The 63,638-nt window shown below is 40.0% G+C and overlaps 1 long non-coding RNA gene across 2 annotated transcripts; it reads left to right on the forward strand.

Moving 5' to 3' along the window:
* Nucleotides 1-32,516: 32,516 nt before the first annotated feature.
* LOC146440060 (uncharacterized) lies at nucleotides 32,517-42,933 on the forward strand. 2 transcript variants are annotated; one of them, XR_014851343.1, is made up of 3 exons: nucleotides 32,517-32,795; nucleotides 41,418-41,501; nucleotides 42,822-42,933. It is a non-coding gene; the product is annotated as an uncharacterized LOC146440060 (long non-coding RNA). The 2 variants fall into 2 exon arrangements; XR_014851344.1 differs by lacking the exons at nucleotides 41,418-41,501; nucleotides 42,822-42,933 and adding exons at nucleotides 33,294-33,457; nucleotides 33,552-33,966.
* Nucleotides 42,934-63,638: the final 20,705 nt, after the last annotated feature.

Below are 63,638 nucleotides of genomic sequence, written 5' to 3' on the forward strand. Positions count from 1 at the left end.
CAGCAGCTATAAATGCTTAGCATGCTTTAGGCAGCAGGAAATATGCTTTAACCCCTTCCATAGCTATGATTTCACGGCACCAGCAGGAAAGCCCAGTGGCAAAGTAGCTAATGCTGCAGTCACGCTCTTTGGAGAGCAGGGAGGTGTAAGCAGAGAAGGCAACAGGTCTCAGAGGGTCCGCGATGCCCAAAATGCTGAAAGTCACATCCCACTTCCCCCTGCCTCAGCACACCAGGCGCTGATGGCAGCAGGCAGGCTCTGTGCACCTGAGGGGATTTTCTACATAAAGATGATCCAGGGCTGCTCAAACCAAACCCAAAAGGGTCTGTTTCCCTCATGGTTCCTTACCATAACATGCCTAAACCCTCACAAAGTCATTATCTTGCTTTTAGTGCTCATAGAATAAGAAAAGGGGATTTCTAGAAACTGGAAATAAATGTGAAATATTGCTATGTCACATGATGAATTTCATTCCTGATGAGGAAGTCTACCTACTGCAGTTTACCTTCTGTCTGGGACATATTATCTCTGCACAGAGGAGCAGCCCAAAACTTAAGCAGTTCTTAAAACTTCCAAAAAAATTGATTAAGAGGGAGTTAAGGAGTTTATAGGTCTTGTGGGACTTTACTACACATGGCTGAACTTTAAATTCATAGTGGCCTCAAGACAAAGTTCAGCTGCATTTTAGATCTTTTAAAATAATTTTGATTTCCACCCTTCCTTAACAACAATCTTATAAAAATGAGATTAAAAAGGACATTCTGCATTAGCAATTTTCATAACCATCTCTAAGTAGTACATGTTATTCATTTAACACTTGACATAACACATTTATTGTTCTGCTCTTTTCCTTCTGAAAAACTACATGGGCTTAAATTACTTGTCTCACTGAAAAAAATGAAAGCATAAAATGTTTGCTTGATTAAGCAAAACTACAATTCTAGTACCATTTCAACAGTCCACCCTCCTCCCTTCCCCTAGTTTCCTTAAGAAACCTCTTCTTCTAAACTATCCTTCATGAGTATAAGATTTCTGCAGGACTTTGGGGTGGGAAATAGGGAAAATGTTTTCCAGCTCCTATTTGCAAATTAGTGGAAGTCTGTCTGCTAGTTTGCTTAAAATTAAAGTAGATTTTAGAAGGATTTTTTAAATGTTGAATTTCATATTCTTCACTGTACATTTTGTCCAGTCTTGCCTCTTCTACACAATATACATACAGCTGTGATATTATCTCATAACAGATATGCATTGAAATAACACAAAAAGAAAATAATTGGGAAGACATCTTTCTGAAATTTTTTTGTATAAACATATAAGATATCTGAGCTCTGAAGCTGGGTGTATATATTAAACAAACAAACAAAAAACCCAGAAAAATAAAGAAGATGTTAAAAATAAATTTGCCCTAGATTTCAACACAAAAATGGGGGCTTAACTAAACAGAACTCCCCTGTCCCAAAAGAACTCTGAATTCAGCTTAAGGTTTATTATTGTCAGCTTCCTGTCCAGGGATTTACAAAACCAGCTCTACTTCTTTATATGATAAGCAGCATTTGAAAGTAACAAAAGTGAGTTGTATTAGTATTTTTTTCCTTTTTTTCTTCCCTTGGATGTGAAGTTGCATATCTTACACTTGCAGTGTTGGGTTTGATGAAGTGTGAGCTGTGAACTGCTGTGCGAAACAATTTCATGCTTGTTTCTTAGATTCCTTCATGTTCTACCAGTGCTAATTTATGAAACCACATCTCTCATGTGATCAAGCATTAAAAAACACTCTAATTTTAATGGCAAAATAAATTTTGCGCTTAAATGACAAATTTTGACCCATAATCTTTGTATAGGATTCCAGCCCAGCTCTTTGTGTTTGAAGGCAGTTTAAAATTTCAAAGGTGCAGGCGCTGTCCGTGAGGCTCTGGGCTGGCTGCTCTGAAGCCCCCCACACACCACACCACCACCACTTCTGTTGAAGATTTGTACAGATGCCTCGAGGCATCTTTCAGCAACAGTATCAGATTTGCTTATAGTGCTGAAGCAAATGTTTTCATGGTCTGTCACCTTGATTTTATTAAAGGTGTTGGGCCAGGCTATTATCCAGTGCTGGAAAAGTCCCCTATGGAGGCTTTATAATAGCCTGGGAATTTAGAACAGCCAAGCACTTTGAGCCCATAATAAACTTTTTTCTGCATGGCACAAGGCAGAGCATTTTCACAATTAGTCTGAACCAGAAAGATGCTCTGCAGGTACCTCAGGCTCCAGACTTTCAAAATTTGTTCCTCTGTGCCTTCGATTCACCATCTCTTTTCACAGAAATTTGATTTTTTTCTTCCCCAGGATTTTTATTTCTCATGCTGAACAAAGGACCCAGGCTGAAAATCTCTCTTTCCAGATAGCTGTGTGCCTAACTTAAATGTATGGTATCATCAAAGCAACATTTTTATAAACAGCTTGATTAATCATTGCTTTAAAGAGAACAATTTAGGCTTATTCTATAGGTTCAATATGCAGTTGTTGCTTTAATTTTGCTTCACTTTAGCCACAGTAATATAAATAAGAATAACTTGAGATCAAAGATTTCCTCAGAGCTGTAGGAAACATAATGTGTGTGCAGGTGCCATGCCCTGCTCTGGAATTTGGGCACTTTGTTGAAAGGAGGCTGGGGTGGTGTTTGCCAAAGGGCACAGATCATCTTCATGAGAAACAGTGATTTTCACTGGGGCAGATTCTGAGGTGCTGTGCTAAATGCAATAATTCATTAAAACTGAGGCATTCTTGTGTACCAACATAAAGAGTTCAGTTGTCTGCTGTTTATACAAAAAAAGGCAAAGTGAATGTGTGCAACGGGACCCACATGCAAAGCAGAGGGATTGTGTGTGGTCCGAGTGGACTTTTTTTGTCATCCTGTTTGGGAACCAGTTCAGGATCTGTTTCTGTTGGCAGTTTCCTCCTGTTGTGAATATATTAGTGCATTTCTCAAGGCCTCTGTGCAGCTGAAAGGCTAGTAACTTAAGCCTGGAGTATGACAGACAATCATCTTCCATCAGTTCAGACATGGGTGATGGGATGAAAAAGAAGAGATTACATCTCTGAAAACAAAGGAACTAATGCAGGCCAAGACCAGCCACTAGCCTGTAATCTCTGTTTTACCATAAATGTACAAAAATGTCTTATCTCTGGTTTTACAAAGTCGTGCGAGAGCAGCCGCAGCTCTAGGGTGCACCAGCCAGCTCTAAGTGGTGTCTCAGAAAAATGACAAGACTGAAAGAAACAGTTTAGGGAATGAAAAAACACACCTCGTAAAATTTCAGATACAAAAATCCCAAATCTCTGAGCATTGTTGCTTAATGAGTTATTTTAAACATCTCATTTCACATTAAAAGAAGATTTATGCAAGACGTGAGACTTGAAAACACCCAGACAGTAGAAACAAACAGCATTGCATTGAAATTCCTCATTTGCCACCCATGCCAGTGGATTATGAAGGCTTAAGATTTACACTAATTCTTCAGCGGACAAAAGTCAAGTGCCAGTTCTCTAATGCAAACCGGATTGCAATGTAAATGTGCCACAAACCTCTCCCACAGTTCACATCTGCAAATATTATTTCATACCAAGAGGGGGAAAGAAAGCAGCTCATACTGAATTTCCACCAAGGAAGAGGTTGCTCTCTGTATTTCTTCTGTGAGCAGCTCACTCGGCATCCAAGTGTTTGGAGGAATCATTTCCTGGAAAACTTGTGGATGATATCTCATGGGTACACGGTGAGTGCTGTCCCAAGCAGTAACTTCCCTGTCTTTTGCTAGATGTCATCCCTCTGATTTTCCTCATCCTTTTTTTTTTTTTTTCTTTTCTTTTTTTTCCAGATTTCCAGATCCAGGACTGAAAATGAAGCGTAAATCTTACTGCCTAATAACCACGGCAGTTACTTCAATAAAATGTTACTTAAAAGTCAATGGACTGCACATGTTAAAGACATTAGAGCTGTTAACAGACCATTGTAAAGTAAGCAGAATCTTTAATAACCTGCATGTAACGCACAACCCTGCGATTTTTGGCGCAGAGCAGACTGTGAGCCCGGCATCTCCGTGCCAGGGCTCCCAGCAGAAACCACTTTTGCATTCTTCACTCACATGGTGAAACAGGCAAAAGGTGCTAAACACTGAACCCCGTGGGACAGCGCTGAGCAGAGTCAAAATCCCCTATTTCCCCAAGATGAAGTGAAGGACTGGGATGGTTGCAAGGTTCCTTGTATTCAAGGGGCAGTGGAAGGTCTCTGACCCTCTTCTAGAGTTCAGCCTTGAGCTCAGATATGGGAAGAGGCAACATAATTCTAACACTGCAGTGTTTTGTAGATGCTCTTTGGGGAAAATCTTGCCCAAGAAGTGATATGGGGCTGATAGCAGCAAAATCCAGCCAAGACCACGGAGGGAGACAGCTCCTGCTTCTTTGCTGCTCCTGCTCCACTTCCACTCTCTCCACATCAGTAGAAGGCACTGTTAAAGACTGGCAAAGGAAAGGCTCTTTGTATTTGCATTGTCCTTGCCTCTGAAGCCTTCTGTCCAGCAGGGAAAGTATGCGCTCACAGATCAGCTAAACCTTGGATGTGCAACATTTTCACTGTTTTCTCTGTCTTCTCCACTTTTTATTTTTGGTCAAGCGCTCTTCACACTCCTCATCCCTCCAAAAAAAATTGAAGCTGGAAAAAATAGCAAACAATTGCAATTTAAATTTTCTTTTTAAATGTGCTAAGTGGAAACATTTATAAATAAGCTGGAGGAGGATTTATGCATCAGTCCACTATGACCTGCATATGTGAGCATGAGGCATGCAGCCAAATTTACATAAGCCAGAATATCTGCCTCCCTCTATCTGCCTGTCTGCACATATATGCATGCCCTCACCAGTATAAGATGGATGTTCTGACCTCATAATTTACACCAACACCTTGTTTGGCCCTTTCTAGGTGCACATCAGCATTATCAAAATGTTGAAACTAACTAAAGTACCTAAGCTGTCCTTTTCATAAACCTTTGAAGGATGATACAAGTGTTTTGCTTTTCCTTTCAAAGGAGTGGCCAGTTATGCTATGTTGCTGGTTTTAACGCACAGAAATAAGAGACACAAATATGAGAGATCTGTTGGGACACCTCAGAGTGTCTCCAACAAATTACTTTGCTCACTGTCATCTCTCATTCAAGTACTCCTCAAGCAGGAGCTCCATAATTCTTTTCTAAGACTGCATCTATAGACTTCATGGATGGGAAACTGCCCTTATTTTCCACCTCAGGGCTTCCCGGTCAAGTTTTGGCCCCTTGATTCCCCTGCAGCATCCACCCAGTTCCATCATCATTTTGTCACATCTTCCAAACCACTTTGCCCAGACCTGTAATTGAGTTGTAAGCATGGGTGACCTATCCACATGTCTCGATTTACTCAATCTCTTTTGCTGATCTCCTCTGATGTCTTTCAATATGCAGCACATATGTTTGATGGGAGACCTTGAAATGCACACAAGAGATCAGGGTGGAGTTCCAGGAAGAATATAAGATCTTTCTCTATAGAAAACATGAGACTGCTTTTCACATGCACCAACTTTGCTGCCTGGCTATGCTGGAAGTGCCCTTTTAATTAATTAATTCTCTTTTTTTTCAGCCAGCATGTGTCTGTCTTAGGAGCCAAGGCAGCCCTCACACCTCCTTTTTTGCTTCTCCCTTAGCTGTATCTAGCACAGCCCCCACATCAGGGGTCTTGGGACAAGCAGTGTTCCTGGCAACCTCCTTACCCACACCACAACTGCATCCAGCCCTGTGTAGTATTAACACTTTCCAGGTTTCTCCCGTTCCAGATGACGTTGTTTTAAAGCAAAGCACTGTAAATATTTTTGAATTCTTTCATGAATATTTTGAAAGCTGTCTCTCCTATCCCAGGCAATTCTGAACTAATTTTGAGGCAAGGTTTTATAAAACCCTACATCAAATGTTTGAGCATTTATTATTTGTTATTTATTTTGCCAAATGTCTCAAATGCATCTATAGGCGACAGGCCAGTGCTCTGATGTATAAGCCAAATACCATAAAGCTGTCTCCATGCAATTTAGAGAACTCTTTGATTATGCATGCTTTGGCTATATTTTTTACTAAATAATGATCTGGGTAGTTAAATTGCTCTAAAAGGTTCAGTATTTGTTGGTTTTAAGTACCTCAAGAGTCAATCCAGTAATTTTTCATGCTCACTTCTCCAGGCTCTGTGATCTGTAAGTGATGGTTACTGATTTCTTTCTCTTTCTCCTGTCCTTCATCTCCTTCAAAGACTCTTCTTTGCCTTGGTTTTCATAAAAACACATCTATAAAAAGCCACATGGGAGAGTTGAAAACTTTAACAATTTTTGATCTTCTCAAAAAACTAGATTTCATGCCCTTGTGTATTCATCTTTATGCATATGATGTATGTGTATACATACATTTCTGTATACTTAAGAACAATGATGCTCTAGTTCAGACTGAGTCCTCTGGGTCCTATAAGAAAAACAGTAAAACAATAATTTCTAATAACTCATCAATAGTATGCCTGATTTTGGTTTCTGCCACATTTTGACTGTCTTTTGTAGAACATTTTCTAATCTGTTTATGTAAGTTTAGATTTTACAAAGGAATATGGGAGAAACTTTTTCATATTTACTAAAAGCCTGCATTTCATGTATATTAATTAAAGAGCATTAATCACTACATGGGAAACAGATTATATTGCTTTAAATTTTTTATTTGGATTCACTTTCTGATGTACAAGGTCACCTTATTTCCCACAATATCTTATCAACATGGGATGTTTTCATGTCATACATATACTGTAAAGAAAATACTGGAACCATACCCCTGTTTAAAATCCCAGGGAACAACACATAGCAGTACAGCCAATATTGTAATTTCTCAGATTTTGTTGAACATACTGTAATCATCTTTGAACTAAACCAGACTTTCTAGCAAAAAATGTGTAGACAGCCCTTAAAATCCCTTCAAATGCATGCAAAAGTGAAACAATGTGAATATTTGACACAATAGCGATGAACACTTGAGAGTCCAAAACAAAGTGATGCAGCAATTGGAGTATTATCAGGCCATTTCAAGAGCATTTTTCTCAAGAGCATTAATGCACAAACACTTATATGAGGGACAGATAGCTGGAGGCAGCAAAATAGCCCTAATCCCACTACTAATCCATTTGTGTCAGATCCTTTCTCTTGAAGGAAGTATAAGTGGCCTCCACCATCTTGTTAGAAAATTCATCAAATTTCTGTAGCTTGAACTGAGGCAGACATGCAAAATTTCCTGTGAAACTCTTTTGCAACAACTCTTGCTCCATAGGCTCAAAAGCAAAGTGTTCTTTTAACTCCATAACACCTCTCTGTGGTCTCATGATTATAAAAGATTTTTCTATGTAACCCTAAATAACTCTTCCCAGAGGAGTTTCCTGAGAAACTAAGATCTACCTCCTGACACACCAGGGCGGACCATATCTGCAGCATCTCATTTTGTGCCTATGAGAAGTACTCCATAGCACATTCAGGAAATTCTACAGTCCCATCCAAGGCATTGACCTACCTATGAAGTGAGCACAATTGGCTGGCGCCTGTTTGTAACATTAGTCCATGAAGTGTTCTTTCAGATTTACCTTAGAACACTGCTGTGAAAGTGGGTGGCATAAAAAGCAGTGCACAAAAGAAGGAGGGGGCTGAAAGGGGGAAGCCTGGGGATGGTTTCAGCCATCTGGAGGTAAGACCATCTGGTCAATCTCAACAAAATGTAGATTCTCTCCAAAACCATCAAAGCCTCTTTTTTGAGTCTCTTTTTGCTGAAGACATTCTTATAAATGGTAGTGAAGGAGATGAACTCAGTAAAATTCCTACTTCCCATCCATGCAAAATTGTTCCAAACCACAGAACAGACTGAATGCCAGCTGCTTCCTTGGGTATTTAATATTACTTACTAATAAAAGTATTAAGTTTAATAGATTAGGGGAAAACTTAATAGGGGGATAATGACTGGCTTCTCCCAAGCAGCCAGACTTCTCCCAGACTTCTGCCACTCTAGCAGCCTCATGGGCTGTTCTGCTGCGCTGGAAGTAGACCCTAGCTTTCAGGAAGGAATTTTAATGTCTGTGCCCCAGTGACCTCCCACAGGATCTACAGCCATGGTCTTGGAGAACAGCTGAAGACCACCCACACCATCTTGGCTCTCCTGCTCATCTGGAGCAATATTTGTGCAACCAACTGAGAGTGCTGGGAGGATGCTTCAGCCTCTCTAAGGCAGCACCAAGGCATCTGGATACCACCCATCTTTCACGAGGACATAGCAGGGATTGCCCCAGTGTGTCAGCACGTGTCCCACAGGATGACAGCATCCAAATCTCCCCTCAAAGTATGCATGCCAGTGTCTCTGTGTACTCAAAGAGCTGCACTAGCCTCTCACCCACAGGACCTAACAATGCTGGGGGCACAGACCTTCTATCAGGCAGCCAAACACTACTGCAAGCTCTCACTGAAGAAATAATACACAAACAACCACAGCCAGGAAATATTTCAATTCAATAGCAAGAATGCTATTACCTGCAGAAATATCTTCTGCTTATCTGACACCACGTTATTTAATTACATGTTATTTCATGTAATATATTCCCTGTTTTGTCTGTTGACTTGTGTAAAAATATCTACCGAGACTTACCAACTTTTAACATTTATTATAAAGCTATTCAAAAGATGAATGTAACCTTTTCTTGGCCAGTTCTGTGTTCACTAGTTGGCCATCCACATAATTTTCTTGATCTCCACTGAGTTTGCAGACTAATTGAAAGGACAAATACTTTAAATTTTGATGGGTTCAATTTTCTGTTCCAAGCAGTGCTTCCTTTTGAACTGGGATTTTTGTTTGGTTGGGACTCTTTTTTTAGGGGGATTCATCTTATCTGCAACTGCTATTTAAATGTGGATCTCTGGGAAGTGTTTTGCACTCTTCAGGATAGTTGTTTGATTTTCCTGGCAAAGCCAAGAACCTGTAATTTTTTTTGGCCTTGGCTTATTGACTCATGAGGGTATGCCCCTTATTCAGCAGTTTTCATCCAGAATTTGTTCATTTTCTTTTGAATGTCCAATAAGCCCTCCTTAATATATTTTTAATTTTTGCTCATCTGTTATAGAGACTATTGCTCACCCATTGAGCTTTCATGATCCTTTTGAATCAACATTAAATGGTCTTAAATACGTTTCCCATTTGTACTTTCTACAACACATTTTTATTTTTTCTTTCCCCTGCTACTTTGCTCTATCATTTCACTGGTTTGGTTTGGATTTTTTTCCCTGTCCTCCTTGTTTCTGAGTCTGCTGCCATTTGCATCCTTTGTTTTTTCTGGTGATTTTGGTGACCACTCAAACTCTCACAATGCTTTTTCAAAGTGGAAAACACTTTCCATTTCTTTTCCTTGTGGGACTCTGGTAAGGTTCTTCCTAGGACTGGAGTGTCACTCATGGTTTATACCCCACTGACATGAAAAGTTTTTTCCAGCAGGATAGCTCCAGATTTGATGGAAGTGTTTGGCCACTGAGATATAAGGTCTCAGACTGTTACTATTTCCTATTCCCCACTCCCTGGGACTTGGTCCATTCTCTTTGCTGACACCACTGCAGCCCTAACAGATAGAAATGGACAGGACCTAGGTTTCTACAACACAATCATTTATATTAATTTATTATTGTAGTTTGGAGAAGTCCAACATCTGTCCCAAGGTAATCCTTGACTGTCTGAGACCTGACCGATCAGCACCGTGAAATTTCTGCAGCCTGCTGGTTCTCCCTAGTCCCCTTATGGCCTCTGATTTGATCTATAATTTTTTAATTTCTCTGTTGCTTGTAATAAAGTTAAAAGACTTAATAAATCTTCTGACAGCTCCTAAAAACACCAGCTTAGGCTCTGAACATTGAGGTATTTCATTTACTCATAAGTTTTCTGGCTCCTTTTCCATGCTTTCTTCTACACCCTTGTTAAACTCAGTTCCTTTAAAATGCTTTAGCTACAGAAATTCTTGCCTCTCCAGGCTCATACACAGCTTTACATTGGTTGGGATAATTGGCAAGAGTTTTAACACATTCTTTATTTATAACTGCTAACAGTTTGTTACGACAAATACCTAAAGCCTTTTTAAAAATCATTGATCTTTTAAATGATTTTTTGTAATGAACAATGTCCTGCAAACAGGAGAGTGTACTTCAGGCTTATGAAATACTTCTGCCTGTATCTTCTTCTCTGGGTGACTTTTTTACTACACTGTGGGGGTGTAGAAAATATCCACCATAACCAATAAATGGCTGCAAATATTTCTGCTGGTGGTGCTTCTCCATCTGCCTGTTCATCACTCTCCTGGTGACTTTTGTGTATATGGGACAGTTTGCACTAGCAAATGGGTAAAAGGAGATACATGACTGCTTGGCTTCTCTCACATGTCTGGACAAGGCAGGGACTCTGCTTGTGGAGTAAAGAACCACAAGCACTGCCAGGTGCAGGAGCATGGGAATGTGGGGCGGATTTAGCAGAGTTACGGGGAGACACCTCTACATTCTAAGAGACTGCTGAAAACATAGGGATGGACACCAGCAAGAGGAATAGGAAGGTGAGAGTGTGTGTCAGAACTGCAGAAAGACTACATGGGTGCATTAAACAGAGCATACAGGAAACCAGGATTTATTATTTCTGCTCTCACAGAACTTTTTTAATCTAAACCAGAAAGGAACACAATAATGGGGTTAGCAAACACAAAATCAATAAAAACAGGGGTGACTACGGTCTTGGAATCACCAGCTACATCAGGGCATCATGACTTTCTGCAGAGTTTTTCCTTTATTTTTTTAAAGCTTTCCAAACCAGTCATGTCTTTTGAAAGCCTAATCAGTTCAATCTTGGAGCTGCCTGGGGGGCAAAGCTCACATCTGAATACAAGGCTCATACTTTTCTCAAATTAGTGAGTATTTGAATTCAGTCAAGACTTAGATTGAGCTCATCTCTAGAAAATACATCAAACAGCCTGTGGAAAACACAGTTCCCACACCTCATATTTTTTAACTGCTCTGTCAACTGAGACTATTGGGATTTTTTTCCCATTATGCTTTTACACAATATTGCTGAGTAGCAGATGGACAGTGGGTGTCATTCTCCCAAGAAACAAGCAATAGAGCAAAATGGCCTCAAGTTGTGCTGGGAACATTTAGGTTGGATAAGAGGAAAAAAATTCTGCACAAAAAGCATTGCCAAGCTTTGGAACGAGCTGCCCAGGAAGGTGGTGGAGTCACGCTATGTAAAAGATGTGTGGATGTGCCAGTTTGGGACATGGTTTAGTGGTGATTTGGCAGTGCTGTGATAATGGTTGGACTTGAAGGTCTCAGAGGTTCTTTCCAACCTAAACAGTTCTATGGTTCTATGACAAGAATCACCTACCTATTAATGTTAACTAAAGCATGAAAAGCATTTCAGCTACATTTTAACTATTTACTGGAGTCTGAAGATCCTGTTCATTATGATTACATCAAAACAGGAAGCAATTTAGGCTCAGTAGGTGAGATTTATCCAATCTAATATAAAAGGAGACTAGTAACTAAGGTTGCTTGGGTAAAAAATACAGGAAGAAACAGATAGGTCTAGGGTAAAAGCAATCTTAGACCCTTGAGACCAAACACTCCTTGGAATTACCTCTTCTGGCAGATAACAAAGGGAGCCTAAACGAATACATCAAACTTAAGCAACAAACATTTATATAACTGAAGTTTAAAGAGATGAAGTCCTTTTGTTTGAATAAAATTTAGGGAATTGTAAAAGGAGATGATAGCTCTCAATAAAGGTGTAAATGATGGGAATGGTTGACAGAGTAATATAATAAAAAATATATTATTTTAAACAAGGTGCAACAGTTCATGTACCTCAAAGCATACAGACCTCTGCTTAATGCATGAAGCCATTTTGTCATGCTGCTGCAGAGTCAGTTATATGAAAAAATTCAACATTAATTGAAAGATACAAGCCATTATAGAAGTTACTGGTTTTATTTTCCATTGCCTCTCTCCCATTTCCCTTTTCCTTTTCCTTTTTTATTTTTTAAACTTTTTTCTATTTATTTTTGTTTTTCTTTTTTCCTATTTTTTAAAATGTTTTCTTTCTTCTTTTATTTTTTTTTCCTTCTTTGTTCTTTTCTTTTTTTTCTGTTTTCCTCTTGCTTTTTTTCTTTTACCAGCACAGAAAGGAGCACCAAATGCACATTCCTCTTAGCATTTCAATGAATTCTGTGGGGGATGAATAGCAAGCATGTACATAACCACACACATATGTATGTATAAATTTACAAGCTACAATATCCAGACATCATGAGGCTCTGCTAATAATTTTCTCAACCTTGCCCAGACTGTAGCTACATTTATGATCTGGAGATTTATTGATTTTAGTTATTTTATACCTCCCATAATAGGAAACTACCCTCTGGACCATTGACCTATTCTTGTTACAAATATACTTGAGCTTGCTCTCATCATAACACTATCCCAGGCATCTAAGGTGTTGTTATGAGGTAGTGGTGTTACAAGGAAGGTAACCATAACAGAGTTCTAAAGAATATCATTTAACTCTTCCAAATGAGTTTTCTTTCACATCCATTAGCTATTGGCACAGATTTTGCTCTGCCATGTATGTAAGGGCCCTGATTCTTCACAAAGGCTTCTAGGTGTTTTGGTAGCACAAATAATGCATAACAAAAGTTGCAATTTGTAACAATACAGAAAGGACAAATGTGTGATGCCACTCAGCAGCTTGCATCTGAGAGACTTTGCTAAGGCTGCATGGCCCTAGGACCTCCAGTTTCCAATGGCTTCCATAAAAAAGCAATTTGGAGCTCATCCATTGCTTTGGCCAAACTGCTCCAGAGTCTGAGCCCTAGGAGGTGGCCAATGCTCTCGTGCTTGGTTTGGTTAATAATATAGCCATGGAGAGTGACAGTTTTTTCCATCTTCGAAGAGCAACACCTAAAATACTTGCTGGGTTTTAGGCACAGATAGTATATGAAGACCATAGGTTATTGTATATCTGTACTGTACTGGGTCAAATGATGAAGCAGAAATAGCATCCTGTCCACAGTCCTGACAGGGACACCTCTGTGTCTGTGAGGAGCATGGCAACTGCGGGTGGTCAAGAATATCAAGCGCCCAACAGTCAGTTATCCACATACAATGCTGAAGTTCAAGTTTTGGAGCAGTAGACAATTATAAATACCAAGTAATTTTCTGACTAGCTTATATAAGAGGTTATGTTGGAAGGCTGTTACTTTCTGGCTGTGCCGAGAAGCTGACTGAAGCCCCATGTGATTGAGGTGGGAAATTTGTCTTTCAGACCGATTGTATTTTTGTAACTGAAGCTAAAGGCCATGGATAGGAGGGCCAGTGTGACCAGGTCGATACCAGACGTGCCTCAGAACCCAGCACAGAGCCTCTGACACAGCTGCAGCTGCTCAAGCATCAGCACCAGTGAGCTACAGGCTACCCAAGACAAAATAATGAGTTAGGTACTGACATTCTTATTCTACATTGATCTTATGGACACTGTTTGAAGTATTTTCCTGTTCTCATAACCTCCACCCCAGTTTTACACAACTTTAAGCAGCAGATTTTCAGCCCTGTTAAAAGAGCTCTCACTGTTGGTACATAGTTAAGCCATGACTGTATATTTGTCATGTTAATGTGTTGTTGCTTCCCCTTTCTAGATCTCTTCTGCAATAACACATAAAAATTAAAATTCTGTGCCATCAGAGTCAAAACTAGAACAACATCCAGAAGAAATGTAAATTAGCCCTGGGAAATGGGAGGATGGGGCATACCCTATTTTTCTTCATAAATTTTTCCCGTTGCATTAAACAAAATAAGAAGAAAGAAGGAATTCCTAGCAGTCATAGTTTCAAAATGTAAATAGAAAAGACTATAAGGACTTGGAAGAAAATATATTAATTGTTTGGGGTAGTATTTTAGAAGTGTACTGACCCACATCCCAGTTCTGGCTCTGAATGTCAATGTACAGTTGAGGGGTTGCCGTTTGTAGCAGTGTGGAAGTTTGAAATTGTAAAAAATCAAATCCTTTGAGTTTACTGTGTTTTCTGCTATCTCTTTGTTCTGCTGAGTGGTATTCATATAATTTCAGAAGCAAATTTAAATCTACCCAGCACCCTGCTGAGCCCAAAGCATGGAAAGTCTACTCATCCACCACCAGACTCAAGCCCTCCCAAGACACTGTGCTGCTGCTTCCAAGATACTTATGGAAAAGATGTGTAGTCATTTAATACATTTTAGGATGTGTTGGAATTGCAGAGGTAAAACAAATATTATCCTTAGCAGCTACACAGAATAGGGCATTGTCATCACCCATTGATTGTAATATTCTTGTATTGATTCAATATATTTGTGGTTTGAAAATCTAATGAATGGATCTAGGCTCAATTACCCAGTATAGAAAATTTTTTAGGAAAGAAAAAAAACCACCCTTTGTTTTAGCAGATGAAAATGTCAAGGAACTCAGAAGAGTACTAGAGCAGATTCTGTCATGTTATTAAATGTAAAAAGTCAGCATATAAATATATTATATTTATATATATATTATATATATATATTATATATATTATATAAATATGTTTATGTGGAACTAGTGACTCCACTTCTTCCTTAAATAAGGTTAGACATAAGAATATATTTGAATTCTATAGCATAAAATTTGAAAGACTTAGTCCAAAATGGAAATTTAGAGAACAAATAACTGTATTAGTTATTCCCTGAAAAATTTGGCTATACTTGGTATTATTGTTATTTCCAAATTGAGACCTTTGGAATTTCTGTAATGTTATTAAAACATATCTGTATCTTGAAAGATTGACATTTTAGATTTATTTCATCATCCTTTGAGTTTTGTTTGAAATAACTTGATTGAGCCAATTACAGTATGCTGAATGGTTAAATATATTAAGAACAGGAACTGAAATCTGACATTTCATTGTTTGCACTCTTCCAAAAATACATGAGCCATTTTTACTCGAAAAGTGCAAAGAGGGTTTGAGAACATGCTTTAAAAGAATACCATCCATTTATGTCTGGCTGAAAACAAGCTTATACCAGACATAATCTGAAAATAAATGTCACTGTGGGGCTTAAAGATTCTTGTGCTTATTTGTAAGATATGCTAAAAAAAAAAAAAAATCGGAAGAGTTTAAAATTACATAGGGGACCCTTGTATAAAACTTCCCAGGGAGTTTGTGAAAAAATTTCCATAAAGCACTAAGCAGGAGAGAAGAAGTACATATTAAATTTTTAAACATGAATAGGGAATGGTTGGTGTGTCCCAATGGGTATATCTAGGGATGAAGATGTGGAGCTGTAAACATCAGAGTTACCTTAAGTGCAGTGCAAGAGCATTAAGAACTGTGCCTTGGCATGATGGAACTGGGTGGGAGGGAACCAAGTTCTTGGTGGTCACAGCATGTTGACCTGGAAATGCTGCATGGTGTCCCCCAAGAGCTGCCTGCTCAGCTTCCCCAGCATTGTGTAGTTCTCCATCAAATGGAGGAAGAACATTCTAGTCCCTTCTCCCACCCTCATTTTAACAATCTTTTGAGAATCCATGCCCATATTTAACCTTTTGGATGCAATACTGAAATATTTCTTGCCTTGACAAAAGCAAAATCAACAGCACCCATGGAGGAGCAACAGAGGAAAAATCAGAACACGTTTTTCCCTGCTCTTATTTAGCCTGTGCTCACCATGCTACTGTGAGCTTCCTGTGAGCTTCCTACTGTGGGATAATTCAGATCTCAGCCAGCTTTCTATTTTGTAGCTCTTGTGGCTGCAAGGAAAAGCCAGAACCCTTGAATTCTTATATTGGATGCATATGCAAAATTTTCTTAGTTATTATCCCTTTCCAGACCCATAATTTTTCCTAATCAAATGGTTTTGGGTATTTGATTGGAGGTTGGTGGCTGTTTTAAACACTATAGTTCATACAATTATTTTATATTTAAGCATACTCAGCCTCTCTGTAGATGAGACAAAGCATGTTGTTCACCCTAGAATCTCCTGAATTTAGCAATTAATTTGAAGTTCAATGTCAAAATGGGGAAGAACTGAAAGACCATACAATTACCTTGCAGGAGGTACCAACTTTTCAGCTTTTCTTGCAAGATTTCCTGAACCCATCTGATTGCATCTGAAACCAGTTACTGGTTTCAGCTAAAGAGTCCCAGGAAAATCAAGGGAAGCTGTACAGCTAGGGCTCGGTTTGGCACACATCTCTACTCACACAGTGCATCCAGTAACATTTGACTCTCTCTGTAAAGCTGGACCATGAGTGGCTTTGGTTCCAGATGCATACTGCAGCTCAACAATACATGGCCCCAGTGTTATTTGGTAAAAACCACTGAAAGGTAAAAGGCAGAAAATAAATCATTTGCATGTTTCTAGTCCCTTTTGTGCACTTCTCCAGCTAGGCTGTAGATTTACCTCTGCTCTTGCAAGCAGTTTTTATTGCACTGGACCATCCTTTGCTAGTATCCCATGCATCTGAAAGTAGAAGAGGTGAATAAACAAGTTGTAATGCAGAACTAGGACACTAGATGGTCTACAACTGGAGGTGCAGGGCCTAGGATAGACAAACTGATTAGTGCAATGTAATCATCTATGCAAGGGCCCAGTTTCATTAAAGATGTGTTAGAGCACACATCCATGGCCATCTGTTTTTATTTTGCCAGCTCACTTGATTGGCCATCACAAGCATTCCCATGTGTGCTGAAGCATTGTTGAGCAGGACATCTGGCAACAACCAACACTGCTGTTAAAAAAAAACATGATAACAACAGGGGCATTAAAGCAAATATATGTACAATAATTCCATTGTTGAAACCTCTCCCAGGGCAGGCCTGTTGTCCAACAAAGCAAACACTGAAAATGGTACTTTCCTAAATTTTTGCTTTACTAGGCATGCCAACACTTCAATAGGAAGATACTAGATACTTCAGCAGAATGTCGTTTTTTTTTCCTTAGTCCTGGCTTTTGACATTGCTCAGAAGGCAATCAAAAAAAATTAAAGCATTTAGAAGGGAATGAAAAGCATTAAAGCAAGTCTGAACTTTTGAATAATTTTCCTGTATTAAATAGAAAAGAACATATTCATGCCATATGTTACCAGACCATAGAAAATCTGCATTCTAGAAATGGAACTGAAAAATCAAAACATCTGAACCTTTATCTTGGCAAAATAAAGAATGAGTGTCGAAGGAACCTAATGATCTTTTGGGAGTGAGAAAAGTTGCTCTCACTGAAAATGAATGGAATACTTCCAACTTTATATTGATTTAACTCCAAGTAGAATTTGACCAAAGTTTAGTCAGCAAGTAAACAAATGAATCTATTTACAATTGCTTTTTGCCGTAGATATAAACTTAGTGAATAAGCCACTGGTTTTCCTATTTACGTTTTTGAGGATAACTTTTAATGAGTTATGAGGCATCTCATGCTGAAAAAAGCACATAGCTTAGAAAAAGCAGGAACTCCTCAGTTCTCCTATGTTTCTTAATTCCTGTGTCACTTTATTTTCTTTTTCTTCACATAGTTTAAGCCATTTCAGAATAGCCAAACATCTATGAGAAGACAGAAGAAAAGATGGACAAGAGATATGTCTGTCCTTAGAAACTGAGCTATGTTTAACATCCTTAAGCAAACACAGCTGACATGCTCACAGTTTGTCTGTTTATGCGTTTCAGGAATCACTGCAGAAACCAACCTAATGTGCATTGATCTCACTTCTTACATTGTAGACATTTGTGACATTTGTCACATTGTGACATTACATTTGTGACAAAAAGCTAAAATTCAATATATGTGTGCACAGTCCTGGTGTCTCCAAACCACAGCACAGCGGCAAAGTAAATATTGCCCAAAAAAGTCTCTTTTTGTGAGGCCACCATAGTATCTTTCAAAAAGTTACTTAGAAGTGTAAATCTTGAGGCTACAGGACTGAGGACCTGCCTCTATATGCTGACCAGCTTCTTTGGACTATGATGTTTTACCCAAAATTTCTGTCATACAGGGCTCAAGGAGAAAGGAATTTTCTGCTTTTATGTATTGTTGAAATAAAGAAATGCAAGATTTCCACCCTCTTTCTTCTGAACAGTGTAAGAAGAGCTTGAGCCCTGTCTTTTCCTGCCCTCAGTGCCTCAGGATGGTCCCTTTAATTTCCTAATAGTGACATAGTTTGGGATGCTGCTACCTGACTGGCAGCCAACCATGAGGATAGCAAGGAAAGGAGAAGGGACAAGAACAAGAACCAAGACACTGTTGCTTATTAACTCCCAGTGCTGGAAGAGAGGGACCAGAGTTCCCTTGTATTTGCTGACAGAGACTGTTATCATAATCATACATATACGCTGTTATTGGTCCTCTCCACCAGTAGCAAAATCCTTTCATTTCACACCAGATCAGTGTGATCAGATCAGAGACCAGACTTTGCACAGGTGCCAGGCTAAGTTACTCTCTGTTCTCAGCCGTGCTGGTTCACATGGCTGGCTCTTTTTTAGAGGATATATCCAAGCTGTTCTGGGGATCCTTGCCAGATTTCTGTTGCTAGACACAGGCTCACATCCCCACTGCCATTCCATGGGAAGAGGACCTCAGCATGAGCCAGTCTCTCCTCTGTTTTGCAGAAGATGGTTTCGTTTGTTCCCCAGTTGAGGCACAGGGCAAGCTACCTCCTACAAAAAGACCCTGGAACTAAAAGGAAGCAGGTACAAACATAATGGAGTAATCACACCCACTTTGGACTAACCCAGCTGCTTGGATGTGGCCCTTGTTACTACTTTACACCCTCTGGCAGAAGGATTAGGCAGAGTTGCTTTTACTGGTGAAAATGAGATAAGGTTGTAAGGGAAATTTACCAATGCATGAGGACAAATGAAGATGAATAGTCGCATTAAAAATACAGTGGTCACAACAGCTGTTAATAACCTCAGCAAATGCGATCACATTTCCCCTACAACCACCTCTGCTGTCTGAGCATCTGTACCACTCAGTTCTCTCCCTGGTGCTTCAAGGCCCAGGTAGCTGGGATCAGTATCAGGCCTTTGCTGAGAACTGCAGTTACACCCCTCTGCTCAGCTGATCACAGGTTGGATTCACCTCTTGAGCAGCCAGGAATATTTGCTTTAGGAACATTAATTTGCTACTGAAGTTAATAGTTTGCCAAGGTATTTATTTCCAGATGAAACTCACATCAGTTGCAAATGCCAGGCTCTCTGACCTGTTGCTCTGACTGGAGTGTCCCTCCAGCTCTTCTGGAAAGGCACAAACAGAGATGAACAGATGCCCTTCTTCTCCCCCTTTGGATCTTCTGCATGGCTGAGGTTCCCACATAATTTCTAGTATTGAGTTCCAACATCTCTTTTAGTATTGAGTTTTGGATCAAGGCCCCTAGTCTTCCTGCAGCTGTAACAACAGCAGTAACTTACTGGTAAATTCTGTCAGAAGGATTATGAAATTCATTGATAAATGTTCCTGTATAGTGTGTTAGATTTGAAGTATAACTGAATGGGAAAAAATAGTCTTATTCCAAAAAGAGTTTTTAAAAATGTGCAGGGTGTTGCACCACTATTTGCTCCTTTTTTGATGCCCAAGGAACCAATTTTGGTTGTATTCATAGTTCTTTTATCACTGGTTTGCTGGACTAAGTCCGTGGTGGCTGATGGATCTGTTTTCATGACATTGCCAAGTCTAGAGTCCAGAGGTGTTAGGTGGGATTTCTGGCACTGTGGTCTAATAAAGAGGGAGGAAATGCATTCAAAAAGCAAATGTAGAAGTTTGAGAGTGTAGTAAGAGTTTGAGAGATGCAAGGGGTTTTTTCCTTCTCTCTAAGTAACTTCATTTATCATGGCCCTTGAGATGGCAAACAGCCCTAGCCAAGTGATTGCATACTTTCTCTTTTGTGACTAAGGCACTGGTGTTTTGCTTTATTTGTGATCAGCAACAGTTGATTTATTAAAAAAATTAAAAACTGAAAGAAAACAAAATAAAAAACTACTCATTTTTTTTAGTAAATCTCAAAATCTGGCTGTGCCTGCCACTAAAGTGGGACAGGATAGAGAGTATTTCTCTGCATGAAGGAAGAACAGTAGCTTTCTCAGTATGTTGCCAGAGTAGAACCTATAGGTACACGTGCTGGGCTTTTCAACTAGATGAGGAGCTTTATGCACTCAGTGGGGCATCAGGGGTGGTTGGAGACCTCAGTTTGTTATAAAGCCACTCCCCTTGTGGGAGCAGCAGACATAGTAACACCCAGTTCGTCCCCCACTCACTGTATGAAAGGCAACAGCTCCTGCTCTGCTCCCTGTCCAGTGATTCAGATATCTCCCTGGGGAAAATGCTTATGGTAATACAGGATTTCACCATAGGAAAAGAAGACTAGTGGGCAGGCTAGCAGACTTGACCCCTGCAGGTACATATTGTCCAATTCTTGGAAGAGAGGTCTCCTATAGTAGGATACTTCAGCTTTGTCTTCAACAGCAGGACAGATAGAGAATCCTGGGGAAGTGTTTTGAAGAAGCCACTTACAGGTCCTTCCCTATTCCATCATACACATTCTATAAACTGACTGTAATATACTGCCTCCCACCTCTGGTTTCTTCTCAATAAGTGTGATCCAGATGAATACCATTTGGAACAGGCATTTGGATCAATATGGATTGCAGAGTCCCACTGTCTCACTTCCTTGATATATTTTCATGTGTTTTACACCCATAATGATCCTCTGATGCTTTTACTAAACTATGCAGTTGATGTCAGTAAACTTACCAAGACAGAACCATGGGAATTTAGAAAGAAAATAATCAAAATCTTCAGAAAAAGTATTCTTCTAGGGCTGTGTTAATTTACGTTTGTGAATTGTTATTGAATTCAATGAATTGGCATTGATATCAATGGGGCTTTTGATGGGATAAAGATACAAACACTACAAATTGGGCAAGCTGATCTAATACATCAGAAAACAGAATTCAATATGGTCCTCAGTGTGCCAGCTATGACTGGGGACATTACTCAGGATGTTCCCTGGCTTGGCTGCTTCAAAGTGTTCCTTGCAGGTTTGGGGAGTTATGCTGTTTACTAATGTCACTGTTTCTACATAGGAGATGCATCAGAAACAGTCAGACATTCCATGACAAGCCACTTATCCATGAGTCCTTTGGACTGAACACTTATTACTATACCCTTCCTGCTTCACTTTGAAGCCCCTAAAAGAGAAATCAGAAGCAGTTTGTCACTTCCTCCAAGAGGTATATTCCCATCCCAGAAAGCTGCTGCCAGTCTCAAAACCTATCCCCATGTACAATGGGTGTTTCTTATAAATGTTGTCCAAGTTATCTTTCGATAGCTACAGCCCTGCTTTGTGTATTGCAAATGCTTAAGTAAATATATAACCTCAGATCTGTAACTTCACAAAGCCTCATTATCGTCTGTACACTTCACTGAAATCTTACCCTGCAGTACTTAACATCTGTGATTCAGGGTGTCAAAGTGTTAATCGGCTGGCATGATCAAGATTAAACAAGTAGATTATTTTGATATTCTCCAGTAATATATTAAAAGTGAAACCTGATCCGCTGGCCCTTGAGGGTCAAATCTCACCACATGCAATTATACAAGGAGTTCCCTGTAAAAGTGATCTGGAGAACTGAAAAAAGGGCGTCCTTCCCAGATGTGGTCTTAGCAGTGGACCATAATACATGACATCAATGAGTTAAACTAAGGAAACTAGTGAAGGCAAACATGTTGGTTTTAAGTTTCAGATGAGGTTTTTGCTTATGCCCACCTCAGGAAATGAATATTGCATTCATAAATTGTTTTTCTTATCCAGGAGATGAACCTTAACATTTTCATTCAGCCCCAGAGTATTAGATTTCTTTAACACTTTGCCACATTAAAATATGTTTTCCATCTGAATCTGATGATGCAATATCTGAAGAAAAAGTTGGCTGAGTGGCATTTCATAACAAGCAATAAAAGTTTATGATGCACAGAGTATGATAATTGGCACAAAATAAATTGAATGTTTCCTCATGGATAATATTTGATAAGATATAGCATGTGTAGCTATCATAACATTTCAATCAACCCACGATTGCTACTTTAAACTGTATTTATTTTATTGTCTCCATAATGGATTTTACAGTGCCAAAAATTGGTCTGACTTCACTGGAAAGATGAAAAATCAATGTGTTGTTTTCCCCGGTGAATTTATTTCCCACTGAAATCCTTTTCTCTTATTTTCTTCTCATTTTTTTCAACCCACCTCCTTGCCATGAGCTGTTGACATATGATTTGCTGAAAGTCAAAGATAGTGGACACCAGTGGGTTTTTTTCCCTCCATTCTGGCATTATATTTGCATAGGGGCTTTTACAAGGTTAATTAAACTATAATAGGGAAATCATTCATGGACAATGTGCTTTCCCAGTTTCCAGATTTTATAAACCTCACACCTGTTTTTCTTAGGTTTTTGTGCTACGTCAGCCTATAAATCCTCCTGTATTTCCCAGTGTAGTTTCTTATGAAATAAAACTTTTTCCCTCCATTTGCTCAACTGTTTTCAATACTTGCAGTCAAGCCTGAAGTTGTCAATCAAGGAACAGCTTATCAGTCTGAGCTTTTCCTTTTCAAGCTTGTACTCAGTGACTTTTGAGACCTGTCAACACCCAGTTGATTTTAGCCTTAACAATAAAGTCACACTCTATCTCCCACCTAGTAGCTTTAGATTAAATTCTGATGTCATATACGTCATATTTACATAGTTAAAACTCATAACAAAGCAACCCACAGGCAATAGGATGTAATAACCATGCAACAGAGCCATTTCCTGTCCCCTTTTTTCTCTCACACTATGTTTCGTGTAGTTTATTGGATGTGAATGTTTTGAAAATGAAAATCGTCTGGGAGAAAACTGCTAGCCAGGCGTGAGGTTTAGAAGAATTCAACTAAAAGAATATATAGAGTTGTAAATGCATGGCCACCTCTGGTATTGTAAAATAGAAACTCTTTCAATATTCCTTTCATTTCCACAAGAAGAATAGATGGGAGGCCACAATTATGTGCTCCAGCAGTCGATTTTTAATATCTTTAATTCTGCTCATATTAAAGGAAAACAATTAACTTGGAGTCAGAAAGCCTTAAACACCAAAAGTTTTACAGTTTTCATTTTAAAGCACAAAGGACCTACTTCAAATACAATGCAACGGGAACTTTAACCACGGGCTATGTTTAAAAGACAAATCCACCATGGTACTTTAAACAATCAATTAAGGCAAGTTTAACAATTTTTTTTCAGCCTCACAAAATAGCCCTATTAAAAGTAAGAAAATAAAAACCACTATGTGTTTCTCTCTCTCTCTCTCTCTCTCTCTCACACACACACAGAGTATACTTTAACCGCAGTCATATCAAGAGATTGTGTTTCATCTAAAGCTAAAGAAAAGAGTAAGCCTTAAACCTAAGTCGACTTTATGTAGAACAGTGCAGCACTTTCTGCAAACTGTATTTTCAAATGGAACAGTTGAAATGCTGCCATTAATTTGATTATTGCTAAGGCTCTGAAAGTAAAATATCACTTCAAACTATTTATTGAGAGAGGTTTATTTTTCATTATATTGATTTATTCTAGAATTTGAATCTAATGCCCAAATAAGATACTACAAAAACTGAAGGAAAAAAGCATCAGTTTCTACCAGAAGGCAGAAGAGTCTTCCCTTCTGATGAGAAGACCCTGTAACTCTTTCCTTATACCCTTGCCGTGCCCTTCTCCATGATGTTCCACATAGAAATGAATGGTTTCTTAATGCTGAAGAGGGCCACACCAGGGGATCCAATTGCTAAAATCTGACATGTAGGTTGGGCTTAAATGCACATGTCTGTTTGCATCGTGCAGGGCTTGCATCACAGGTTGTGTGCAGTGGGCTTGCCCAGATGTATGGCCAGCATCCAGATCCTACAAACCTTGCTGCTTCTGTTTTCCTTGCTGCTGCGACTTCCACTATTGTTCCAGCAGCTTTCTTTGCTACAAGGGCTTGGTTAGCAGAGGTTAAATGAAACTGGTTTTGGGGCCAGATGGCTCTCCATGGACTCAGGAGAACAGTTTTATTTGTGCTAAGTTCCCCAGTTCTTGCTCAGTAAATAATGGTCCATTTCAAAATGAATCGTGTTAAAGCCCTGGCTTTCTAGTTTGTTCTGAGTCCTTTATTCCGCAGCCTAAATTGGCAGCCTAAATTCCTCAGGAGGAACAGCTTGTTACACAGCAGGCCCCATAGAAAGAGGACTGTATGGGTGACTCTACTTTAGACACCAAAGGTGAACTGTTGGTGCTGGGAACTGCAGAAAATGTGAGTGCTGGGGGTATAAATAGGTGTGACATTTGTGAGACACCCTTTGGCATGATTGGAGGACTTCTGCTGAAGTATTGAATCTGGTCTTGGATGCAGCACTTCAAAATGATGAGAAGGGAGGGACTCAGAGAAAGACAATGAGAACAAGCAGAGATTGAAAAACAAGGGGAGAGAAGAAATTTCATAATGCTTAGCCAAAAAAAAAAAAAAAAAAAAGAAAACTGACATGAGAAATATGAGAAATGGTAATAGGCTTTGAAGGCTTTGAATGATAGCTGCCAAAAGAGAAAAACCTATTCTTGCTTTTTTCACCTCTGTTTAGATGTGATAAGCAATAACATGCTTAAATTGGAGCTGGGAAGAATGACATCAGGCATTATGAAAACCCATATCATTAAACAGTGGAAGGTGTTTCTGAAGGAGGTTGTGCAATTTCTAGTATTGGCAGCCTTTATAAGAAGAAGTGCATCTGTCAGATACAGTTTCAGCACAGAAGATCCTTTCTTGAGTCAAAAAGATGGATAATGTTCTCCCACAGCTCCTCATACCTTTGTTGTCTCTAAGTCTATGCTTGGCCTTTGTCTCTCTTCCTGACTAACTCTGTATCGACACCTGTTCTTCTTCCTAAGCCATTCTGCTCAACCCTGCCGCCTCTCCTAAGGTGAAGTTATTGTCAGCAGGCAGTAGCACTCATTGGAAAAAGCTACCTCTATTCCCCCAGCTCCTTCTGGTGTTTCCTGACAGGAGCTTACAACTGCAGGGAACAGACTGACCAACAGCAGTAGCAGAGAAAGGAGGTTCACCCAAGGTCAATCTACTGGTCAGCAGCTCAGCAGTTATCTTGGGCCTCCTGTGCCCATAGACTTGTGAATCCAGTGTATCATGTTATGTCTGTCAGTCAACTGGCCTTCAGTACCAGGACTTGGCTATCTCTACAGAAGGAAAAAATATATGGGTATAGTTAACATGTGTAACTCTAATGCATAACACATGTAGCCATGTATGTAGCCAGAAGGTGTTCATTGTGCTCGCTGGAGTGATGATTGCCTCAGCTTGCACCACATTTTTTTGTGCCACTGCTGCATTTCCTCCATCAATTGCCTGTTTGGCCACAGAGCATGAGTGCTTCTTTCTTCCCACATATGAAACAACTGGTCTCATGCCAGCATCAAACCCACTGTGGACCTCCCTGTACCACAGGAGACTTCAGGATGTCACGCAGCCAGTCTGACATTCAGACTCGCAGAGCTCTTGCTGAGCTTTCGCACAGAGTGCTGAAATCAGCAAGAACAGATGTTCAGCAACTTTGGAAATCAAGCCAAGAGCATTTGCTGGGGTTGGTCTGATGGCAGAAGGATCCTGTTCTGCGTATGTGATTTAAAGCCGAAACTGTAGACTCCTTGCTCCTCAAATGGACATGCCATGTACCCTGGAACTGCAATCTAAGTTTCCTGACTGCTTTATTTCATAAGCAAGGAGGTTCATATGAAGCCTTCAGAGAAAAAATGAAGCCTACATAATGAAAGATTTGACTGAGTTGACATAGACTGCTTAAGCCTTCAGCGGGCAAATTTTTATGGGCGATGAGGTTTTTCTTTCATAGAAAGTATGTGTTCCCATAGAAATACATGAGCTGCTGCTCATTAGAGAAGCATGAGGCCAGTGAGCAGCCTCTGTCTCCAGACTTGCCATGAGCTGACATTAATGAAAGCAGGGTGCAGGAGCCGGTGCCTCTCACAGACGCCCCTTTTACAATACAGCAGTTCCCATCTTCAGACCTTGCACCAGTCCTGCTGTAGGTCTGCCACAGCATGCTGGGTGGCAACCTTGTCTCTAAGAGTCGACATTGTTGACTATCTGGTGTAAGCTACCTACAGGATACCAAATCCTTAAGCACCCAGTGGGACAGCTTTTCAGCTAACCTGAAGTAGCATATGCATATATGTGAGAAACAGCTACTTGCCTTTATAGTTTTTGATCTTTGGAGCTGATGAAATAGCTGAGCAAGAGCTCATGTTAATACCTGTGTATTTTAGTCCATAAGGGCAATCAGCTATTTCAGCTTTGCAACACAGAAGGATGCTGGGGAATGAAGTCCCTCCTACCCTCTCAGCTAACACCTGGGTGTGCAAAGGTTTGTCTCCAGCAGGAGTGGGACACTGGCCACACCTCTGCAGCCATGACCCTGATCTCTCAAAAGTCTTCCGTATTGCCTTCTCTTCTTACTAACAAAGCTTTGTCACAAGATTTCAGAGAAAGCATATGCTTCCACTCTACTTTCCTTACCTTGTTTATTTAACTAGAACATTTCCTCATCTCATCTACCAAGATTTTCATTTGTCTGTGATAGAGGCACTTTGTTTTAACATGTCACTCATTTGTACTGTGGCTGAGAAAACAGTGGTCTAAGCCACTAATGTTCTTTAAATACTAAAAGTAGGGGTTGATGATAAGAATAATAAACCCTTAAGGCTTTATATCTCAGGGAGACGTGAATTGGGAGCTCCATGCTTGCAGGAAATATTGGGAAAAGGAAGCTAGAGGTGACTTGCTTAGGAAAGAGATCCGTACATTTTCTTCTGCAAGTGTTACATAATGCATTAGGCTTTCTGATTCCTTGGAGAATGAGGCGTAGTGTGTACAATGTGGAAAGAAGACCTTGCACATGAGAAGTTTATGATGATTACAAAGGCAGAAGCCAGAGTGTAGTGTGAGTTTCCTTCAGATAGACCTCTACCAGGCAGTCTAATAAGAAGGAAATAGTATTAATAAAGCAAGTAAAAGAGAGGACTAACTGAAACAGTTGGAGGAACAAAGCAGATTCACATTCAGCATGCTCAGTTTGTCTCTATCAGAAGTGGAAGTGACAAAATAATCAGGATAACAGAATGGTCTCAGATACGGCAAACTGTTATACAAGTCAACTCTGTGTGTCACATTATTGAGTATTTATGAAAATTATTATAAAACAATAGAACAAATCAGTTGTTAAAAAATGACCTGTCAATTGCGTCTACCATTGTTTTCACTACATCCCATGAAACAAAGAACATTTGGAGCCCAGGCCTCTGCTTAATTTTCAGTTTGTCCCAAGTTTATGACATGTTTTTGCAAATTTGTCAAGATGCAAGAAAATGGTGGTTGGTTCCATAACAAGCATCTTCCAGCACAGTATACAAGGACACCAGAGTGAGCTGTCTCTTTTCAGAAGAGCATTGCTTTCTCTGTGTGGGGCTAAGGACATTCTCCTCTCTTCAGTCACGTGGGACAAATCCTTGGGTTTTTTTCCATTAGGAGCTAGGCCTACAGACATGCTATAAAACAGCAGAGCAAATGGTTGCAATCCAGAATCAGGGCTACAGCTCTATTTCTCTACTGGAGCCAATCAGACCTAAAGACCTCACTTGGTACCATCAGCATTTATCAGTGATATAGAATTCACACACAAGGATATCTAAGATTAGTATGTTTTTTCTCTACACTTTGAGTAGAAGATATCAGTGGTTACAATGAGGTAATGACTCACCAACACTGATTTTCCAGTGACCTGTAAGGATGCTTGCTCTTGATCTCAGTTCAGCACTCCTGCTGCTATGTTTTCTTACCCTTTTTTAACTTACAGTCTTGGACTGGCTCCCATACATCCACACTTAATTCTCTTAGGCTACATGTAGAAAATGCTGTACCCTTTCTGCAAGAGGCCTTTTTTCTAAATTACGTTCTAGTGTTCAACATGTTTTACTCCCTTTTTTGTTCACTTCCTTTCTCCCCTCCATAAATTAGCTTTCACCACAGAGCAGACATGTCTCAACAGACACATTCAGCCTTCATTTCCACCTTGGGCTTTCTGCACTTGTTATGCTCTGCCACCACTAGTCTTTGTCTGGAGGGCTCCTCTCTCCTTCACCATGCATGTTCAGGGGCACAAAAAGCAACCTCTGACCAGTGCAAATTCCTCCATACTAGCTCTTTCACTGTCTCACATCCCGTCCCTCCTACTTTCCAGAGCAAAGGATAAAAACAAAGTTACAAACCATATTCTTGACTTGGGTTTTTTCCCTCTTTGGTCCTGGCACTTTCCAATCTCCTTTAAACTTATCCACACATGCTCCATATGCCATTTCAGAAGTCAAACAACATATGCAGTGTATAATCATATAATCATAGAATGGTTGGTTAGAAGGGACCTTAAAATCATCTAGTTCCAACCACCCTGTAACTGGCAGGGACACCTTCCACTAGACCATGTTGCTCAAATGCACCTTTTATTTGCTTCCTGCTTTTGACAGCTTCCTTGCTCTCAGAATTTAAATTGCCAAGGCTCTCTTTTAATGTCTGAATATGACTTTTCTTGGTTCCCCTCTTGGCTTCAAAAGTTTTGGGTGTGCTTCTACCCTTTGCCTATGGAATTTATCTCACACTTTAAGATACAATTTAGACGAACGAAGACCTGGGCAACTGTGATAGAGTGGGGAAAAAAGATCATTTGAGGAAAATAATGCCACAGACTTTTAGGAACATTTGAAGAAAAAAAATTCTTTGCTTTTTACATAGCTCTTCCTTCCAAAGACAGCTGCAAAGGACAGCTGCAAAGACAGTGGGGTTTTTTGCTTGTTTCCCTGGCTCAAATGGTAGATTTATACAGCAACCTGAAAAAAGTTCATCTTGGCTTTAGATACATTCAGTTGTCACCTACTGTTATCTCCAGAGATAAACCAGTAACATAAGCATAGCTCTAAATACAGGTGGAGTCTGAACATAAATCAGACTATGCCCAACGGAACAAAAGCCAGTTTTCCCCCGTCTTGGGGTCCCACTGGCATCCCCAGCACAGGCAATCCATGGGTTTAAACAAAACCAGGAGGGTTGGAGACGGCCTGGATATTTCAAGTACCTGTTCATATTGCCTTGTCCAAGCTCATTGTCCTTCATAATTGCCATCATATGTTTCTAAGTGCAATGTGACTGAAAGATAGCTTTATATCCGTTCTGCTATTTGCTTATGCTGCATCACAGTATATACAGCAGAAGTCCCTCAGAGCTGCACAAAAGTGGGAACCAAAGTGTTCAAAATCAAGCACAATCAGTAGCTTGGACTAATTTTCACGAGCAATTATATTTTAGTTGTGTGTTTTGTGAGGGAAAGTAGTTAAAATCAACTCTCTACACTTCTACTTATATTAATGATAGTATTTTTCCTACTGCGATTGTGTCTCTTCATTTAACTGTTGTTTGGTTAAAGCGAAAGAGGATTATATCACATTTTAAAGTAAGAATCCTTTATTTTTTTCCTTAAATGTAGTAATAATACAAACTTAATATGGCAGAAAAAATATATTATTTAATTCTTAAAAACCATATAATGTAATTCAAGCTATGTACGTAATTTGTCTCAGATTGTTTCTCATTTTAATGACAATGCTACTTTTTTCACATGTGTTAGTTTTGTTTTTAACAGTCTCTTATCTCAAAATTGCCACAAAGAAACTTTCACAATTCTTGCACTCAAGGGAAGCTGATGTTACTTCACCAGAGACATTTCTTTTTCAAAGTTAAAATGAAACAATTCTGAATGGATGGGAGGACTACGTTATAAAATGAAAGACACAGTTGCAAACTTCATGGCACCACTATAAATCAGGATTTTTCAATCTCTAAGTCACATGATCACCATGGTTCCCTACTTTCTCAACAAATTAAGAATATCCATCAAACAACAAATCTTTCCATTTATAGAGAATATTGTATCCAGGCTCAGTAAATATATATCCACTTACAGAAATGCAGTAATATCAAGAAGATCCTGAACATAAATAAAGATGAAAAGTATTCTACATTTTTTCCATAATTTTACCCAACATCACCAAGACAAAACAAAATTACTGCCTAAAATCAAAGGACTTGAACTTTGAATCACTTGGAAAAGAGTAGTTCGTTCAACAGGCAGACTGGGGACTTTGGTTGCTATTGAAATATCTATAATGCCTACTGCCTTGTGCAAGGTTAATTATTGCTACAGTGCTCCATTAGACAGAGATTTTAATGGGTTAAACAATTCTGGAGGACTAGACAAACACGTCTGTGCAGATCTTCATCTGCCTCTCTTGGTCACCTCCTAGATTTCAATAGAACTGTGTTTTCTTTCTGCATCAAACCATTAAAGGAGGCTAAACACAGTCAGGGAATCCATTAGAAACCTCAAACCATGGTCCAACCTGCTAAATATTTATTGAATTTGGAAAAAATGTGAGACAAATTTAGACTGAACTTGGGCTGATTTATTGTGTTTGGCAAAACATTGTTGTTCTGTATGATTATGACTCTCAAACCAGACAAAGCTAAGTGGTTTAATTTGAATGAAACTAAAGCTTAAATCAAAGCTGGAGAGACATTACTGGAACAAAAGTTCTTGGATTTTTCCTTACTTTTTTTGTTCTTTTTTCTTTTTCTTCACAGGAACAAAAGCTGTTTTGGTTTGGTTCTTTCTTCATCTTGAGCCAAACTCTATAAAATATTTTATCTGTGCCTTTTGTCTGCCTGCATATATGCAAATGGAAAATCATGCTTATTTTCAGTACAAGTTTTTCCAGATCATTATTTACCTATTTTCACCAGAATATAAGAAGTCCTACAATTTTTTCAAGGCTGATTTCTTCACAGTAAACAGATTCTTCCAGAACAGAGAACTGTTTTTGCCTAAAATATGCAGTCTTTCAATCAAAAAGACAGAGGGAAACTCTTATGCTTTTATTGAAGAGTTTAAAACAAATTAGTATTCCAAATGTTAAATTACTGGGAATAGGCACGTGAAAGCAACAATAAAAAAGCAATAGAAAGATTTTAAAAAGAGGCTAATTTTGCTATTCTGGAATTCACATGCATTGCAAAATTTATAGCACTTTATTTTATCATCATCATCATTGTTGTTACTTGGAATCATCAAGTAGAAGATTGTTTTCCTGGCAGAGGTTTTGTAGAATGTACGTTGCAAAAAGTTTTATTTTCATTTCATTGATACTTTTGCATAGACTTAATTTTTTTCCAATGAAATACATAATTTGAAATATAAATATATTCATATCTTGAAGCTAATGCAGATACATAGCCAACTACTCACAAAACCAGCTATGAAACAGCAAAATATAAAGAACTTGGGCAGGTAGCACTACATTTTTTCCTCATATGTATGCACAAAACAAATTCCTTTTAGGTTTGACTCATAAAATTCACAAAAGCAAACACAATTCCGCTTTGAATTGCAGATGTTTTCCTTGACAGAAGTATGCATTTAATTTAATAATGCAGGTGATGCTGGAGTGAATATAGTTGTACTTCAATTTATCTTAAGAGAGAATTAAAATATATTTGATATTTTCATCACTGGAGGCTAAAGAAGAACAAGTTGATATCATAATGGCCAAGTAAAGCAAATTATGATGTAGTCATGAGTTCATTTACATGACTGGATGGAGAATCAGGGCCTTTTGGGTGTCCTTCAAAAAAATCCCATGATAATGTTTGGGTATGAAATCAATAGTGTTTTTATATAGATAATAAGACCATGTAGAAATGGAACGCATAATGCTTAGGAAATAAATGGCAAGAAAAATGTACCTCAGAGGTTCATCCAGGCCTTGTTTCTCCCTCTAATCCCCTTACCAGAGCACGCCCTTGGTGGAGTTGGACCCTTGTGTAGAGGCTGGCAGTGCTGCCCAAACCTTCCTGCATTCCCCTGCAAGGCTGGCGGTGTGGCTAGCACAGGTCTTTCCCATGAGAACATTCTTGCATGTTTTACAAACAAAGATAAAGTTTGGATGTTGTTGTTACAGTGTCTTGAGATTTGGACAGTTCAGGCCTGGCCAATCAGGCCTAGGGGGAGGTTTCTGACTGACCAATCTGGGTGACCTCTGAAAAGTCTATATATATGTTGGATTCAAATAATAAAGCGCCTTTTTCTATGTTACACTGAGAATCCGAGTTTTCCTTCTCTGCTAGCGGCTCAACAGCGACAGGCGGGACCCTGGCAAGGCACACTGCTGGGTCAGGGCCATACAGCTGCTCAGTGCCAACAAATCAAAGACGTGGCACAGCAGCACAGCTATGTGAAGGCCAATGTAAAGAGAAACCTTGCAAGGTTTCAGTACAACAGATGCAACAACTGCATGTGCTCTGCAGGCAGCTGCTAACTGGCACCCAGCCCAGGCAGGGTGTCCCCCTCACCTAAGTGGTGCCCCGAGCCATGTCCTGCTGCTCAGGGGAGCAATGCTTCACAGCCTGGCCCTTCACAAGGTATCCCCAAATTAAGTGTTTGCAGAATAACAGCAGAAAGGTAAGGCAAGGCGATTTTATACTCCACCACAAGTATATCTAAAATAATACCCACTCCCACTGTGGCGGGAGAGGAAGCCTAGCTGTAATTAAGCTGCTGAAGTATAGCACTTTCATTCATTAAAAACAATTCTTTGATTTAGCGCTCAACACAAAACACCCACAGACCACAGGAAATCTCTGGGCTAATTCTCCTGCCCTTTCACCTCTCACACATTCGAGCTTTCTGCTTTCTTCCTCCTGCCCATCTGCTTTAATCATTAGCAACAGCCTTGTGCAACACCTCTAACAAGTAAAGTCAGCTGTCATCAGAGCATATTTAAACTCTGACTGTTAGTTTCCACTAAATCAGCTCTATGCCCACAGGCCTCGTTAAGCACAGAGAAGGGCAGTGGTTGCAGGGCCCAAAAAGCTCTAGGGGGAACCAGCCTTTCCCAGGAAAAATTGTGGTCCGTGCAGTCCGCAGACCAGGTTTATCCTTTCCTGAGTTTTCCAATAGCTTTGAAGTGGAAACGCGATCACTGCAGAAAACGATCACTGCGTGACTGGCGTGCTGAGGGTAGGCCTAAGGATGGCGGATTTGCACTGCAGGCACTTGACTACCAAAATATACTGTCATTGGGAGGGAAAAACAAGTGCAGCCCTTAACAATGGTCTGATAGGGTAAGTACAGAGAGGACTACAGCACAAGACCTTGAGAGGGTTTATTTTGCTAGGGAAATGAGCTCTGCTTTCATAATATCCTTGCTCTTCACAGCAAGATGACTGTAGGAAGAGAATGAAGACAATGACAGGTGAAAGCTCTTGATGTCCAACCAGAAGAGACTCATGGGCAAGGAGGTTTGGAAAACTCACAATACTTGTCCTTGAAAGCAGCACTGACACTCATAATAGTGCACATCATGTGAAGATGCAATCCTGCATTATGAAAATATATACACTCCAGGATTAGCTCTGCTGGAGAACAACGGATGAAATTCAGAGATGTCATGGAAACTACTGTTAACCAAGAAAAAACAATGGTATCAGGTAATCAGGCAAGCTGAAGGGATACCAGGGCATTTTAGTTTCCATTGTCTTAGAAGAACCTTTGGATTTTTTTACCTGTACTCCTAAGTGTACACATATTATTTGTTTTGTATATTTACTATCCACTATGGTGTCAAATCAACCATTGGGTAGGCCTAGAGAAAATATATCAATGGAATAAAGCCCAGTAAAAACCTGAGGCATAAGTCCTGCCTACTATTTTTTAGTGTGTGGGTAATTACACATCTTTGGACTAGGTCCTCAAATGTTTGGAATCTATAGACTAAAATTAGACAAAATGCAAAGACAGACAACCCAGACATCCACACATAGAATCATCAGAACAGTTTGAGTTGTAAGAGACTTTTAAAGGTGACCTAGTCCAACCCCCTTCAACAGCAGGGACATCTTCACCTAGATCATGTTGCTCCAAGCCCTGTCCAATCTGATCTTTAATGTTTCTAGGGATGGGACTTCCAGTGTTCTACCATCTTCATGGTAATTTTTTTTTCCTTATATCTATCTAATGTAGCCCCTTTTGGTTTGAGACCTTACTTCTTCTCCTATAACTAAAGACATTGCCAAAAGTCTATTTCCACAGCTTTCCTATAAGCACTCTCAAACATTGAAAGGCCACAATAACGTCTCCCCAGAGCCTTCTGTTTTCCAGGTTGAACAACCCCAGCTCTCCCAGCCTTCCTTCATCTGAAGGGTGCTCCATCCCTCTGATCATCTTCCTGGCCCTCCTTTGGACCTCTCCAATAGATCTATGGCTTTATTTGAGGAATCCAGAGCCGGACACTGCAGTCCACAATCTCTTCCCTTGGCCTGTTGGCCACTCTCCTGGCTATGCAGCCCAGGATACAGTTGGCTTTCTGGGCTGCAAGAGCTGATTTATGCCCATTTTTTCATCCACCAGCACCCTTAAATCCTTCTTGGCAGGGCTGGTCTCAATCCTTTCATCCTCCAGCCTGTGTTGATACCAGGAGTTGCTCTGACACAGGTGCAGCACTTTGAGCATGGCCTTGTGAACCTCATGAGATTCACATGAGCCCATTCCTCAAGCTTGTCCAGGTCCATCTGAATGGCATCCCATCCCTCAGGCACGTCAGCTGCATCACTGACACAGCAACTGCCATTCAAGAGAATACAGAGGCTGGGTGTACTCAGTTTGGAAAAACAACAGCAGTAAAAGCAGTATTACAGAGCAACAGACAATATTGTAAAAGGCCAAAGATACATAAGAAACTATTATTTTCAAGCAGAAATTGCTGCTTGGATGTAACCACACTGTCTTTGAACCTACCCTTTGCCCTGTGCCACCTGTGAAATTTTCAGATGCTAAAAATGCCTGTATAGAATTGGTTTTTAATACTGCATGTGGTTAAGATATGGAGACCAAAAAGAACCAAACAAATTCATGGGAAGTAGTTCTATCTCAGGTTATTGACCTCAGCAGATGACAGTGCAGGGCATCGCTAAGGCACTGACAACTAAAGCTGGGAAGATGGGTGAAACTCTGCATGCCTTGCGTTAGTATTCTGTCCCTTCATGCCTGCTGCCAACCACTATTAGAAACTAGATACTGTGTCTGAGTGATCTTCAGCCTTTTGCAGTGCCAAGACCATGTTTACATTCTCCTGAGAGCTTAACAACTCATAGGACATCTTGCCAGGTATTGAATTTAAACATTAAAGTTACAGACTGAAACAGTACAAAGCAAACAAATTAATAAGCTGTGAAAACTAATGTTCCCATCACAGGATTGCCAAATTATCACCTGATATCTTGAATAGTGCTTTTAATCTCCAGAATACTTTACTTATTAGCTGGTGGAATGGTGGCAAGTCTACGGAGGAAATTACCCTGAGCTTCAGAAAATAAGGTATGCTTCTCTTAGGGCAGCAACAGATTCAGGTTACCCTGACTATGCACTCTGTAAATGGGTAAATTGAATGAAATAAGTTTGAATGTTTCAATAAAGTTGAATCACTAGCTTTAATATAAGCATAATTAAAGTTATATCTGCACCTTTGTTCTGAAATTGCATCTTAGCAGGTCAGTTTCAAAAGTGTATTTTGGACAGAAGTTTCACCAAGTAAAAAAAAATCTGTACCGAGGATGGTCCTAGAGGTACTCCAGAAGCTGCAGCTACACTCAGAGCTCCTGGCTTCAGGCACCAGGCTCTTTCCCTGCACCTCCCTCTGGAAAAGCCTGGAGTTCTCAGTGGCGTAGAGAGTGAGAGAGTGCCTTGGACCAACCTCCCAATGAAGGCGCTTTTCCATATATCTGCTGAAATGAATCTGACTGGTTTTTGCCTTCTTACACCTGTCTAAATGGCATATTTTAAAATACACACACACACAGAGCACATAAAAATATTTCACAATTTGATTTTTGTTTGCTCTGTTATGGTTTCTTCCACCAGATGTAGGAATGTTGCCACATATGGAAAACAAAATCAGTTACAGCAAGAATGAGCTACCAGTCATCATTGTAGGTTCCTCAGAGATAGGCGAACAAGATTAAAGACAACATCAACCAACTGGCAGAATGATTCCATGGAGCACTAGTGTTTCTTCTTTCATTATCAGCTCCCACAGCCCACAACACTGTAATGCTGCACCATGCTTGCTCAGTTCTTCAAAGGAAGCAATTCCAGAAAAAATACTATAATGACAGTCAGTAACTATGCAATCTGTTTTGCAGGTTGCAAGATGATAGTAATTAAAAGAAATTTAAGGCTCTTCGCAGCCCAGTTTCGGTCTCCTCACCAAACACTTAGGGAGGTTAAACTGACCTCCCATGAGCAGTCCAGCCTTCGAGACGGTACACAGAACAGCAGGCAAAGTTTTAAACTCTATACTGGGGGAAAACTTGGACATACGGTGGAAAAACTAGTGAGGATCTGCTTAGTCCTGGCTTACAGCTTAGCACAGTGCCCTACACTGTATCCCGAAGCCTTACTAAACATTATCAGTTCCTCACCTCTGTCTACCTGGGAGCCTCAGGGGAAACATGGACAGTCTTGAACTACCTTTAATCCCATTAGCCTGCCAACCTGTGGCTAGGGAGCAGAACAAGCACAGTAATGGATGCAGAGAACCTCTAGGGGTGCAGAAAACACCCCCTGCTCTGACATCTACCCTGCTTGGCTGCTGCCATCCCTAAAGTGGACACGTGTGGAGCAATCCTCCTGCTGAGACAGCTAGCCAGAGCCTTTCTGCAAAACCCTCCATTCTGCAGCACCTCCTCTCTGTGCTTTCTGTGGCAGCCATTCCATGCAGTGCTGCTGAGAAGCTCCGAGGCAGAAAGATGTGTACAAGTGGCTGTGGTGGTGCGGAGAGCAAGGTGGCTGCCTGCCCGTGGGCTTAGCCAGCCTCTCAGCTGGGTTTTGCAGCCTCAGCCTCTGGCCTCCTCTCAATACCTCAGCCACCTTGTTCAAAACTGGCTTAAGTATGTCTGCTCTGCATCATGCTGCCAGCCACACTCACCATCCCAAACACACCACAGGCTCTCTTGGCTCCAGAGATAACCCACTGCTTGTGGTCATGCACAGAAAACTCTGCTTTTCCAAAGCATTGACTCAACCCTTCAGGCAGGCATTAGGATCACTTACAGAAGCATACAGAATACTTTGTTCCAGTGCTCAATGGTCTGTTTGTGTGTTTACCAACTGGAGGGGGTTGTAGCATGCAATTTTGCCAAGGCAAAAAGGTGTTTCAAGAAGAGCAGCAGCAGCTGTAAGCAGGCTCTGGGAATTAAATAATGGCATCTTATAAAACTTCACAAATTGAGCCAATAAGTGTGCAATAAGTCAGTTTTGAAATTACTGTCTTATATCAAGTTTCTCTAATAAAAGTCAAATTTGTGCTTAGAAAAGCTTAAAGCCCATATGTAGGAAAACTTTACAACTCTAATGGGAACCATGATAGAGCAGCATGTTAGTAAATACATGTGTAAGCAGCACAGTACAAAGAGAAAAGTAGCAATATGTTAATTATCTCCCTCCTGTATTATTTTCAGTTGTCACTGTGGATGCAACTGCAGTGAAACACATGCACGTTCTGACAGCTGCTCTGTTCCACAAGGAATAAAACGGCAGGAAGACTGGCAATGTGAAAGAGAGAAAACAGAGACATTACTCCTATAAGAATTTGTTACATGTCCTTTCAGAGAAAGAAATAACTTGTATATCAGAGATAGAAATAATTAATATGTTCTCAGTGATTGATTCAGAGGCAATCAATCAATTTTTTAAAGGAGATATATGGATTGGAAAGGAAAGGTGTCTCATGCTGGAGAGCTAGTCCATAGGGACAGGTTCCCTACTAACAGCCAGAGGTTCTCACATAGCTTGGATGTGTTGCAAACAGTTTTGCTAGCTTTGACAGAAGGGTAGTTTCTCACATCCCAAAGGCCTCTGGCAGGCTCACCCAGAGAGAATGGAGCCAGCCTGGAATCAAGGTCTCCACCAGAAAGGTGAGCAAGGCTGCTATTGCTTTGCAGGTGTGAGACTTGGACACTGTGCAGAAGATCTGTGCTGCTGCTGGAGAGGTTCCAGCCATTCCATATGGAGCATCACCAAGTGATGACAACTCATCCACTGGCTAGCTGCATTTCCCAAATGGGCAAATTTTCTATGGCCTGAAATAGAAGTGAGCAAACTCATTTTGCTTGCACATTTGCTAAGCCATGGTACAAGGCAGCACCACTCTGTGCTGTCTGAATGAGGTAACCACTGCTCTATTGGTTGAGGTATAATAATAAAATCTCATCTGAAAAGATCTAGGGAAGCTTTTTGAGGTCCTCTTATCTGAGCTTTTAGAGGAAAAAAAACAAACCATCTAACAGACTGCCAAGATAAAGGACCCTGTAGGACTTTTTCCACTGAAAGACCATACCCTTCCATAGGAAAGGTGGAAAGACAATGAATTGAGCAGTTTCCAAGGTGGTTTCAGATGCTGAGTTAATCCAGCAAATTATGGGATGCATAGAGCCCATTACCCATGCAGTCATCCCTACATCCACCAAACCTCAGCAAGCTACTGCAGGATAGAATCACCTTCTCACCTAGAAAACACAAACAACATGGGGCAAATAAAAAGAAATGTTTCCCCAAAGTTGTGCATAACTAAACTGGAGATGTTGAATAAAAAGGTGACAGAGTACCTAACTCCAAAAGGACATTCAAGGGTATGAGTCATAATGAGTCCAGAGTAAATAATCTAAGTTCCACATTAGGAGTGGACTTTAGGATAAAGCTTCACTATTTCTTATTTTATATGACCCAGCTCAGCCTATTGCATTTTGTGATTTTTGTTCTTAGGCACTTGACCCATGCATTGCACTGCATAAGTACCAATCCTAATATTTTTATATAGAAAATGTCTAGAATTTGAGCATTACAATGCCTAATTCTTTTTAAGGAACTACACTTGGGCTTCATGTAGTGGACCAGGTAACAAGTTTTTACATATATTTTTTAAATAATTTTGAATTAATGGACAAGGCCATTACAAAGATTTCCTTTGCCTTTGAGGTAAAAAAACAACAGCAAAAAAAGGTAGCTTATGTAACCTTTCCTTATCACCAGGTCTTCTTAAAACCTACTGTTCAGCCTTTAGAAATTGACAAATTATATCCTCTTCCTGTGATATGGTAACTAAAACTGTATAAACAAGTGTTTCAGATAGTAACATGTAAACAACAGACCAGGACCTCCCACTCTGCAAATATAACAGGACCCCAAAATCTCCTGGGCCACAGTGAGGATGTAAGCAAACTCCTCAAATACGCAGAAGGTCTGGACTTGGAAGCCAGAAAAAATCACTTCACCTGTTATATTTCACATAACTTTGGTCATCACAAGAATATGCAAGTATGGAAGCCTCTTTCCTCAGCACAGTATCTGTCATAGATGGCCCATTTTCTGGATGAGAGCTGTGGATGTGACAGTGCTTTATTTTGGTTGTTGGGCTCTGCTTTGCTTTTGGGTACAACAGAAAGCTTGGATTTGTTGCAAAGACACAACCCTCATCTTCCATCAGGGGAAGATGATTCTCCTTTCTTGTAATGGGTTATTCCACAGGCATGGAAGATCCCTGCCTTGGCAAGTCTTCAAGGTGAAGACTCGCAGGGACAGGGATCCATGATTTTTCCCCCTGGACCTTTTTCCTCTGGAAAACCTGAGCTCAGGTCCTGCCTGTATTTTGAAAACAAGAATCAGCACCTTGAACTTGATTCATAATTCAGGGGAAAAATTGTTTTCCTGCACATCCTTGAGATGGAAGAACTCCTACAGCTCCTTGGACCAGGTTTTGGGCAGCCTAATTTCACATGAATCTCTATGCTTAGGATTTCCTGTGGTGGGCTGTAGGCCTTCACACATCCAAGGCAATACAAAAACACCTAAAAATGGAGTTTAGAGGCAAATGGGGCTGACTGACCCTAGGCCTGTACGTTTTCACTCCAAAAGATGTGGGATTTTTTTTATTCTACAGCATGACCAAGATTGGCAGGAAGTGTCCTGGTTGACAGCAAATTACACATCAACCTGCTGCAGTTAGCTTGAGCTAAAGCAGTTGACTTTCAGAGGGACCTCAACTCTTGCACTCTGGATCCAGCTGCTGCTCTTCCATTTTGGCTGCAATACAGCAGCAGAAAGCTGCAGCCTCCACTGGGTGCAACAATAGGAGCATCTGGAGATATTTTTGTAAGATGTTTTGAGAAGGGCTAAGATAAATAAGAATCCCAAAATCCAGTACCTGAAATAGCAGCTCTTGACTACACCTTTACAGAATTTTACCTATGACATGGCAGACTTTTCACTTGTTCTCTTGATTTTTTTATGTGTGCATATACAATATGAAATGGAAAAAGGTTCTGGAGCAAATAGTACAGTTTGGTTTTGTGTAATAATTCACACAAATCTGAAAAGTAGTAGTGGCATTTGATTGCCCCCTGTTAATACAATAAACACATAGTGCTTTCAAAAATATCTGTATTTTTCCATGAAAATATTATACCGCCTGTCCCTACCTTTAGAAGCTGTTTTGCCTTTGAGATGCTAAGGATCCACAAATGTGCAAACTAGAGGTTTTATCCTAGAATGTCACAACATGCTCTGCTCCTAAATTGGAAAATATCACTGTCTCCATATTTCATTATATTCTGGGGAATATGAAGTGAGCTCTTTTATGGACTAGGACAGAGGGGCATTGGAACAGCATGTGCAGGAAGTCACAGTGCAACCACTGGGGATATGGTGAAATGCAAAAAACTCACATTTCTACTTACAGTGCTATCTGGGAAGCAATTTCCCAATAATATAAGAAGATATATGGATAGTCTGACCTATTTTTTTGTAGAGACTCACTGCAGCTGAGAATTTCCTGTACTGACCTGGATCCAATATCATAGAACCTAATAAATCAGTTAATATTTCAGGTAACTAAAATATTAAAAGATGCCTTAAAGATTTAAAATTTTTCCACACATCATACTCCAGCTTAACAAACAAAGGTAATGTGAAACATGTAAAAAGTCCCCTCCTTTATTAATTTTTCATTTTTTTTTTCTTTTTACTTGAAAGCTATCCAACTAAGCAAGGAAGCCATGGCCTTAGAAAGCACTTTTCTCTTTACTAGAGTGTTCAGAGACAATGTGTGTGGCACATGTAAGTGATACATAATCCCCAGTTCTTTCCCTCAGTCTCTAAGGAATAAAGACATAATCTCTTGTTGTGGCAAGAACTATTCCCCAGAATACAGATTTCATCTATACAGTGTATCTAATGTCGCTCCAGTTATTAAACATCCTGTTAAGTTCTTATCTGTTCCCAAATATAGGATTTTCTTTTGTGATTTGACTCAAGAATCCAAATTTTCATTTGTGTCACATAGGCTCCATGATGACCCCTCGGTTCTCCTATGTATGGTGACTCTATGTAAGCACCCAGGAATAAATACACTTGGAATAGAACTAACTAATTTCCCTTTGTTAGGCTTTGCTGACCATGATGTAACTGCACAGGCATCATGCTGCTTAGCCCAGGAGAATCTGTTCATAAAAAAATATAAAAAAGAAAAAAAGAAAAAAAGAAAAGCCTTCCTATTGTTTTCCTAAAACAAAAGGATCTCAGTTTCCTAGAGCCAAGGCTTTTGTAATAATCCAGCCACTACATTTCTTGGAAGTTCAAGAAACAGTTAATTTAATATGATCTCTTATAAAAAGCCTAGTAGCAGAAAAGCGTTTGCTGAAGGGCTTTTGCTTTACTCTGGATTTTAGTTAATTTTATATACGACAACTAGGATGACACGCTATTATGGAAAAGGTCATAATTCATTCCAGTCCATTTGCAAGCCAAGAATTCTAGGATTTGTATAATTCTTTTGTAAAATGGCCAATTTCATGCAGAGCATGCAAACATTCAGTATTGCAACTGTCAGGAGACAAAATTTGCCAACAGCCGAATGGAATTAAATTCAAAAACATTTCAGTCACTGTCTTTTATATTAGGTAAGCACAAAACAAAATTTTAGCAATAAATGGTTGTGACACCAAAATAATATTTTGTCATTGATCCATAGATATTACTTCAACCCCAAATCCTTAAAATTCATGGCATTTCTCATGAACCTCTGATGGAGACTTCTATACAGTTCCAGGTTTTCCTGACTCTCCCAGCCCTTCAGAGAAACAGGCAAATGAAAAGCCCTTGGTAAAGCCATAGCTAACAGCCTAGTTACAGATTTTGGCAGGTTTTTTCTATTTATAAATACCCTAACAACAAGATGTAATTTGACTGCTTATTTCTTTAATGTAAAATAATTTCATTTTCTGGTTGCAGATTAGACACGGAATATTCACTGCAATTATCAAGCAAAACCCATCTAAGATTTGAGCTAAGATTTTAGGTCATCACTGACAAAGCAGTAGACTAAGACCTAACTGTGTTTCCATGAAATTTAACTATATCATGTCATTTGGTTTACAGATGTACCTAATGCTAGAAGATAAGTAGTTAAGCTTTCAGCTTGATCAAGGAACTTGTCACATGAGGAACATCAGAATGTTCTTTGGCATTGTTTTTACTTTAGGATGACAAATAAAGGAGTTTTTATTGCATTCATTTGTGCTGTTGTGAGTTTTTTAAAAGAAATTCAGACCTGACAGCATAAGGTTTATGAATGCATCAGGTTTATGAACACACAGTTTATGAACACATTTTGCTTCAAACAAATCACTTATATATTAGGAAATCTTTAAAAAATGCCAATTGTACACAGTTACATTTTATAAAAATATTTTTATGTTTCCTAATTAAAATAGGGTGTTTCATTTCAAAATATCCTTCCATTTGTTTTTCATAAAAAATGGTTAAAAAGTCCACAGATCAATAGGCATTTCTAGTGTTTTAGGATCTTAACTGTCCTATCCACCAAAAATATCTGAATGTTTTAGCTTTGTGGTAACTTCATCCCCACCCTGTCACTCCATCCGTGCCACTGAAGTGCAAACAAATCGTCCCTTCTGGAGGAGCTCTACTGAAAGCCAAGACAGTCACAATCTTCAGGCTGAAATTAGCTAGAATTTCAGCCCTGTTCAATGCCACTAGCAGGGCAGGTGATGCTCATGGAATGGTGGTAGCACCTTCCCATAGGAAGGCAGCTCCCTCAGCCAGCCAGAGCACAAAGCTGAGGGCAGAAACCCCTTCAGCCACTCAGTCTTATTTTGTTGCCACATGTGAGTCAGAGCCTGAAGATTCCCCAGGGCAGAATTACCTCTTCATACCAACATCGCTCTGAATCTGGCCAAGTCAAGCAGCTGCAACCCTGCATTACTCATTTGGCAGGCAGGTTGATCCTGCAATTTGTTGAGCACATATAGAAGTCCATTAAACAAGCCTTGATGCATGTGAAGAGTCCTCAGATTCCATGGAAATACTGCAGCAACTGTGAAATTTTGGTTTCAGGGGTCCCATCCTTCCCAGTACTGGTCCATTCCCAGTACATGGTAATTTTACCACTGAATTACACTGATGGGGGGAAGACACTCCAGGGTCAGGTCAATTCTGTAACAACATGGAAGAAAACATGCTTTTAACCACACCATCTGTGATTTAACCCAGCACTGATGTTCTGCTACAGAAAGGTTTTCTTCATGTAAAAACTATATTTTCACTTTGTAATGTTGCAATTACAGTCTTTGCAAGTATCTGCTTGGATCCACTATGAAAGTGGGGTAAAACTGAAACTACTTGAATTAAAGGTGTTGCATGTTTGTAATGGCTTAAAATGTCTTTTTCTCCTAACTCCTCACAATATACATCCTCCCGGCTAATCTTGAGAATGCAGGGAACAAAAAGCCACTTCACACAGTCTGTTTATTCTGGATAATGAAATATCCAGAGGAATTAATTTGTGGAAATGCTTTGATTTGGACTTGTTTGAAGGCAGGACAAGTTAACAGAGTCACCAGTGAAGATAATCCAAGGAATCTGAGATAAACAGAAGCTGAAATGCTTCTGGTTTAATGGATAGCTTCTGGTGTAATGGATAGCTGATATTACACCTTGGTTTTCATTCCAAACGACTGCCCTTAAAGAGACTGTCAACAACAGTGGATACAGCAGACTTGAGCTTCCTCATATCCACCAGACAATCCTGCTCTTTCCCAGCTATCATATTCTTTGGTTTGCAGCTACTTTTGCTGCTGCACCTGAGCACAAACCTACCTCAATTTCAGTGCATGTGGCTGTTGCTGAGCACTGAGAGGTGGCTGGAGGCTCTACCGTGGAGCAGAAGAAAAGGTCACTACTGAATAGCTTTCCAACTACAGGCCCTGTCTGCAGGGGCAGATGCATCTTCTCACACACACTCTGCATCCCTCTGTGATCAGGGGGCTCCAGGAGGAGCAGCTGAGTTTACCTATATGTAGAAACAGAAAAAAAAATGCAGATACACTCATGATAGAAGAGATGGGTAGAGAGAAGGGGAAATGAAAATGCATTGGGTGAAGTCATGCTCAATGGTCTGGAAGCCAGTCTGGGTGATTTTTCCCTCTGGTTTAAAAATGCCTTTTTGAAAAGAACACATATAAGCTATTTAGGAAAAGTGTGTTTCAAGGAAGTGATTAAAAGAAAAGAATATAAAGGCAAAGCCAGACAGTGACTCCAGGCAAAGGAGCACGTATTTATCAATGTTGTTTTATTTGCAGAAACAAACAATGCAATATTGTCAAGTAATTTCTCCCTGCTGAAGACCACAAAAATATTAATTGAACAACTAACTTGACAAAAAACTTTGGCTACTATTTAGTCAGCTGTAGTTACAGCCTAATTTATGTCCGTTTCCATTCTCATTGTTATGAGAGTTTCCCTCAGGAGCTAACAGTGTGAGATAGTACAAAAATGCTTCTATTTATTTTATATTAATGCCTACACCCAAATGCTTAGTAATTATACTAGTTCTTTTCAACATGACAAGAGGAACATGCTGAGTGAGAATTTTAATGGAAAAATTATTTAAGAAAAAAAAATCTTGCTTTACCCAACTCCCAACTTCTCAGACACCCGCAAATAACTTAGTAGAAAAATGTCAGCCAGAAAGAAGCATTTGTGACCTTGACAGTACTTTAACTGGCTTTAATCAGATGACAAAGTACCCAGAATCCAGCTGTCTACAGCACATCTTCCAGATCATCAAACTGAGGGTACTTCCAAGTCATAAAACTGAGTCTCCATACAGCAGGCCCTGAGATGCCCACTTCAAAGCATCCCTACAACCTCCTCTTTCCACTTACACACAAGGTACACACACCATTTTTAAAACTACCAGAAAAGTAACCACAGGGTGAAACATAAAATACAACAAAGTCAATGGGTATTTGGGACCACTGGAGTATTTCCTTCCTTTACGTTTTTTGCTTTTTCGTTCTGCTTTTATCCTTCTCCTGGCAGCAGCCCTTTCTTGCTCTCGACCTCTAGCTGTGCTACCTCTCTGCCTCAACCCTTCTCCCAAACCCCCAAATATCCCCGCACATCCCTGTACATCCCTGTACATTCCCACACGTCCTGTGACAGCCAGCAAATACTCAGCAGCTGCCCATGGCCTGCCTGCACAAAAGGGAGTGGCTGAAATATTCCCTCCAGGGCTTCCCTTTAGCATTGCCATCAGGAAACTTGCTGCTGCCAAAGGCTCCTTGCTGGCCCCAGGAATCAAACAGTGGCCGGAGAGCAGGGGCTCTCCCTGTAGCTCAAACACAATTTATTGTAATCCCTTGCTGCCTCCTGTGCTTATACACTACAGACCTTCTTGGGTTACAAGACACTTTGAAGATCTCACCTTCTCCCATTACTTGTCTTTTATATAAAATGTCCACAGATGTGAGTCTGCTGGTGTGTCAGAGGGCTGCGGTTAACAATTTACAAACCAATACTTCCAATCGGGCATATTGTTTAACGCAGGGCTGTGTGGCAGCACTGCCTTGCTGCAGGAGCACCCTCTGCTGACTACCACGAGGGGCAGCAGCCCTGAGGCCAGTGGCGGCCACCTTGGGCACCTGCTGGGGGACAGCCCCTGGCTGCAGGGATGCTGCACCTCAGCTTCTCCAGGGATGCACAGATTGTTAAACCCCTTGCTCTGCAGCAAAGAGCAAAGCTTAATGTCCCAGCAAGGATCAAATGAAAAGTGCGCACGTGGGAATACACTGACATGTTATGCACAGAAACACCATGCAACGCAACTCCAACTCTTGAAGCATCACCTGCGGAAAACCCAGCATTTTTTTCTGTCTGTACACTCAAGCAATCACACTGAAAAGGCTCCCTTTGAGCCAAAGGCACAAGGAAATGGTCTAGACAGACACAACTGAAAATAGGCAATTGTATGTGATACTGTATTCCCAATTCACCCCAGGTCTGAGTCGAGTACAGGAGAGGATGTGGGCTATGTCAGATAACTCTCTGTAGGTGGGACTGATGCTCTGGGCCAGCAGTCACAGAGTGAGAAGTCTCCCTAGGAGTGTGCACTGGGTGGATCTTCAATGCCTTTCATGACTGTGACAGCTCTGGAGCTGGAAATGGCACCAATAACAGTGAGAACAGTCACAGCGTCTTCCTGCAGGGATGTGTGGTCTAGATCCTCAGAAATAAACAAACAACGTGGTGTAGCAATGGCGCTCAATAAAAAACTATTGTGTAGCTCAAGAGTGCTGATGGCAAGTGCTTGTCCTTTCTGCTCTTACTGCATCTATCTCTATGAACAGTAAGTCTATTTACTATTTCACTTTTAAAATACTTTTAAAATATTCTAAACACTTTCTAAGTGCTTGCTAATTGGTGAGCTAATGACTATTCACCTCACCAGGAATCCTTAAGAGATTTTAACTGATGATTAATTTCAGATTCCCAAAATGCATTTAAGTGGTATAAATATTACAGAAAAGCTTTCTGGGACACTGTGAAATTTCAATTTACTTTCAATTTTGTTAATATCTTAGGACGCTTTTTTACCACAAAAGTGATTAAAAACACAAAACATTAATGGCTCTCTAGGCATACCCTTACTGATCTGAGGAAGAATATGTCTGTTGAAATCCTGTCTACTTTTTCAGACTAGTGTAATAAAATATATTTCCTGCCCTTACAAACCCTGATCAAAATGTTGAAAATGTTATTATCAGCAGTCCTTTATTATTCAGATTAGAAGGGCAGGTTTAAAAACCTGCTCTAGAACCACGTCTTTATTTAGCTAGAAACCAAATTGACATCCTCCTGCCCGAAACCTTTGTCTGCTTATCTCCAGTGTGTGGTACAGGAGCCCCTTTTTTCACCAGAAGAAACCATGAGCAGTCACTGGACACCCTTCATGGAAGGAAGGAGGCAAAGGCTTCAAGACACTGGTGAAGTCATCCCTCACTCCACACTGCTGCTTGTGAGACCCTGCTTGCCCTTTCCCACTATTCTCATGCTGGGCAGCCTTAGTAAGTGGTGTGACACATGAGAGCTGCTGTGCTGATGCTCACACACTGTCACAGACTCCTTCACATGCACAGCACCTGAGCTAAGGGCTGCTGCACAACCAGGAATACCAGCAGGGACTGCTGTTACCAAATTTCATTACACTGAGCTTTCTCAGATTATCATACAACAGGGCGAACAGCTTCAGAGTGAAAGGTTGTAGGTTTAGATTAGGTATTAGAAAGAAATTCTTTACAGTGAGGATGGTGAAGCACTGGAACAGGTTGCCCAGAGAAGTTGTGGATGCCCCAGCCTTGGAAATGTTACATGCCAGACTCAATGGAGTTTTGAATAACCTGGTCTAGTGGAAGGTTATTCAAAACCTGCCCCTTTTAGGTTGCATGGAATCATATCAACTTTAAGGTCCCTTCCAACCCCAAACATTCTATGATTCCATGATAGAATTTTACTAGGTGGTCTGCAGTTAACATGGCAGAGTACAGGAAGATTTGTGACAAATGCTGAGTTCTTTCCCATTCACTCATCCAGGGAGAACCAACACCTTCATAAAGGACAGATTTGAACCACTGCAAGGACAGTCAGTAAGCCAAGACCAACCACTATAAGAAATTCTGTACATGTTACACTGCATGGAGAGGCAATTTATTGATCCCCGCTTCTGTGTATCACAATGTTTTATATTTTTGAAGGAGGTGGAAAGCATATAGACAGCTTACTTCTGCCAAAAAGTACCTGTTAAGAGACCTCAGGTTATACTTAATTGGAAAAATGTTCTGGTTGATCTGGCTTTCAGATTTTAATTACAATTCTGTTAGTCAGTGCATGAAAACCACATAAGAAAATCTCTCATCCACATCTATTGTGAACAGCCAGTCATCAGGTAGGGATAAAGGACTGTTTTAAGTACACATTGTTTCACTAGAGCTTGTTACAAAGCAGCATCTAACAAACTCCCTGACTCGCTCAGGCCAGCTACCACAAAGAATAGGGCTCTCTGACAGAACAGCCCCCTTGCAACAGCAGTAAGAGGACTTGTTCTGAAGGTCTTTTATTTAGGAAGAGCAGCAAAATGTTAAGTGCCAAGATTTTTCTTTTGCATATAAATTTCCTTGCTTTTTTTATTTCAAGGGTCATGCACCACTGAGGTATGTGGTAAGGAAATAGCATCTTGAACTTGCCTTATACTGAAAAATGAAACAGATCTTCAATATTCCATGGAGAAGAGGGTGTGCATCATTTCTTGAGAATAAGCCCTTTGTGTCTCTATTATTTTTACAATGCACTTTAATGACCTGAAAGCATGTGTGTGCCTTCTTAAATCATCACATACAAAACTACATTTTGACTGTAAAATATATTAAGAATCTTACAGAGGAAGTTATGCCATGTGTGGGGTTTTTTTCTCCCTTTTCAAAGATAGAATGAATTTTGTCTATATTACAAGGACAAGCTCCAAAAATGAAAAAAACTAAGGTGGGAAGGGGAAGAGGATTGGTTTGGGTTTTTTTTTTAAGAATAAATTCTAGCTCTAGACACCAGTGTTAGAAAAGTCACCCTTACCAGATGGCTAATACAGACAAGGGAAAATAGCCAACTTGATTTCAAATGTGAGAGTGATTTTTAAAATGAATGATAGAAACTACTTCAGATTCATTATTTTAAGCAGGGAAACTCATGTGTTTAGCTTATGGATCTGGTTTGAATAAAAGTTTGTCTTTCTTGAATAGAAATCATATGTGATTCAGGCAGTGGCCTGGACCATTTGCTAATACTAATTGTTGAGGCTTGAAAGTAGGGTAGAAGATTGTTAAAGTCTTCCCTGGCAGTAACTTGATCTGTGGAAATGTGCTTTACAGGAACTGTGATGAGGTTTACAGCTGGCAAAAGCTTGTGATAGGATGGCCACATGACTTCACATCTCCCTTTTAATAATGGAATAAAAGCTCACATGACACATGTTTGGTAGGTAAAGGATGGCAGGGATTGTATAAACTGAAACAGGAATATATACTTTTATAAATATTTCACATCTTGAAAGATACTTGATGACGTGGATATTTTGAAACAATATTATCACGATATGCTGAAGTAAAGCTGGCAACTTAGGAAACCACCAGCTGAGGCCAGATGGGCTGCTGAAGTTCTCACATGAAACATTGGTGGGGAAAAAAAAGGTGTGAGATTTTAATCACATCAGTTTGCCCTTGCCCAGTCTCAACAGAAACCTGGTCAGTTGGTAAACACTTCATTCACTGATAAGGAAGAGCTCTAACCTTAGTTAAATAGACAGAATGTGATTATTCCACCTAATTTACATGTTAGCACCCATACCCTGGTAAATTCCAGAGTGAAACCTTATCTTCTGTTTCTGGAATGCCAGTGTTGCACATTACTCAGCCTTCAGCCATACCCCATAGTACAGGATTGTTATTCACCTTCACATCAAAGCTGGCTGGAGCTTACTGCTGTGTGAAACACCTAGGGCATAATTCAGCTGCCCAAAAATAGGTTAAAAAATAAGTGCCCTTCAAAATGCCCTTCTGTGTCTGAGACACCCCTGGTGGGCTGGCAGACATGGTGCACAATCCACTGCACTTCATGCCCCTGCCTTCCCTTCCAGAGCAGCATCCAGCTGCCTCAGGGAGGCACATATACAAAGGAGCATCACAAACACAGTCAGACACTGAATCAAATCCTTTACATCCATGGTGTAAACCTGCTAAGTCCCCCTGAGATCAGGAATTACAGGGACCCCATAACAGAGCTGTGGCTGAGGGGAAGAAAGGAACAGTGGGTTTGATGCCCAGGTGGAATGCCACGGCTCCTCACCCATGGGAAGCAAGAAAAGTTTGGCCCCAGTCAAAGGGATTGGCTTTTGGTTACTGTTCATACCAACAACACATCATTTGTAAGCTTGTCCAGAAGAATTTCAGCCTGCAGTTCTAGTCAGAGAATCACACACTTATTTTCATTGCACATCCAATCCATATCACTGTGTTTCCTGAAGCTTTGTCATGCTTGGGTAGACAGAAACTATTCTTTCCACTAATATTTGTATTGTTTCACATCTGGTTTGTAATAATTCTCATGCTATTGTCAGTGGAATTGCTCTGCCATTTCCTTTCATGATGTGCTTGATGGCTGCTCTGGAAAACAGTTTATTTACAGGTTCAAGAAGATGCCGTTGGGTATATTTTCCATTTGGCAAACTACAAAAGTAACATTTGCAGTTATAAACACCTGCATAGACTAACACATATGTTGTATAACTTTCTTCACAGAGAGGTATACTGCATAAATGTCATGTAAACAGCTTTCCACAAATCAAAATGAACAAAGGAGAAAAACCAACACTTTTAGGGAAATAAAAAACACAGAACTGCAAGTTTTTCAAAACTTTTCACTTCCATTCCTTCCCAAGTCTAGTCATGGTTACTTCAGATTTTCTCCATTGACTCTCTTTTGAAAGCAGTGAATACTGTGTATTCATTTTATATGAATTCAAAACCACTGATATTTTTTTATTTTTTAATTCATTGTTTTATTTCTTTATCTATCTGCAGAGTAGTAGCTGTCTGCAAAAATACTCTGTGTTGTGTCCTGCTCTGTGTAGTCTTACAAGAAGTTTCAGTGTGCTCTTCTTCAGAGGAAGCTGAGCTCCTCGGTTGAGTCATGTCCACAGCTAAGGCTGGCACTAAGTTCTTTCTTCTACTGGTTGTCACCTGAACATCCTCTGGTAATTTTATGCAGAACAATGCCCTTGCCCTAAACACAGCTAATCAGTTTTCAGACCTACTGTTCAGCTGGAGAGCAGATATGAATGGTGTTGGATATGTAACGGTCACGTGCGAATAAAGACTGCAGCACCCCTGACTGTGGGGTTTCCAGCAGATTGTAACAAACTCACAGTTGCCCTCAGCAAAAATGCCTGAGAGAAATTCAGCTCTTACTTTTGTAAATCTGACATTAGGTGACTGAAATCCACCTCTTGTCTGCATATCTCTCAAAGGGATGGAGATGGCTGTGGGGTAGACCTTTCCTGCTCTTATTCAAAGACCAACATCTCACTTATTTTCCTGGCCCTCACATTCCATAGAAACACATTTTTCTTCCTGCTCCTTGTGTGTCCTTCAGTCCTCTTCCATTGACAACCCCCAGGGAAACAGGCACTAAAGGACTAACAAAACCCGTATTCCTTCCTGTTGAGGGTGGGGTCCTACCCTGTAGAACTCTCCTGCCTCTGCCCCTGCACACTTCTAGGATGTGCAAAGCAACTCCAGTGGTATGGAGAAACAGATCAAAGAACTAGCAATTTATAGCTGTTCATTGTGGACAAGGCTGCAGCCTGGACCTCTGGGCAGGGTCCTGGAAAGAACTGATTTAACTTAACTGGGTCGCCTGAACTGCCAAGATTACAGAGAAGACCACTGAGACCACCAAAAACAAACAAGATAGAACAAGCCACCTGAGCCCCACACTTCTTAAGCCAAGCCTCTGAGAGTTTCTGCATGTGTCAACCTTTCACAGGCAGTTTGGGTACAAACACTGAGCAAGGAATGTTAGCCTTTGCCAGGAATACGCTTTAGAGAACAGTGTGGACAAAGGCTAAGAAAAGCTTTCACAAACAGCACAGAAAACAAGAATTAGTGAAATTCCTTTACCAGCTGTAATTCGCATGTGTTTTAAGCACTATTAACACAGACAAAAACAAATTTTCAGATAGTTTCTGTAATAGCAAAAGATGTTGCTATTGTAACAGGTTATGATTCAATGTTTCATTTTCTTTTATGCATTACAGCTTACATCCAGCCATCTTTTAGCTGGCTCTGTCAGCAAGCCCTGACTCCCTTTTAAACCTCAATCCCTGGCACTCATAAGTAAAGCAGTGAGACTAAGTCCTTAAACTTATCCACTAAATGTGTTGGCTTTGAGAGCTTTCTCCAGCGTTATGTCAACCCTCCACTTATCACCTATCTTCCTACCTCCTGCAAGTGGCCCTATTCACCACACTTTGTATATAGCCTGGGACATTCAGAGATCATCATGCAACATATAAAAACCATTCTAATCTGCTGCTTCACACATAACCCCTCAATCACAGCTCATGATTCTAGCCAGAAGGCATGACCATCTTTGTGGCACAGTAGTCAAAAAAAAAAAAAAAAAAAAAAGAGAGAGAGAAAATCCATTTTCATTCTATCTTATCCACAACATGTGCAAATATTACCTCATCCATTCTTGAGCTGGCTCCAGAGATTAACCCAAAGCTGACATGATAGATGTCTAATTTAAAAAATAGTCCGTTTCCTGGCAGTTGATTTTGTTGTCAGTTTTGTTTTAAACTTCAACTTCGGGTGTGACATTGCTACCAGAATTTCATATTTTTAAATACCATTTCACTTTCAAAAGCTGAAGCCAAAGATGATGTCATGTGTGCTAGTAGCTTAGCACATATCTGGACTGGGAGCTTAAAGATTAAAAAGAAACTTTCCCCTGCAAAAACAAGAGCAGAACACATTGGGAAAAGATTTTTGTAAGAAAGCAATGTGACACTATTTAACCTTCTGATTAGGTAAAGCATTACATGAGTCTTTTAACTGAGGGAACATCACTTAAACTGTTTACTAGGCAGGAAGTAGCTGCTGATGCCTGTGGAAATCAGGCTGCATGACATTTGAAGCAGCATCCTTTGAAGTGAATGGAAGGAGTTTTACTGAGCTCAGTGGAGATACTCTGTATTTGTACTAATGCAATTCTGAGTACAATTTGACCCATGGGGATGAAGGGCACTGGCTAAATGAAAAAATAGCATGAATCCTTTGTTTATGTTACAGAAAAGCTCTTATTGTATGCAATATTACTGAGAAATAAAATATCCTTTGCAGAGAATCAGTTTGTTCTTCCTAATCCAGTATTATTGTTATGCATGTGTTAAATCATAGGATACACATGGTTGTAAAAGCTGATTTATTAACTAACTAAAAATCAGAGGCATCCACCCAAGCGCCACCCAGCATCTGCTGGGACTAATGTCCCTCAAAAACCTCCCATATGTCAAGGAGGGTATAGGTTCAGAAAAACACTAACCCCAGCTTGTCAAAAGGAGCAATAGAGAAACAGGTTTAGCTTTATAGACTACAGTATTTTGTTTGTTTTCATTAAACACTCTTACTGATTTTAAACATCTGTATTTGTTAACTTGTCTAGTTCTTTCAAACTTAAGAGTACAAACAGTGCCATATGTGCTCACTTCTGGCATTTCTATTCCCGATCCTAACATTTGCCTCTGGCGACAGAGGCTTATCTCTGACAACTCAGTAAACACAGCTCATGTTGAAACCTGAACTATGCGAGGTAGTTTGCTGCCTAGAGAAGGCAGCGTGGAAATCTCTCTCTTTAAACCTACGCCACCCCTTGTGGCAATGCCGGCTCAGCTGAGGCAGAGCTGACAGATGGGGGGACTGCGTGTGGCCAGCTCTGTTGTCACTGGTTGTTAACTTTCTCATTGCTTGCATTTGCTGCACAAGCAGGTGGAAAGGTAAACTCCAGTGACTTGCACATCCTGCTGCTCTCTATTATCATGTAAGCTGGTTTAAAATGAAATCAGTAGCTCCCCACAGCAAGTTTGCTGTTTGGCTTTTTCTTAGGTGGTTTGGCTACAATATATTAGTAACTGTCACCAGAAAGAAATAGAGTGCCTTTCTGAGCTCTTTAATCCAACAGAGGATTGTCTCACATGTTGGAAGGCTCAAGTCAAACACATTTAAGTGCTGAATTAGATGGGTTTTTATCCAAAGAAGTGATCATTTTAACTGACCAGAACCAGTTACTAGTGAAAGCAATGTCTTTATGGCTGCTTTCGTGGAGGGCAAGTCATGGTCACACAAGTTACCAATCCCAGTACCACAGTACTTCCAGTGGACAAGAGATCAGACCTATCTATTCTGGGAATCCACCAAGCTGTAGATACATAACTCACACTCCCCAGAAGTGTAGGGAAATGACATACATGCTTCTTCTTTTGCTATGGGACCAATTGAGAAAACAAATACCTTAAATTCTGCTCATTTTTGGCAATTTGAACAGCCTGCTCAGAAAAAAAATGACTCATTTAAGGCATTTCCCATAGACTGCCCACATTTTGAATATTCAGGCCACTTTTTACAATGATTAATCTAATTTCAGGCTGATCCCTTTTCAATAATATTTTGACTTGAACATTTTTTCTCCTGTGATCAACTTGTCATATCTAATTTCAATTTCTAATGTATGCCCTCCTGGTAGGCATGTAATCTTGGAACTTGGCCTGGAATTATCCAAACTAACTCTTGGCAGAAAACTTCCAGCAGCATAGAAATGGGAATTTCTTTATAAACTATTCTTAGCTTCTTTTCTTAGGTAGTTTGCATCTTCATGCAGAGACTATAGACACTGACATTAAACATTTGTCTGTATTTAGAATTACAGGAGCATGTATGTCTTTTGTCCTCAAAGTCTGTCCCCTTTGAATTCAAGATCTGTATTTCATACTATGTCTCTTCTAGACTACATCCATGCTATAGAGACACAAGTCCATGTTCACCTCTTCCACTTCATTCTCCATGATCCAGGGAACCATTCTCCCCAAGACAGGGGTGCACCTATACATCAGAGCATGCATGTGCATGTGTGTGTTCATGTACACACACTCACTCTTTAAAGTCATGTAGCAACTCTGCCCACCTCTCTCCAGCAGATGACACAGGAAATACTCATCCTATATAAAAGCTGGGGAAGCAGAGGCAGAGAGATGGTACATGTATACATATATTTCTTCTAAGGAAAAGAGGAATGGTTAGTGAAATATATATAGGTTTTTTAATGGAAAATGAGAGGGGAAAAATAAAGGAATGGCAAAGTTTACCTGTCAAAGGCAGAGGACACAGACAAATTAGGTTTGTGAATATGGAACTGGAGACAGCTTCTGCTGTTCACATGCAAGTGTTTATGTATTTTGAAGTAAGGGAGAATCCTGCTGCAAATAGAGAAACACTTCTCCTGAGCCTCTCTGAACCCATCCCATGTGAATCTAACAGCAGCAGAATGAGGCAACTAACAGAAGGAGAGGTCAGGCAAGAGCTATGATACAGTTTTGGTTGAGTGAACACTTCCCAAAGACAGGAATCCTGTGTTAGGCGAGGTGCATTACAGTCCTTCAGAAGTCGAGTAAACAATCCATCAGAGACACTGAACATCACCAATACTCCTAGAGACTTTCTGAAGCCTCATTCAACATTTCAGTAACAAAAGTGTATGAAATTATCTCTTCTGCCCTTGTACACTTTACTACAGGAGGCACCAGCAACATGAGCGGATCAGAGAAAGCACAGGTTCATGCATATGTAGTTGATATTTTTCTTGTTCCTCCTTTTCCTGCAACATCCCTTTCACTCCATTCTTCATTAAGCTCCATGACAGTTAACTTTTAGCACATCAGTAAGAACGTGTATTTTAATCTGATTAGTCTCAGAGTCCCCTAAATAGGAAAAACAGCATCTGATGAGATTATCAAAAGTTTCTAAGCCATGAAATATCTCAAGAAATCTGGCTTTAGTCTCCTGGGTGTGGACTACAGCTTGTATACATTTCTGAAATTAGGGGCAGGTGTCTGGGAATGCTACTGCAAAGAAAATATGCAGGGGATTCTAACTCATATCACTTTTCTGAATTTGCACCACTTTCCAAGTCCAGCTATTGGGTGGGTTTTACCATTCATTACATTTTGAACTCGACACTGTGAAGACCAAATAAGGAGCCAGTCATCAATTAACTTTCCAGAGCAAATACTTCAATATTCACAACACATATGCATTGCAGGCATAAAGGGGGGTGGCATGGGGGGCGTTGGGGGGGAGGGGTGTGCACATGTAGAAAGAACCAGGGAATGGGCTGCTCAGTTAACACACAAGTTTCCAAACATGTGGGTTATACACACTTCTTCTTTTCCCCACATCTTTCACTCTAAATGCAGGCAGATACACATACACACACATGTTCACCTTTGATATAAAATTGGGCCTGGTCCTTGCTGTGAATGTAATTTTCTTCTGCTCAGTGGATGTCCTAAACATTCTTCTGTGGTCTGAGGGGGCCACCAGGTAAGAGAATTTTGGCCCACCATGTTTTAAACCTCATCACACATTAGAGCCAGAAGCAGCAATAGCTTCTCATTGTAAATTGTGCCTGTTATTGTAATTTATCAGGATCAAACGGTTGCTGGCAGCCCTTTCCATAAGATCCAGTTTCAGTGTCTATATCAGCATTGAGCAAAATCAAACATGGCTTGTGAACAGAGGTTTAGCGATAAATAAATCATTCAGGGAGCTTTAGAGAAACAACTCTTCACACACACCAATGTTATGGTACTTGTCTTTATTTCTCTTCCAGCTTTCCTTTCTTTTCTTTCCTTTTTCTTTTTTTTTTTTTTGTCTTTTAATTTGATTCACAGTGTTCAGATGACATGTGTTTTGCCTTATTCAGCCATTTGGAGTACAGGTGCATGACTGTGTTTTTGATGGAGTGTTGCTATTCTGGAGTGCTCCATCCAAAACACAATCCCACACATGTAATCCAAACTGCTGAAGATGAGTCAACCATCTTCCCTTTTCCATGATAATTAGACATTTTTTTCATTCAAAGTTACATCGTTATTAGTTGCAGATGCTATGCTTGAACAATATTGTTGAATCTTAAAAGGCTTTCACACCAAACTATTTTATCCCTCAGAGTGGAGGAAATGAACAAAAAGTCCAAGCTTATCCAACTTTAAATTAAATCAATTCAAATATTATTACACTGCAAGATGACAGTGACATCTAAATACCTTTTAATATACATGAACAAAATTGTAGCCGAATATTCAATTAAATATATATAGCATCTTGCCAGAGAAGGTTTGTCATAATTAAGGGATTCATGGAACAGCAGCTTCCAGTCTTTCTAATCCAGGCAGGCCACATCTAAGTGTCTTTTCTTTGAAAACACTTCAGTTTCTTATCACATTAAGAAAACGACCATTCCCAGAAGCCTGAAATAACAAAGAAACCTCAATAGGTTTTAAATCCCTAAACTAGGTATTATTTTCCAGAAGAATGCTTGCAAAAGGCTGTTTTCACAGGTCTTAATATACAATGTCTGAACCTTGGGACTGCTGGTGTTTATTTCTGGTACCTTAGGATCTAATAGGTGATTAGTGGGGCAGATATGGAGAGAAAGAGAAGACACAGGAGAGCAGGTGTCATAGTCCTTTAAGGCTAAGCTTTAAGGACTATTTTAGTCCCTCGACAAGCTGATCTCTTGACATTTTTGGTACTAGGTGGGTGGAAGACAGACACCAAAGGTTCCACTGCTGGAAATCTCTAAGTAATAAGAGGTCATATCCCTAAAGCACTGTTTATAGGCAAAAAATAATAAATAAATATGCCTGTCCACATCTGAATTCCAGAGTAGTGAGGTTTTCTATTCCATAGTACCTATCTGGCTGGCTCTTGTTTCCTGCACACAGAACATCAGTTTGGATTACTTTTTCTCCAGATAATGAAAAATTAAACCACAAAGCAGGATTTGTGCTGGCTACAGAAAGGTTGTTTCACCTGGTGCAGAATGAAACCCCCTTTTGCCAGCACAAGACAACAAAGGTGTCATGCTAGAAATGTGCCCAATGTGAGGGACCTGCATCGACCTGAAATGTCCCCGAGCAGAGCTGGGGATGTGGCTGCAGAGAAGAAGACCTCAGATTTTCCCTGACTTCCTCATCCCATCTCTGTACTAGCAGCATCTGTACAAACAGCATGGGACTGGGCCCTCTGTATTCACGAGTGCGAGGATGACGAGTGAGACAGCTACATTAAATTGACAAAACATGTAAACTTGCTTCACACAAAGAAAATACTTGTAATAGTCACCCTGTCCCCACTTCCCCCCATCAATACTGGTTAACACATCCCAGCGTTGTCTTTATTACATTTGAACCTGGTTTTGAGGGGGTTATTCCTTCACTGGCCAAAGACAAAAAGGGCTGTCCACGTGCACTTGTCTACCTTTTTTCCATTCATCAGGGGAAAAGGCTTCCTATACATTCATATACATATACCGGGCAGTCCACAGATCAGTTGGTGGAGCATAACTTGTATAGGCAAAAATTCCTGGCAAGAATCTGATTTTACCCCCTCAAGATTTTAAGATCTGATGCCCAATTTCCTGTGCAGGAATGTAAGACTGAATGTCACATTTCAAATGTAGAGCAGGTTATTTTCTGATGAAATGACAATGAGAAAAAACTTAAGGAAAAAGGTAATAGGGATAAATTTCATATTCCAGCTCTCCTGCCCAAATGTACACTGTAACTACCTTTTGCCTGATGAAAAATACCACTTACAAGACACTTAGCTCACAAGCATATCCATGTGAACATCCTCAGCCTGGCATGAACCTCTGGAGCAGTGCAAACTGGTGTTGGATTAGCATTAGTTATCACACCTGTATGCATCTCCTGTTCCACACCACATCTGTCCCATGGGAGACAGACTGGAGTTACCAGAGAAATGCCACACAGTGAGAGAGCAGTTTGGAGGGACTTTTCTCATATGCCTCCAATATGAGGAACAAGCACCACATTCCTCAGCTGCAGGACTAGTTTGGGGAGTACTTAGCAGGGGGCTTCAAACAGGTAACACTCCCAGCCTCTGAGGTAGACAAAGCTCAACATCATGGATGCATCACAACTTCGAAAACATTTTGACTGATTTTCCTGAGGAAATGCACACATCTCTATTTCGATCTCTTCCAACCCAAAATAAGCATCCTTCAATGAACGTAGCAAAGTACAATCCTTGGCCAGGTGGGTGTTCCAGGTTTCCACCCCTCCTATAACAAATCATTTTTAAATCAACCCCCTCAAAAACTTGAAGACCTCCCAGTTGCATGAAACACAAGTTTGATTCCTTTTCTGGAGAGTAGAATAAAATGGGGTGTTATGACTAGCTGTATTTTAGGGAGAAATCTCCTGTGTCAATCCCTAAGCCACCTAGCTTTCTGAGGAAAATGCTGAAAATTGCAAATCTGTCCCTTAAGATCTTATACTGTTTCTGTACCAAAAAATTTAATTGCACTTGCCACACTGTACTTTTTCAGACACTTATCTGTAGAGAAATGATGTTCCCTTAAATCAGTTTAATATAAACACATATGCATGTGCTGTTTATTGTACTTTAAAAATATAAAAGAAAAAAAAAAAGTGGAGCACAGAGAAAGTTCTTCAAACTGCATTTGCAGAGTGACCTAAGATGTGGGAAAGTTGTCTATTGCTTATGTTATTTTTTCACCCACTTTTGAGTGCTTTGAGGCTACATTTCCCCTGAGTTATGACAGATATTGCCACCCACCTTAGTTCTTCCTGCCTCTGCCCTAACAGAACCTCTTTGTTGTTTTATCTAATCAGATTCAGAGGCCCTGCTAGAGTTGGCTCTTTCAGACTGTTCAAAGCGGTTATATTTCTTATTTCCCAGGCTTCAGAAGAACTAAAAATAACCAAGGGAAAATCTGAAATGCAAAGCTAATATTCCTGCCAGTGTTAAGCAGATATGTTGTCAGGATCAACGAAAGATGTTACAGATCTGAAAAATTTTAATAAATCAGAACACTTTCTTTGCAGAATTTTCTGAGTTTGATCTTTCCTAAGCCACCAAGAAATTTTAATAAAAATATTTACCTTAACTCTTTCTGCACAGAACACATGCAGCGTGTTTTCACACAAAAAGAAAATTTTATTACCAAACTTACTATATGCAAAGGAGAATATTCAAGGCCGATGAGGGTTTGCAGTTCAAATGATCTGAGGTGGAAGCAACCCAAGTTGTTTCTCCAGTCCCACAGAGTAGGAACTGTAAGCATGTTGCCTGATGCCAAGAACCGAGAATTTTCTCTGGCAAAGAAGGACCTACAGTAGGCACAGGGCAGCATCACTAGATTAGCTCAAAAGCGCTAGGGTTGGTCAAACCAGCCATGTTTGTATCTATCTTTGCATAATAATTTCCCCAGGATTTGTCAAAAGCAACAGAAGGGATCTTGCTCCACTAGCTGGATTACACAGTAGAGCAATGATTTCCAACAGGTTTCTAGAGAATCAGGAAATGAAAGAAAAAGTGACGTTAAATGTTGGCAAATGCACTTAAATCCAAGAGAGTGATAAGCACCTTTAATTATTGACTGCAAACAATCAACGTCTTGAGGAATTTTAAACTGCTTACAGTTGCTGGCAATAGCAGAGTTTCCTTTATGATGGTGAAGGATTTATTACTGCAGCCAGTAATTACAGCAACTTTGCACTCTTGCAGAGAAACTGAAAACTTGGCAGTACAGGACACAACATTAAGGCAATTAAACATTTACACAAATAAGCCAAAGGGAGGATCCGTTTTCAAAAAGCATGAGAAACAGTGCATGTCTGCTAACTTCCAGAAAATGGGAAATGGCCAGCAACAGCTCAGCTTCCAAACTCCAAACTTTGCAGCTCCCTTCAAGGGATGCAAGCAGAAATAAGATTCATGACCAGTCTAAGTCTCTGGAATAATATGAAACATGACACAGAATACAGTTCTCAGCCCGTGGAGAAAATTCATGATGGAATAAACCCATCGAGTGAGACACTGAGTTCCGGCTAGCTACTGTAACCCAGTCAACAAAAAATCCAACCCTTGGAATCTAAGGTCTTGTTATCAGTAATGGAACAAGACCTGCAGTGCACCAAAAGAGAAAGTATTAAAAATGCTCTTTTAAACTAAAATTATGGTTATGTGAACTATTTTATAACTAATCCTAATTTGACTAGCATTTTCTTTCACATTAAATACAGTTCCACATGATTCTTTTTCTTTTCTGTGCAATTTTTAGTTATGGAAGGCTTTTCTTTTTTTTGATGTGCATAGTGGAAAGGGTTTTTATTGCATCCTCACTTAAGGAAGTCTCATCACAGTGAGCATACACAGAGAATGCAATTTTAACTTCTTAGTCCACCACTGTTTGTTTGCTTTTGATTCAGTAGGAAACTGTTAACCCTTAAAAAAACATAACCAAGAATATGGTTAAATATTTATTATCATAATCTCGTATGTCACATATTTGCAAGTTCAGTACTGAAATACTATCTGATGCTTCAGCCAAAGTGAATGTGACAGACAGTTTTGATTTCTATTTGATATATTTTCCCCCATTGACTTTCATGGATGATACAAAAATGAAATTAGACAACAGAGTAGAAGTGTGGATATTTAACTCCTAATTTTACCATTAATCCCTTGAAATTACTATACTAATACATGAAGCCTCATATTTCTGCTGTTTAGCAAAAAAAATGTATGTGTTAAGTATGTACATGCCACATCTTTAAATGAGAAGCCAATGACTACAGCAGGAAAATCTGGTTTTATAGAATTCAACACAGGCTTCCCACTCATGTCAGCAGAGCCTGCAATTTACCTTATAATTTGGGAATCTGTCCAGCAGGATCTGTTTTAGAATTTGCATGCATCCTTTTGCTTCACTAACACTGCTGCCCAAGTTGCCATGTTCCTGGCTGAAATTCATGGCTAGCCCTGCCTTACTATTTTTTAAGCTCTGCTATTGAGAGCTCTTGAGAAAACTGCTCCAACTGGTTGGCATTAGACAGAAATTAAAATCTTTTAAGTGGCTATTGTGCATATTATTTGAATGCACTGGATGACATTTCAACACCAGGCAATGCCTCCTCTCCACCACACTCATCAAGAGTGGTTTAGTTTTTTTCTTTCCCATATGGGCACTGAGGTTTCCAACAGCATTGATCCCTCTGCACATTTTCTATACTTTGTAAAAGGCTCTTTGAACATATTTCTGAGAAAAGAAAAGCCTCAATGTGCAACAGTTTTTTAGCAGCTTGAAGGACTGAGCCCTTGATGTGATTATTTGATCATATATGAAGTAACTCTCATGATCAATGAATGATGTCACAGCTATCACTTTGAAGTTAATAGTAAAATTTGCATTGGGTTAAATCTGAGCAGGATCAAGGCATGAAGCATGACTGACATTCTTTTAATTAATTTCCATATTTCTCTTTAAATGCTCATGCTTCACTCCATGCTTTTTCATGCGACGAGGGAAAAGAGTAAATGTTGGAAACTGATGTTTTCACCATCAGTAGGCTGTCGTGTGTAACAAATTGTTTTAGTATATTAGTTCATGTGGGCATCCTGTCCTTGATCAGCTCCCACATTTCCCATAGACAGCAGCAGAACTAGCACATAAAGATGAAAAAAATACTTTGAAAATGGAAATGTAATACTCCATCTGCAGACAATAGGCCTGATTGAAAGAAGTGCTGAGCACCTCTAGCAAAGGAATTCCTATGGGCTTGTGTGGAAAATACAGAGCCCGTCTTCCTTTGCTTCTTTGAATTTAAACTGTAATTTATACTAGTATAAAAAAATCTGGGATACATAAAGGCCATATTGGAAGCACTGTCTTTATCTCTCAAGCTAACAGGAAATGAGAGACAGTAATAGGACTTTAACTAGTTTCTCACTTGCGACGAGTATCCCAACACTCAGCGAAGAAAACTTCCTTTCAAAATCTTTCCGTTCCAAGTCTGCTGAACAGAGAAACAAAATGTGTGTGTGTCTGTGTCTGTGTGTGTGCATGTGTGAACAATGTCCACTTGTATTCTTAAGTGAACTTGTTTTATTTTGCCATTTAGTAAATGCTGGCATAAAAATTCCTAAAGCAACGTGACTCTCACAACAAACACAACTGACAGAG

The sequence above is a fragment of the Lichenostomus cassidix genome, chromosome 3 (genome assembly GCF_008360975.1).
Source record: "Lichenostomus cassidix isolate B80296 chromosome 3, HeHo_3.0, whole genome shotgun sequence".
Taxonomy (NCBI): domain Eukaryota; kingdom Metazoa; phylum Chordata; class Aves; order Passeriformes; family Meliphagidae; genus Lichenostomus; species Lichenostomus cassidix.